The sequence below is a fragment of the Clupea harengus genome, chromosome 6 (genome assembly GCF_900700415.2).
Source record: "Clupea harengus chromosome 6, Ch_v2.0.2, whole genome shotgun sequence".
NCBI classification, from domain to species: domain Eukaryota; kingdom Metazoa; phylum Chordata; class Actinopteri; order Clupeiformes; family Clupeidae; genus Clupea; species Clupea harengus.
The window spans coordinates 14,300,002-14,364,353 of NC_045157.1; the positions used below are offsets into that span (position 1 = coordinate 14,300,002).

Genomic DNA, 64,352 nt, shown 5'->3' on the forward strand with positions numbered 1-64,352 from the left:
TTGGTTTGCAACTGAGCACCACTGGATTCATCATGAGGAAGTTGAAGTTGCATCTGAGTTGCATCTGATCACCAAGGATCTGAGGAAGATATTAACTGGTGAGGGAGGCCACCATAGTCTAGCCATTACCCCCAAACAATCCACAAAGTGAAGCTCTAGGAGTCCACAATCTTAAGAGTTATCCAAAAACTGAATGCTATTGGAGGGTGGCAAGAAGAAGCCATTTTTCTGAAACAACCACATTAAAGCACGGGTGAGAGCTGCTTATGCAACGGCAAAAGTCAAAAGGCAAAAGTCTTTTTGGACATATGAGACCAAAATAGAGCTTTTTGGCCAATCCTCAAAGCGCTACATGTGGCGTAAATTTAGCACTGCCAATGCCTCTAGAAACATTCCAATCCTGAAATAACTAAGTTCCTGAATTGGCCAAGCCTGTTAGACCGGCAGACCTCCTGAGCGGCTCCGCCTGTTGGCCCTGCCTCTGGGTTTTTGGATAAGAATTTGCCTCACTGGATCCTTGTGTTTTTAGGAATTTTGCCTTTGTGGATTATGAACTGTTTTCTGCCTGATCTGAGAGTTATCTCTTTTTTTATATATCTATTTATATCTCTATTTTTTTTACTACTCTCTGGTCTTCCCCTATGGATTCCAGTCTGTTGTATTTTGTGTATGAATAGACTGTTGAATCACTGAACTGTCTTTTTTTTTTTTACCACAGAGCTTGGCCTGGCAGCAGGTTTTTTTTCTCACTCCTGTATCAGCGTCTGCTTTTGGGTCCAATCATAACACCCTTGGCCTCACCAGTTGTGACAAAATATGGCAGTGGTAATATCAAGCTTTGGGTATATTTCACGCCTGCAGGAACTGGGAAACATTACAGAACTGAAGGGAGGATGAAGGGAAATAAATTCAACACAATATTAAAAGAAAACCTAAATCTAAATTTTGTTGTAAAACTAAATCTTGGGAGAGGGATTATCTACCAGTCGGACAATCACTCAAGGCACAAGGCTAAAGCAACACTGGAGTAGGACGGTAGCCCCAAAGGGACATTTCAGTGTATACACAGTATAACATAACTCACAAAAACACAGTGAGGTAGGTAAAAAGACAGAATTACAATACTTCTACTACACCAGATAAAATAATCTGACTGAAATATAATTTGAATTTTAAGGCAAGACATTGGTATTAATTTTCAAATTAAATGTGTATTGTTATCAGAGGAAGTCTCTCCAGGCACAGAGGAGAGCCATTGTAGATAGCTATTGCGGTAGGCATGAATGACCTCCTGCAACGGTCAATTATGCAAGCAGAACATTTTATTTTTAGTGTTCAGTCTGTAGAAATATACTAAAGAATTACATTTTCACAATGAAAATACTGAATGGTAAAACATGTGTGAGTAACTTTTCTAAACCAGAAAATTATTTTCAGAGGGGTTCATTACTTACCATTGCCACTGTAGAATGTATTCTTCCAAAGGTCCTTTAGATATATCTTCCAAAAAGTTCATTTTCCAATTATGTTTTTCCTTTGAAGGAGAATAGTGGAAAAAGGGAAGTAGTCATCTCCATAAGAGGTTATTCAACACTTGGATGCAAATTTTTCCCAATGTGCCTGTGTTTACTAGAATGCTGCAGAGGCTGGTCAACAGTGGGGGGGAGTTTGGGCTGTGTAGTGGAGTCTCTCTCTTGGGCCCATATTCACTGAACCCCTGGAGACATTGAAGTTTCATCATATTCTCAGTGTTATGCTCTCAGGCCCTCAAGCTGCTTCCATAAGAGTTTCCAATATGCGTATTTCCCCAAAAAGAAATAAGGCAACAATAAAAACATGCTTTGCATTCTCCCCTGGTGCTTCTTGTGCGAGACAGCTCGCGTCCATAATGAAATAAAAACACCACATCTTGCCAACATCTGAATATTAAGCTACTTATCTCTATGCATACTTCCAGCATTTCACTTCAGGATTCAGATATTGGTCGTATTATAATAAGTACATTTATTTCTAGAGCACATTTAAACCCAGCTTAAGAGGACCAAAGTGCTGTACAAACAACAAGGGACGGATACAGAATTAGAAACTTGGCAACAGAATGAAAGAATAGTTAGTGAATAAAAATGATATAAAAACAGAGGTGGAGGAAGCGAGTATTATACTTATAGTACAATTATTATTATGAGTATTATAAAAAGTGCCCATCCTTCCTTTGTAAGTTATTCCTTTGGTGTGTGTGTGTCGGTGTGTGTTATGTGTGTTATGTGTGAGTGTGTGTATTGGTGTGTGTGTTATGTGTGTGTACTCTTGCTGGGTTGGTTGCACAGTAGTTAAAAGATAGTCTAGCTCCAGTGGGTGTTGATGGCGGTTTCAAGCAGCAGCTCTGAGAGCCTGTGGCCCTTTCTCTCTTTCTCTTGTCTGACAAAACCAACAGCTTTGGTTCCAAGTCTGCATGATGTGTCATGATTCTTTCACTAAGCAAGATTTCTCTGGTTTATATTTAAAATCTCTGCCTTGTGTTTCATTTTCTTTTTTCTAAATCTCATAAAGACCTGTGTTCCTATAGACACAAAAGTTAAATAAAGACTGTTCTCCTATGTTGTTAGACTCATACACCATCACGTGTTTTTCCTGGTGTATTCTTAGACGCTTGTCAGAACAACCTCCTCCTGTCAGCCAATGACAAGCTTACTGCAGCTCTGAGGCCTGGTTTGTGCTCCGGTGCTTTTCTGTAATGGTCATCATTAAACCCTGGACCTGACACCTGTCTCAGCATATTGTAGTAAATTCCCTCTGCGGTCGAGAAGACGTCCTGTGTGTGCATGCTGTGGAAATTAATGAAGGAAGCAGACGGCAAGGTGTCCATATAAAACATACGGACACGCAGTTTTCTTTCAGAACAACGCACCTGACCCAGGGGGCATATTGTGAGCAGTGATTGACATTCACTGATCTGGTCAGTGGTCTGGAATACGATTGGTGGAGAGTTTTAGAGGTGACCAAGGCCAAGATCCACTGCCTGGCTCTCCGTGTCCATCTGGAGGAAGTGTCCAGATTCCCAGAGAGCTGAACCCACTCCTGAGTCAGCTGGTATTTTTGGCCTCCTACACAGCAAAGAGGACTGCATGATGAAACTGCATCTACTCTCAGAGTCAGCTGGTATTCGCGTTTGGCCTCAAGCACAGCAAAGGGGACTGCATGATGAACCTGCATCTACTCTTGCATCTATGACTGATCCCCCATGCTGTAGGACACTGTGGAGGCAAAAGCTCTTCTTTTCTGATCTGGATAAAACTCCTTACGTTCAGGAAAAATCTTCAAAAAGACTGGACAGTGTGGAGCAAAAAGGGTTTATTTAACCAGTATAACACCAACAGCCTAAACCTGAGCAAGTTTTGAAATCCCTTTTTATACACCTGATGAACCATCTTACTAAATCTTCCTTGATCCTTCCCTGAGGGTTAAGTCATTTTTAAATAGGAGAATCCTTTGGGCCTGGAAATATTCATGTCATATTTGGTCTGTTTTCTGCACCTGTTTTCAAGGTGGAGGCCCAACTGAGTAGCTCCTGGGCTACAAGAGAGTAGCTTGTGTAAGTGAAACGGGAAGGGTCCAGGCTACAAATGAATAACTTCTTGGAGACAAGTGGGTAGCTCCCAGAAAACATGTGGATAGTTCCCCTGATACACCTACTGAGCTTCCTCTAAAGCTGCGGAGCCTCTGCCATGATGTCCATACAGCCAAAACGGCGCTAGCTTCTTCCTACAGCGTGCCTGGCGTGCTGTGGCTAGATACCCACAGATAATACAACATCCCCCTCACACACATTTTAATACAGAAGCCTAGGCTATTCCATGACAATTTAGCTACACAAATAGTTAATGACTAGTTGGGAGAAACCCAATCATCAGTCCAACCAGCATTGTAGTTATTGGCAGTAGCTACAATCCTAGTTAGGATTACTTTTGATTAAACAGGGGCTGGTCGTCTAAAGTAGTGCACTCAGCAAGAGCCTCAGTGATCTTCAGTGCTGTTCAGGCATCATCTCTCATCTTTCTCTTCAGGATTGCTTGCAGGCTTGATTGATGCACATTATTTCTAGTAGCTTTTGTAAAGTCTGTGCATACTTGTTACAATATGCACTTTTAAGATGTTAAGCAAATTTACATTAATTTCCACACGCACGTAGTTTCATTCTGGTATAATGTAATGCGTGTCAATTTCAAAAGGGGGATTTTTCTCTTCCAGCAACTTCATTTGCATTCTGTGCATAATGTGTAAAGTGTTTAACCACCAGCTTTGATTAGGCCTTTAAAATAATTAACCAGGGTGTAATAGCTCACATCACATGGGTGAAACAAAAAGGGAAGAACAAAGAGCAACCCTCCTCTACACACACACACACACACACACACACACACACACAGATATCTGACGCTTGAACTACAACCCTCATCAACACACACACACACACACACACACACACACACACACACACACACACACACACACAGATCTGACGCCTGAACTACAATTCGCTCATCTTCCCAATCGCCTGCAAATAATGTTTTTTTAGTCTTCTGTTCTGTTGATGGCTGGCAAACAACAACCTTAGAAGGTTTGGGTCACTTGTGGCACATATTATTCACTCATTTTAAGCCATCAATCTACCTCTGGGTACGCAGCTGGAGATTAAATGTCTGAAGGGGTACGGGACTGTAAAAAGTTTGGGAACCACTGCTCTACACAAACATCTGGTGCATGAACTTGAATCTACAGTGGGGAAAATAAGTATTTGAACCCCTGCCGATTTCGCAAGTTTGGCCACTTGCAAATAAATGTGTGATCTATAATTGTAATGGTAGGTGTATTTTAACAGTGATAAATAGAATATCAACAAACAAATCCAGAAAACTGCATTTTATAACATTTATGACTTTATTTGTATTTGATGCAGAAAAGAAGTATTTGAACCCCCTAGCAAACAGCAAGAATTCTGGCTCCCAATGACCAGTTATGTGCCCAAGAAGCACACAGATTAGTCCTCATTAGGCCTAACAAGGTACACCTGATCTCAACTGGTGACGTGTATAAAAGAAACCTGTCCAAAGAATCATACTTCACACCTTCAATCTCACCACCATGGGCAAGACCAAAAAGTTGACCAAGGACGTCAGAGATAAGATTGTAGACCTGCACAAGGCTGGAATGGGTTACAAAACCATCAGCAAGCAGCTAGGTGAGAAGCAGACAACTATTGGTGCGATTATTCGTAAATGGAAGCAACACCAAACAACTGTCCATCGCTCTAGGTCTGGGGCTCCATGCAAGATATTCCCTTCGTGCGGTATCGGTGATCATCCGAAAGGTGCAGAATAACTCCAGAACTACACAGGGGGAGCTTTTGTGAATGATCTCAAGACAGCAGGGACCACAGTCACCAAGAAAACCATTGGCAACACACTACGCCGTATTGGTTTGAAGTACTGCAGAACTCGCAAGGTCCCCCTGCTCAAGGAAGCACATGTACAGGGCCGTCTGAGGTTTGCCAATGAACACTTGAATGATTCTAAGGAGGATTGGGAGACAGGATGTGGTCAGATGAGACCAAAATCAAGCTCTTTGGCATCAACTCGACTTGCCGCGTTTGGAGGGGGAAGAATGCTGAATATGACACCATCCCCACCGTCAAGCATGGAGGTGGAAACATTATGCTTTGGGGCTGTTTCTCTGCCAAGGGTACAGGACGACTCCACTGCATCGAGGGGACTATGGATGGGGCCATGTAATGTGGAATATTGGGCTTGAACCTCATTCCCTCATTCCCTCCCATTGAAAACGCAACCTTAAGGATTTGGAGAGGATCTGCAAAGAGGAGTGGACCAAAATCCCTCCTGAGATGTGTGTAAACCTGGTGACCAACTACAAGAAAAGTCTGACGTCTGTGCTTGCCAACAAGGGTTATTCCACCAAGTACTAAGTCATGTTTTGCTAGGGGTTCAAATACTTATTTTCTGCATCAAATGCAAATTAAGTCATAAATGTTATAAAATGCAGTTTTCTGGATTTTTTTGTTGATATTCTGTTTCTCACTGTTAAAATACACCTACTATTACAATTATAGATCACACATTTCTTTGCAAGTGGCCAAACTCGGCAGGGGTTCAAATACTTATTTTCCCCACTGTATTCCCTTCACACACACACCTGAACTACAACAATCCTCTACACACACACACACATCTGTGAAGAGAATTTTTTTTTTAGTTCATGCATCACACACACACACACAAATCTGTGGCCTGAACCACAACCCTCTGACTCAGCTCATCGCCCAGGGAAACCCCAGGAGACAGACACAGCAGGGCCGTCCCCATGGGGACCTGGACAGCTACATGCGGAGGACATGCTCCTCGCGGGATGCCTGGCTACTCCATCTCACACCTTTACTCGCTGCCTTTGAGAGCCAACAGAACGACTGATTTTCAAAGTCTGGAAGCAATCATTTTGACTTTTTTCATTAAAATTGTTATCAATACTTTGCATTAAGGCGCTCACTACATTTAGATCAAAGTCAAAGTCTAAAGTCAAAGTCTGTTTTTACACAACACCACACACATGCATTTGGCGGCGACACAGGACACACACACACACGCATGCTGATGAGGTCGCCGGTGAAATTTTCCTTCTGCCTTTAACCCATCCTGAAGTCCTTGTCCTTCCTCAAGGGGCTCCAGGAGCAGTGGGCAGCCTTTTACGGCGCACGGGGACCAGGCCAAGTGTTCAGTCCAATCATGGTCACAGGACAGGAGAGCGATCTTTTTCTGTTTTGCATGTTTTTGTGTTGGGGTTTTATGTGGAGGAAACCCCTTGTGAACACGGGGAGAACATGCAAACTCCACACAGAAAGGCCCGGGAGATAACCCACCTGAGCACTGAAGGTCTGGGGAGGACCTGCCCCCCAGAGCCAACAGCGGCCAATGCGGGAATCGGACCCATGACCTTCTTGCTGTGAGGCTACAGTGCAAGCAGTGCAAGCAACTGAGCCACCGTGCCACGTAGATGATACAATCTAGATATGGAATCATAAACACTATTAGGGTTAGAATTCTGTAGTAACCCTAAACTGTAGTCTCTATGACAACATGATTGTTTATAAGAGACTTTTCTTGCCTGGTTGCTGCTCTGCTGTCAGGATCAGTTCAGCCCAGTTCAGTTCATCTCACAGCATGGAGTTTTATGACTCATGAGTTCCAGCTGAGTCAATTAGACTGGAATTGAATTTCCGGCTGCCAAAGGTCAACGCATCACAATGTCAAGATAATTAAATGAGAAAGTTCTCTCAGTGCAGGTAAAAACAGGCTCTTCATGAACTGTACCTGCTCAAAGCCCTAATTCAGTAATCTCTGGAGCTAATTGTTTTATTACATTTTGTGACACAAATTCACTCACTGGTTTTAGAACAGTTCCCATAAGCAACTACCACACATGCTTCACTAGGGCTTCTACAATAAGAGAACATGTCACATCACAGATAGTGCAGAAATATTTTATTAATAAATGATTAAGATTTTGCTATGGCTAATTCGAGTATAAATTGGGTACAATACATGCATATGATACAATTCTGAAAAAATAATCATTTAATACTGTTTTTTTTTATGGTTGAGCTACATTCTTCCAATGCCTTTTTGCTGTTGTTAGATGTAATGCCATCACTGAACAACTGCAGTTGTAAAGACATTTACTGGATGATCTGAGTGAATTAACAGGCATTACATACCAGCAAATCAGATGAGTTTAAAGACTTTCATTTCATACATATGAAGTCAGTCACTGTATAGATCTGGAAATTAAAGCTAGCGTGAAATGTGGATGTAGGATGAAACCGCATGTCTGTGGCAGAGAGCAGTTCCAGCCTGCGCCCCTCAGACCTTCCCGCTGAAGGACTTGGGGTTCCCCCTGGCCTCCTCCATGAACTCCTCAATATCCTCCACGGTGCGGGGGACACAGGTGAGCAGCTCCATCCCATCCGCAGTCACAGCAATGTCATCCTCAATGCGCACCTGTTGAGGAGATGAAGACAACGGAGGCAGGTGACTCAGCTGACCCAGACTCTCAGACCGTTTCTTAGAGACTCGAAACCTCAAAGCGTCATAAGAGCGTCTGGTTACATGATTATGTCTCTCAGTAACAACAAACAAGAAAAACAGGTATGTACAGACAGATATGATTCCCAAAAGTTAGGTAATTGAAACTAGGCTGATTGCTACAAAGACCGACCTTGCTATACTGTGTGTGTGTGTGTGTGTGTGTGTGTGTGTGTGTGTGTCTTGCTTGTAACAGAATTTGAGTGTGTGTGTGTGTGTGTGTGTGTGTAAACTCTGACCCCTCCAAATCTGCGGAAGCGAGCCAGCACATCGCTGTTGATGAAGCAGCGCTGTGCTGGAGAGGCCAGGGCCTGGTCCAGCAGGTGGTCGATGAAGTAGATGCCCGGCTCCACGGTCAGAACCATGCGCTCCTGAACCAGGCGGCCCATGCGCAGGCTTTTCAGGCCTGGCTCAGCGATGCGCTGCACCCCCTAAGACAACACAGGGCCAGAGGCACTGTTACAGGCATGCAGTACTGATAGCACTGTTACAGGCATGCAGTACTGATAGCACTGTTACAGGCATGCAGTACTGATAACATTGTGGTGGATTAGATTGACTGGCTTAGTTTATCTGGCATGATAAGTGTCTTCATTGGGGATCAGCAAAACCTCAATCACAAATATGAGAGTACAGTATTTTATTTTTAATCATTAGTAAGATCCTTAAAGTGTTAATTTGACATGCTGTGCAAGTATACAGAGTTCTGTTCGGAATAGCATTCACATCCAGTGGATACATGATCTTGAAACCAGGAGTGCTTCTGCTCTCCAACAAAACACCTTTGAAGGCTCAATCTGGAACTGTCATGAAACTCAATATAACATTCAGTTGTGTTTTTATCATGTTCTATAAGGATAAGGCTTTTACCTTTCCTTGAAAGGACACACTCCGCCGCGTTGCAGAGAGAGTAAAGTAGCGAGAGAGTTCAAACCTGAAGAGTTTAACTGGTAGAAGTAAGCTCCGTGACGGTACTTGCCTCAGGGTAGCCACCCACATCATGGACATCAATGCCCAGCAGGTGACCCAGGCCGTGGGGCATGAACACAGAGCCCATATGCTCCTTCAGCATGTCCTCAACATCTCCCTTCAGGATGCCAATCTTCACCAGCTCCTCAAGGTGGACACGGTCAGCCAGACGATGCATGTCAGTCCATTTCGCCCCTAAAAACAAACAATCCCAAAAATACGCTTGTTGTATCGGTACATTTTTTTGATTATGCTTTCTAGGGAGAGCATTTTAATACTCTTCTGAATTAGAAATACACTTATAATATAATATATAGTTATATTTCTCCAATATTTCTTTATTTAGAGTAATACCTACACTGATACTTACACTTTTGAAGGGTAAAATATCTTTAAATCTTTAAATTCTTGAAATGCTTTTGTCAAAGGGTATCCGTGTCGAGGGTCTTTAGTGAAGGCACAAAGACAGCAGGGAGACCAGGCTCTGTAGTTGGTACATTTATTTTACCTCCTCCATGTGCATAATCCACAATAAAAAATATGTAAACAAAAATACTGGTATAAATGAAAACAAAAAGATATTTACAAATGGTATATGTACAATCACTAGTACAAAGTTGTATACCCGTTCTCTATACTGAGGCTGTGCGCAAACATCAGCCTCACGCTTCTGGAATCCATACAGCCGAGCATCAACTAGCTCACTAACAAACTCTTATATAACGACGTTCTCACCACAGAAGCCCTTTCTACTACTTTGCCAACCCTTTTAACGTTTAGCTGAACTACCCATAATTGGCCCATACTACCATAGGCTCAAACCACAGGGGTAAATTCAGGTGAAATACAATACACATTAAACAGAGTTAAAATGCTACCAATAATCATTTGAACTCAATCAGTCCTTCACAATAATGATGATGGCAGGTATACATCACATTCACAATGGTAAACCTTATAACGGAAGTAATTGATTTCGCGAGGGAGAAACTATGTTCCTCGCGAACCTGCCCAAACCATAAATGCGTCCCAGGACGGGAGCGCACTTCCTAATACAGGAAACAAATGTAATGGCGACCAGAACTCATCCCAGCTCGTTTGGTGAACCAGTAACGTAGGTACACTATTTTACATCATTTAGTATATATTCAATGACAACGGAATGGCAGTGATTTGACGTAACTTGTGTGTGTAGTGAAATGTTTGGCATGGTGTCAGTGGTAGGTGTGCACCCTTATGCTTTCACACACGCCCGCAAAGATGAAAGGGATGTACATTAAGCATGGTAGATGTGTCCGTTGACGTTTAAAGGAATACTGAAAGACGGTTGTGTCCGCCATTAGGACACGGTGAGGACGCGCTTAAGAATCGCGTCATCACACACCCCCCTCCTTATGGTTGGCCCTCCTCGTAGAGGCGGGACAAGAAGTCGGCAGTGACATTGTCCTTGCCGGCTTTGTACTTTATAGTGACACGGTATGGCTGCAAAGACAAATACCACCGTGTTATCCGGGCATTACTGTCCTTCATACGATGCAGCCATTGTAGTGCCCTGTGATCAGTCTCTAGCACAAACTCCTTACCCATCAGGTAATATTTGAGGGTGTCCACGGACCATTTAATGGCCAGGCACTCTTTCTCCACAGTAGAGTACCTGGTCTCTCGAGGGAAGAGCTTACGACTGATGTAATGCACAGGCCTTCGGTCTTCCCCCTCACCCTGCAGCAACACGGCCCCAAGCCCCACTCCAGAGGCATCGGTTTGGACCGTGAAAGGCAGGTCAAAATCAGGGCTCTGGAGCACAGGACTGTGACACAGACTGTCCTTGAGGTCCTGAAAAGCCCTGTCACATTCCTCAGTCCAAACAACTTTGTTGGGACTTGACTTGCGGGTCAAGTCCGTCAGCACTGCAGCCCGACTGGAGAAGCTGGGTATGAACCGCCGGTACCACCCAACCAAACCAAGGAAGGACCTCACGCCCTTCTTGGTCGTGGGCGGCGGGCTGCTTTGTACAGCCTCCACCTTACCCACCTGGGGCTTGAGGTTTCCTCCCCCCAGGACATACCCCAGATAGCAGACCTCCGGTCGAACCAGCTGACACTTCCTGGCATTAACTACTAGCCCCGCATCAGAAATCCTCTGAAAATATCCTTTAAGTGCCGCAGGTGCTCCGCCCATGAGGAACTATAAATGACCACATCGTCAATGTAGGCAGCGGCGTAGTCTTCAGCCCCTCTCAGTACCTGATCCATCAGACGCTGGAAGGTTGCGGCTGCTCCGTGTAATCCGAAAGGCATGGTGGTGAAGTGGAACAGCCCCGTCGGCGCACGAAAGGCAGTCAGCGCCTGGGCCTCCGGTGTCAGAGGTACCTGCCAGTACCCCTTGCACAGGTCCAGCGTGCTGAGGTATTGAGCCTTTCCGAGCCGCTCCACCAGCTCATCCACCCTTGGCATCGGATAGGGATGGAAGGCAGAGATGGAGTTGAGCTTGGAGAAGTCCACGCAGAAGCGGAGACTCCCATCCTTTTTTGGCACCAAGACGACGGGACTGCACCATTCACTGCGTGAAGGCACAATCACTCCCATCTCCAACATTGCCTGAACCTCCTGTTTCATAGCAGGGATCAGTCTTGCAGGTACCCTATAAGAAGTCTGACGCACTGGACCTGGTGATGTCAGTCGGATGTCGTGTTGGATCACGGTCGTACGCCCAGGTTCCTCCTGAAACAGACCCTCAGGGATGATCTGCAGCAGCTCCTCCTGTTGATGACTGGCGAGATGCTCCACTGACGGATACGAAGCCTCCTCCCCCGCAGTAGGGAAGTACTGCTCTTTGAGCTCCTCCTCCTCCTCCACTGCACGGGCCCACATCAGGTCACTGGTGGCTCCCGGCCTTGTAATCCACTCTTTGAGAAGGTTCACATGGAACACATTCTTTGTCCTACGCCTGTCCGGCATGGCGACTTCATAGGTCACTGGACCCATCTTCCGCAGCACCTCAAACGGGCCTTGCCACCTTGCCAGAAGGCTACTTTCAGAGGAAGGCAGCAGCAGAAGCACTTTCTGCCCCGGATTGAAGGTGCGGCTACGAGCAGTCCGGTCGTACCATGTCTTTTGGTGTATTTGGGCCTGGGCCAAATTGTCATGGGCCAGGCTGCTTAGGTCCTCAAGCTTGTCCCTCATCTTGAGCACATAACTCACAATGTTCATTTGCTCCTGAGGACTGTCTCCCAGCCAGGCCTCTTTGAGGACATCGAGGGGACCTCTCACCTGCCGTCCATAAAGCAACTCGAAGGGAGAGAAGCCCGTGGAAGCTTGAGGGACCTCTCGGTAAGCGAAAAGAATATAGGGCAGCCACTGATCCCAGTCAGCTCCTGTTTCGCTCACAAACTTCCTCAACATTGCCTTCAGTGTTTGGTTGAAGCGCTCAACTAGTCCATCTGTCTGCGGGTGGTATGGTGTGGTTCTTATACCCCTGATACCTAACATAGCATACACCTGCTTCATAAATCCAGAGTTGAAGTTAGTGCCCTGATCTGTTAGGATTTCTCTGGGGATGCCCACCCGTGAAAATAGCTGCAACAGACAGTTTGCTACCTGTCTGGACTTTATGTTGCGTAATGGAAAAGCCTCGGGGTGGCGAGTAGCATAGTCACACACTACAAGGATGTAGCGGTGCCCTGCCCTGCTCTTGTCTAAGGGACCCACTATATCCATGGCGATCCTGGTAAATGGCACATCAATAATTGGCAAGCTCACTAGGGGTGCTTTTGTGCCTCGGTTTGTGCGTGCCGTGAGCTGACAGGTAGGACATGACTTACAATAAGCTATGACTTCCTGGTATACCCCAGGCCAGTAAAAACGGCTAACAAGCCTGTCTAGGGTTTTCTGCTGCCCTAGGTGACCTGACCACGGGATGCTATGGGCTAGATGCAACACTTTGGCCCGTAGACCCTTAGGGACCACAAGCTGCTCTCCCTCAGTACCCACACGTATCAGCCTTCCTTCTCTCAGCACATAAGACTCCTTGCCACACACTGCAGCCCTAGGAACCTCTTCTTCGCTCCTTAATTTATTAAAACAAGAACTTAAGGAAATATCCTCTCTCTGCTGCAATCCGAAGTCTGTGACATCCACCACACTGGCATCAAGTGGTGGAAGGGGCAACTGTTCCTGCATAGGAGTACCTAAAACTTTGTCCCTCCTCTTCACTGACTTTGGCTTTCTGCCTTTAGGGAAACTCTGTGAAAAAGGTAACCCCTGCCATGACTCTGTATCAGACTGGCCGGCCTTAGCTTGGGCCCTAGTTATCACATTACCCTTTGCTGGGGATAGATGGCGCTGTAACAATTCAGCCAACACTGGAACATCCTGGCCTAGAACAACAGGGTAGGGGCAGCTATCCATTATACCAACATTCAGTAGATAGCTCTGCCCTTCGATCTCCACTTGAACGTCAGCAGTCTGGTGCTCGCTCTCATCCCCATGTATACAGCGCACCAGCACTTTTCCACATCCCTTCAAACCCTCTGGACCTAAGCACACTCTTTGCATGAACGACTGAGTACTGCCTGAATCTATTAGAGCCTTCCATTGCTTCCCTCTGATTCTCACTGGCACTAATGCCTCAGTAGAGCTTGATGTTATCGTGGTGGAGCTAGTATATGGGGGGTAACACAACCTAGCTTCCCTAACTGTGGCTAGGGGACATTCTGGCGAGGTATGACCGGGCTGTCCACAGCTATGGCAGATTATGCGTGGCTTAGGGTTAAAGGGTGTCTTATTTGAGCTACTAGACCTCCTAAACTCACCACCAACACCTCCCACAGACTTACCAGCCGGCTTATGCTCAGGCTCCCGCTGGGCACCCTGATACCGCCGGGTTGATGGACCATGGCCCCGTAGCTGGTAGCCTGTTTTGTATCGCCAGGCAGCAATGAAGGCCTCTGCCAGGTCTGCAGCCTCCTTGGATGTTTGTGGGTTGTGCTCTTTGACCCACACTTGTAGTTCAGGGTTAAGCATCCGGATGAACTGTTCGAGAACAATTGTATCCCCAATCTGTGCCTTAGTTTTCTCCTCTGGGCACATCCATTTCTGAAATAAGTCACTCAGTCTAGCTTGCAGCTCCTTGACTGTTTCGCCTTCCAGGAAATCCATGGACCGAAATCTGTATCGATATGCCTCAGCGTCAATTTCAAATTTGTCAAGGACGGCCAGCTTAATTTTTCCGTATTCCCTGGCATCCTGTATGTCCATCGCCACATAGGCGGCACGGGCCTTCCCCGTCAACAATGGAACTAAATATAAAGCCCAATTGTCCTTTGGCCACTGATTTGCATAGGCAATCCTTTCAAACGTGGTTAGATAATGCTCAATGTCCTCATCCTCCACATAGGGAGCCATTTTAGGAGGGCGCCATCCATAGTTCACCGGTGGGGCAGAGCTCACCTGTAATAGTCCTTCAGACACCGGGCTGACTGAACGTGACACTGCATGTCTCGTGCTTGGATGGGGGTCAGACCGAGACGCGGACTCTTGTGAAGGACCTACTGCTCCAGCAGAGAGGCGGTCCTGCTGCTCCGTGCTCACCAGTAACTGCAGCTGATGAAACTGATGCTGCAGTGAGTCCCATCTATGGCTCTGTCGCTGAGCTTCTCGCTCATTTCTTTCCTCTCTGTCCTGCTGTGTCTGGATAAAGGATGTCAAAGCTGACTCCAGCATAGACATGCGATCCTCTGGGGCCGCTGACTGTGGTCTGGACGTAGTGTCATCCTCCTCATGCTCTGAGGGGGGCGCTGCAGTGGCGCCAAAGTCAGACCTACTCCGGGTAGCCATACGGTGTTGTCGTCCTCGTCGGTACATGCTGCTCTTGTGTGCCGACCCTAGTAGACACTGGATCCCACCGCTGCCACCAATTGTCAAAGGGTATCCGTGTCGAGGGTCTTTAGTGAAGGCACAAAGACAGCAGGGAGACCAGGCTCTGTAGTTGGTAACTTTATTTTACCTCCTCCATGTGCATAATCCACAATAAAAAATATGTAAACAAAAATACTGGTATAAATGAAAACAAAAAGATATTTACAAATGGTATATGTACAATCACTAGTACAAAGTTGTATACCCGTTCTCTATACTGAGGCTGTGCGCAAACATCAGCCTCACGCTTCTGGAATCCATACAGCCGAGCATCAACTAGCTCACTAACAAACTCTTATATAACGACGTTCTCACCACAGAAGCCCTTTCTACTACTTTGCCAACCCTTTTAACGTTTAGCTGAACTACCCATAATTGGCCCATACTACCATAGGCTCAAACCACAGGGGTAAATTCAGGTGAAATACAATACACATTAAACAGAGTTAAAATGCTACCAATAATCATTTGAACTCAATCAGTCCTTCACAATAATGATGATGGCAGGTATACATCACATTCACAATGGTAAACCTTATAACGGAAGTAATTGATTTCGCGAGGGAGAAACTATGTTCCTCGCGAACCTGCCCAAACCATAAATGCGTCCCAGGACGGGAGCGCACTTCCTAATACAGGAAACAAATGTAATGGCGACCAGAACTCATCCCAGCTCGTTTGGTGAACCAGTAACGTAGGTACACTATTTTACATCATTTAGTATATATTCAATGACAACGGAATGGCAGTGATTTGACGGGGCTATATGCAGACAATATCACGGAGATTTTAAACATCAGTAACTTGTGTGTGTAGTGAAATGTTTGGCATGGTGTCAGTGGTAGGTGTGCACCCTTATGCTTTCACACACGCCCGCAAAGATGAAAGGGATGTACATTAAGCATGGTAGATGTGTCCGTTGACGTTTAAAGGAATACTGAAAGACGGTTGTGTCCGCCATTAGGACACGGTGAGGACGCGCTTAAGAATCGCGTCATCACAGCTTTGTAAGCTTAAGAACTCCTCCCCCCAGTACCTGGCTTAATGGCGGCCATGACAGCTAGAGAAGACTTGAGCACGGCCTCGTAGATAGCCTTCTGGTCCGGTGTAAATTTGCCATTGGCAGGAAAAGAGCAGGTGATGTCGGAGGAGTAGCAGTAGTACTCTCCACCCATGTCAAACAGGCTGTTGAAATAAGAAACAACAACACAAATAATTTGATTCAACTAAAGTTGGACAACCAGAGATTTATTTCCAATACCAATCACAAGGAGCCTGATTAGTAGAGACTGTAAACTGCAGAGCAGCTTTAGGCCAGGACTACGTGTCTCTCAGACCTAATAGTGTGGTGTTAACATGAGCTCTCTAAAGTGCTGCTTCAAATCTCTATCAACACACCAACAGGACTCTCAGGTTCAGCCGCAGAACACACTCCTCTGTCATCAAACACACAAACACACACTCCGCTGTCATCAAACACACACAGACACACACTTCGTTGCGTTGCAGAGAGAGTAAAGTAGCGAGATGTCTGGTGGGGGAGTAGATGGAGACAGTCTGGTGGTACTTCCATGTAAGCATCCACCATAAGGAACAGAATATCTTGACGAGGCTTGATTATTTTTTTTAGAAATACAGCACTCATCAGCTTCCTCACTGCCAGAGTGTTAGAATGGACACGACAGATCAGAGCCACAGGATATTAAATATGCATTTCCTTTCCTTCTGTGATAAAATCAGACATGAAACAGCAGTGTACCTCTGCACTCACAAGACCAGGGAAGGTAAAAACATTCACAGCTGAAAAGCCCATTTGAAAATGAATACAATGATCTGATCATCCTCACTGACAGTGGCATTGACAGTAAAAGCATGTGGGTGGGTTTAATACATGGACACTTACCACATGTCTCCATCATTGATAGTCTTGTCATTGGGAGCTCCAGCATGGCCGTAGTGGAGAACCGAGGCATTGTGTCCACTGTCAAACACAAAATTACACGCAGGTCACCCATCTTTCCTTGAGTATGAATGGAATTTGAACCCAACAATAAGGAATCGTGACTAGAGGGGTTGTACACAAACTTCAACACTGACCACTTGGTTTTAAGGCTTTTAGGTGTCTTTGCAGCAAGGATCACCCTTACTGAGCCAACAGTGGTGTTTTATATGTAGGGCAAACCAGCTGAAGTGAAAGGAGTCTGGTCTCATGTCACAGAGGTGAGGAGAAAGACATTGCTCAGGGACTCCAGCATCTGGAAGTTTATCAGTGAAACCAGCTGCATGTTGTGGGGATGCATTTGAAAGGCAGGGCTTTGAACTGAGGAAACTTGCTCAGAGAAAGACCCAGAGCACATTTCTGATGAGGCTTGCAGTAGTGAGAAATGAGGAGCTGATTTCAAAGAGGCTGAATCGCTGCCATGCCAGAGCTATGCTCACTTAAAGTCTGACATCAATAGCACCAGTCCCCGTGCCCACTGCTATAGTGCTGACGGAAACTGTGTGTGTGTGTGTGTGTCTCCATCTTCCCCAGAAGGGTTGAGGGAGGATGAAACCTTACCTTCCACAGATGCATGTGTAGGAGACGTGACGCATTCCCCCACGAGAAAAGCAGTAGTGCTGGAACAGACTGCAACACAGAAGCACAGATCCACTCACTCACATACTGCAGTTAAGACACCTCAGGGCTCTCGTTTGAAACTTCCTGGACTGAGCGAGTGGAGGCGACGTTTCTGTCGGCTCACCCGGTTCATTAGCAGCTAAGGGACATCATCTCAGCACACATGCACTGACTGTAGAAATGGGCTGGACTAATTTGGAGAGAGTAGGCTTATCAAACAAAACCCGAGTTTAAAGAATATGAATAATATTTAGGCACCAGCAGCTGTTGTGTGTTATGAAATGATGGACTAACAGCCTAATATTTCAAAAACTCAAGCTAGTAATAACAGTTCCTCCAGGCTCCGAATAACCTTGTGTCCCAGGGAATGTGTCAGCAGACAAATTGGAAATTCAAAATCTATGACTGTAGATTCAAATAAGAGTGACAAATCCATTGGGTGCATGTTTGAGCAAGGAAGGGTAAAGGAGACCTATTCATTTACACAACTACACCATCATTAACTGGTTATTTTGGATACAAATAAATAAATAAATAAAAAAGACTCTTTACTGACTCCAAAAATGTAAACAGTGACGTCCTCAAACACAGACACAGCCCTCTCTAAGCCATCAGAGAGAACAGCATGAATTATGAAGAGAAAGTCGCATTCATAACCAGTTTGGAATGAGAAGGCATGAAGGAAAGGAGAGAGGGGAAGATAACAGTCGGGCAGAATGAGTCAGCCTCACTCCTCCCCCAGAGAATCAGAAGAGGCAGCTTTCTGTGGGAAAGTGCTGGGGCTCAATTAGGCAGATAGTGAGCTGGTGAGGGTTTGCTATCTGTGCTCATGTCCTCAGCCACCAAGATGAAGGTTTAATTAAAACACTGTGAGCTGCCAGCATCAAACAGGAAGTGGACTCTTCTGAGCCGGCACTTACCGCTGGTGCATCAATGGTCAGGAAGGCAGGTTTTCATATTCTCAGATGAAGAAATTGTTTGCTTCTTTTTTTGTTTAACCTGAGGGGTAGCGATCTAAACAAAAAAATAACAGGTTCTAACTTTCCTTCTAAAGGGACTTACTTTAAATAAAAAACATCCCCTCTGGTACAGAGAGCGAAAATATGTTTTTGAATGTTCTGTGATTACAGGTGGCTAGGAGAAACTCTCAAAATAGAGCCACTTAAGCTCAAATGTGATTGGGTGAAATGGCAAACATGTCACAGATTAGCTTTTATGACAGAATATAACTACGGCTTGAATGCATGAACGCGTTTTTAACAGCGGTCATCCTCTCCTCTGACCACCAAACAGCAGAGGAACAACAGCAGTGTTTCTTCAGCAGAGCCCTAAACCTCATCACCATTAGGGCGAGATTCAACATCACCTGGCCGTCTCCACAACACATTTTTAAACATGTTTTATACGCAAGCACTGACTTTTAAATCGCAGACTGACTGACAGACTGACTGTTGTCCAACCAAAGAATCAATCCTTGACCATGGGGCGATTATTCCAGGACCTTTAGTCTGTGTCAGGAAGATCTCACTCAAATTCTGCAATCAAAAGTTCACTGTGTGAGCTTGTCACCTTGAAAAGGTCACAGTGCGTTTTAATTGGCAGACTTGTGTACACTTGTCATGCACGTGACCCCAACTGCATTGTAATGCAGAATCTCAGATGACAGACTGGTCTAATAGTCATCAGTCTCTCAGCTTGGTGTATAGGTAGATCCTAAGAAGTGTGTGTATATAACACATTTATTTAACTAGTCTCTTCTCACAGGCATCTCATTACAATATGGAAAGGTTTTCACCCTAAAATATGACAGCCTTGTTAAAATGGGCAAGCAAGAGGTCTATTTGCAGCTCTATTTTTGTATGATGAAAGCCGTTTATAATGCAAACAAGAAATAATTAAGACATCAAACCGCTGCCTCCCTCCGCAGCTGCTGTGAGTGATGGTTGTGCTGCCCCGACAGCAGACAGATTAACCCCAGCGCTTACACATGGCTGCCTCCCAGGACATAAATCCTCAGAGAGAAATTCGGGGCGATCTGGGAGAACAAGGCTGTCTGCCGTGTTCAGCAATTAGGTAATATATTTCACCTGTCGCATGGTCAGCGGTGATCAAATTAATTATGTCAGTGCCAGAACACGCCAAATTTCCAATCTGTATTCATACAGTACAAACTTATGTAGACATCCATACACATATTCATGCATGAGTAGACATTCATACATCTTGCATTCATTCAAGCAAGACGCAAGCAGTGGAGCATGATGCTGTCATATAAACACAGTAAGGCAGACACACAGACAGCACCCACAGACAGGCAGACAGGGAAACGGACACACACACAGACACAGAAAGAAAGAGAGACAGAGAACTGAGCTCTGCTGAGCTTGGCTGAGCTACTGGTGTGTCCTTTCCCCAAACCCTCGGCAGGCTCCCCTTCAAACACCTTTCATGCTGCCACAGTGGCCTAGACCCATCTCTCCTGAGGGGGCCTCATAAGCACTTCCACTGGTGGCACCACTGCCATGTGTGCCCGCTCCCCCCCCCTCTCCAGATGCCAAGCCTGGAGATGGATTTTCCACAGCGGGCAACAGGGACGTGTTTCCGTCTTATTACCATCCCAGAGAGCCTTGCTGCTGACTCCGTACCCGACAAACATGGCCCTGCTGAGGCAGCCACACGATCTTGAGGGCAGCATGAACGACCTTGCATCCTCCGCAGAGGCCCGTCCCGTCCTGCTGCCGTGGTAACAAGCGTCAAGACGAGCTTTGATTAATGCCTCTGGCCCGCTCCGGAAAGACCCGGGTCTGCGCCTGCCCAGAACCGCTCCTCTGCAACCCGTCTTGGACCGGCCAGCGATGGAAGTAGACAGCAAATTTATCAAAGGCAGCAGCCCCAGAGCAGCAGAGAGGGCAGAAGGGCAGGACCAGAGGGGGACTGCACTATACATACTTCTGCCTTCACTCAGCAGCTAACTAACTTATGGAGTAAGTCCACGCTATGACTGCGCCATGACTGCATTCAGGGTTCAACAGACAGATAATCATAAAATAGAAATCCCTACTTTATAGTTTAAACAAACAAGTTACCAGCAAAAGATGCAAGACCAATGTAAGGATAGTATGAAGGCTGCAAAATCTAAATGTGCCGTACTAACGCTCAAACTGATAGTGTCCTTTATAGGAAACACTGATCAAAGGACTGATAGACACTTGAAATTAATCAGACTGACATTTAGTAATGAATACTCATATCTCCTCCCCTAATGAGCACCGTGCATTCAGAGCTCTGATGTACAAACACAACAGCTGGTCTGATTCATTTCGCTTTGGACAACGCTGTGACTCACAGAGACTGGAGAGAGAAAGACCTTGACCTTCAGAAGCACACAGGATGATTCTCACACACACACACACACACACACACACACACACACACACACACAGACACTGCTGCCTCTCCTCTGTCTCTGATGACAAATGAACCACAAACTCGCACAGCTAAGCCAATTCCCCTGGTGTCCAACGCCACGCCAACACCAGCAAAGGAACTCGAAGAGGAGATTCTGCCCAGTCACAACACTGATGTCTTTCTGCTCATTCCTGTTATGCCAGGAAAAAAAACACAAATATGACAGATGGAGAAGAAAGAACAAGGATGGTCAGAGCACAAATTTGTCCTTGCCATGACACATTGACAAAACGCCCAGTGAGGTAAGATTCAAACCTTTGCCTGGGATTCCCATAGCAGAGCGTACTGATAGAAGGATGCGGTGGTTCACCATGTCAAAGGCTGCTGATAGGTCTAGCAAGATAAGGACGAGGACTGAGCTGTAGTTCCAGCTCCCCTTAGGGGCTTCTGCCACAGACAACAGAGCCAATTCAGTGCCGTAGCCACTCTTGAAGTTGGACTGATTTGGATCATGGAGGTCATTCTCTGAGAGGAATTCTGGAACCTGTTTGAAAACCACCCTTTTGATAGCCGTAGATAAGAATGGAAGTAATGAGACCCGCGGATAGTTCTCCATTTGAGCAGGGTTGAGTGAAGGCTTTTTGAGCAGGGGTGTTACCCGAGCCTGTTCGAATGGGGTTGGAAACATTCCAGAAGCCAGTGAAGCATTTATCACTGTGTGAAGTCTGGCACAACAGGACATGTAGTAGGACTTCTGACATGTTCAGCTTTTTGGTGCCTTGCCCCCAGCTAGAGGGTTGAGGGAGGTGGAAGCCATTGTCCGGAGGAGGTAGAGAAAAGCACGCAGTAGGACTGCTACACGTTTGGCCTGCAGTTGCCCCGCCCTAAGTGAGAGGGCTGGCCAGAGGGAGTGATGCGCCCTTAACTGGGGAGACTGGTTGTGCTTTGAAAGCGGAAAATAATTTCCAAGTGTCTGTGGTACTGCTGATCTTCCCATTGTAAAAAGCAGGTTTAGCATCCCTGATGCTGGATGAGAAGCGACTGATAATCCTTGAGATCAGCAGGGTCGCTGGATTTACGCCATTTTCTCTCAGCAGCTCTGATGTCGCATGCAGCTTTTGGATGGTATCGTTTAGCAATGGGTGAGGCTGATTAAAGCGAGCGAGTTCGGTGGATAGAGGACACAGGCCATCCAGACATGCCCTCAGTGTAGAGCAGAGAGACTCTGACTTCTAGTGAGGAAAATATGCTAAAAAGAGGTAGAGCAGAGGAGACCACTGAGGAAGAGTGGGTGGGAGACAGGCTGCGAAGGTTGTGGCGGAACGAGAAACAGAGGGCTGTTCCAGGAGGCGTACAGTGAAGTGGATGAATCCAATGGTCAGAGAGTGTGACTGTGGTCATTTCGAATGAGAATGAGGTCAAGTTCTTTGCCGGCTTTGTGAGTGGGGGGACTGCAAACCTGTTTTTAGGGTCATATGAGCATATCTGGGACAGGAAGTCCGCAGAGCTCTAAGTGGATGTGTAGCCGAGTGCCGAGTACAGAGTTTAAGGACTTAGGGCAAATAAGACAATTTGCCTTGTCTGAAGCCTTGCTCAGTGGACAAAAGAAAGAAGGATGAAGTGAAAGAAAGATATAACAAGGGCGCCGGAAGACAAGAACTGGTTTAGTCACCCTCCTCACCCCGGTCTCCCTGGCAATGATGCCTCAATGCCCACTTTTAACAGGCACATGTGGACACAACACAACACAACACAATCCCACCCTGCAACATACCACACCGCCCCACACAGACACCTCACACCCCATCAACACCCCAACCCTCCCCCGCCTCCTAGATGAGGAGCAGTGCCAGGCCAAGGACTAGTGAGCCTTAGTGCCTTATCTCCAGTGCCTTATCTCCCCGTGCCTTTCCTCTGCTCCCCGTGCCTCTCCTCTCCTCCCTGCTCCTCTCCTCTTCTCTGTGGCCCCACGATCCACTGTCATATCAACGTCTTTGATGTCATGGCCTCTGGCTGCTTCTCAAACCAGGCCTGCCACACAGTGAGTGGGAGTGTGTGTGTGTGTGTGTATGTGTGTATGTGTGTGTGTGTGTGTGTGTGTGCATAAGTGAGTGTTTGTACTGAGATCTAATGAGGAAGCAGACACACAGTTTGTTATTACCGGCTGTATCATGCCATCATTGGTGGGGGGTGAAGGGTGTAAGTAAGGGGGTGAGTGTGGGCGGCACAGGAGGAAAAATGAGCCTGACATACATGACAAACACCAAGGAGAGGCAGGGGACACAGAGGAGCACAGGAGGATGAACAACAGACGCATAAATTAACACTAACAACATTTGGGGGTGGGGGTGGGGGGGTAACAATGTGTGGTTAGGGTGAGAGAAAAGGGCTTTTTGATGTTTTCAAACAAATGGCTCTTATTTCTTAAATAACTGAGAACATGCTGTGTCACACTGTAAGGTCAAGGATTAGTGTTGAAATGCACTGGGGGCAAGGGTAATGAACCTAATTAATGAAGCTGGGTAACTGAGTCAGGCAGAAGTACATAACATTTGATGTTCTTCCATTTCAGTGGGGGTTTTAAGGGACTTCTGGAACTCAATGCATGAATGTTTCCTTGTGAACGATTTTTCTCCCCACAGAGTAGCAGCAGTGGAGGATTCTGGGAAGGATTTCAGCACAGCCTTTCATCCTTTTTGCTCAGCTCCCCTGTCACCTGCGTGCTATACGACACTATTTATAACTTTGTAACCATAACAACAGGCGTATTCCTTGCCTAATGTTGGATGATTCCTGTCACTGCTTGTCTTTTGGTCCTTGCAGAAACACGCTCCTCTCTGACCTTGTTTACAGAGCTTTCACCAGAGCCGTGTGAGTTAAGTGGAAAAAAAGATAAATATGATTACAAGACACAAAAGCTGCTCATTGCTGAATTTATTTAAATGTCAATCAAGTTAATCAAGAGGCTCCTGTGTAATGTGAGGCCTTTCATTCAGCAGCACTGAGACTGGAAACAACAACAGACACCAGGGAGGAAGGAGGGGATGAAAGAACCCGGGGAACAAAGAGATGGAGAGCTCTGACTGACTGGATACTTTCCTTCTCTATGAAAGACCGCAGAATGTCAAAACAAACCCAGTAACAGCTCAGAGATGAGTTGTCTCACAGCGCGGTAAAATTACCCTCACTCTGGTGCTAGCGTGTTTAGAGAAATCTGAACAGGTAAATGGGTGAAGCGAGAACTAAAAGGAGGGAGGAAATGAGTGTGTGTGTGTGTGTGTGTGTGTGTGTGTGTGTGTGTGTGTGTGAAAATTCAGCATTGCAGGAGAGTGGCAGGAACAGTGAAGGGACCAGCATAGGTCATAAGAATATGCCATAGTCAATAAGTCAATGATATTATACCTAGTCATAATTGTTACTTTTATTTGGATGAGTCATGAGCCATGAGTGGACCTTGCTTGGTGAATATTCTTTGTCTCTGACCTGGGTAAGTGAGGTGCGACATTGGTCTCACCTCCCCCCCAGGTCGAGACAAAGAACCCTGCATGCATGGCCCATTTGAATAGACGGTGACACCCCTTAATGTCAGTGTATTTAACCGACTGTTCCCCAAGGAACAAATCAGATATGCTGAGGTGAAGTTCTGTGAGGGAGGATGGATCTGAAAGTCTCTGTCTCACAAATGGTCGGCCGCCATTCTTCAAGAATAAACCTGAATCCTGACTGATCAAACCTAAGACTGAATCTTCAATATATGGTATAAAACTAATTACCATCAACAGGTAAGGGATATCTACAAGGAATATTTTAGCAGACTTGGCATGACAGATGGATGTTTTTGAGCGATCTGCATGAAACTTGAAATAGCCCTTGCCAAAATCCAATGTCTGTTTGCCAACATTCATATTCCCCAAAAGTTCCTGAATTAACTGAATAATAAGAATAATACAGTGAGAAAATGGATAACCCTTAACACACATAACAAGAAGTATCCTACTTCTAAGCAGAAAAAGAGTCCCCCTGTTTCTAAGCAGTCCTTAGAGTACCCCAATATAGAGTTAATATACACAGCTACCAGACTAAGTCAGCTATTGCACACGCTGAACAACGACGGCCCTACAGTCCGTGAAATGGCCAGGGGTTCACTACTGCTGGACTTACACAAGGGCCTCATGTGACAGAAGGAGAAACATGTTTCCTTCGACTTCAAAAAGAAACCCAACGGAAAGGTTGCTGATCCCAGAGCTACAGGATTCAGAGTACACCCAGACTGGCCTGATGTGAAAGTCTTATGCTGCAGCAGTAACATTCGATTGAGCATGACACACGCAACAGGAGGAGGACAGGGGAATGTCAGTGATGTGCTGAGCTTGACAAACGCAAGAGGAGGACAGGTGAATGTCAGTGATGCGCTGATCACTGACTTCTATTTCAGTGCCAAAGTGACTCTACATCACAAAGGAACCGACCAGAGGCTGAACAGCTGGACATGCAAGTATGAAATCCTCCAACACTTTCAGACACGACAGAGCAGTCAATGGGTTAATCTCCGGCTGGAAGGAAAGCTAGCCTGCCTGCAGTGTGTGGACCGGTTTCACATTCTGTCCTACAGAATCCAGCTACTGACCAGGGAATTTGAGGGCCTCTCTGACATAAGCGCAACACAAGGCTGGCTGATCCCTCAGCATGGAGCAGACTCTTGGTAGCGTTTTAAACCCAGGAAATAATAGATAAACAAATATGCTTTTGTGGTGCAATCCATTTAGATTAAGAGTGATCAGAATTCTATTATTCTACAAATTCTGTAATCTTGTATAAAAGTAATTTAGCATTTCTGATGAGATTACTAAGCAGGGAGTCCTGTGCTAATGCACAAAGCTTAAGACTGCAACATTTCTTATAGAGAAAAGAGTGGGGTAGGGATATTTTAAAGCCAGAAGTCACAACCCATGGGTGAATCATTCCCCCCAAGAATGCATCACATTTACACCAAGTTCATTAACATTCAAATGGTCAGCCAGATCTTTCCTGTCTGCAGACCTTCACACTTTTCATATCTAGGTAGACCCCATACTGTTCCCCTTCCTAACACACCCATTATGTTAAGTTGTGTATTCTACCTTCCTATATGCTAAGAGAGGAGAAGAGAAAGACATCATACAGAACATGATGCAGATTTAGGTTTTACAGTGGGTTTGCCGTGTGGAGACCGACCACTACTTGTGGTGAGAGAACAGAGCAAGGAGTGATGCTGAAGAAACATCGCCGCCTTTGAAGACAAGGCCAACACAGAAGAGACACTACACTAAGGACAATATCTCCTAACCATACCTCCTTCTCTCTCTCCATTGCAACGTGTTGCGTGTGCTTCTGGTCTGTTGCACAGAATATGCAGAATAATCCAATACCCTACCCATCAGACCATTTTTTATCAAGTCCTTTGCTATATATATATAATAAAGTACAACAGTGGTGTATTCACATGAAATCCGTCGGAACACGCCGATCTTATAGTTGGCGTTTCCACCCAGTTCCACTATCTTTCATTCACTCATTCATTTCTTTTTAACAACTAATTGCTTTCTGTCTTTGATAGGCAATTTACACAATCTCTGTGAACTTGCAAACAAGCAGCTTTGTAATGTGACCGCTTTTAATTAAAGCAGCTTGTGAATAACCTACTGGGCTCATTTCTCATATTTATGGATGCTTCAGAAGGTATTGCCTGGGGAGACACACCACCACTGCTAGCTACTGTTGTTTGTTTGTTTATTTATTTATTTATGCATTTATTTATTTAACTATGCATCTGCTTATTTATTAACTGTAATCATGATCCACACTTCACAGATCTTCACACCATTTTAAAAATCCAACTGTTCCACTGAAGTGGAACATCTGACAGGAGAGATAGGCCCTTTTCTCCCTGAGCATAATGAGGTTAAATTGGACCACCGTTTGCCCACCAACTGAGGAAGCCAGGTTCTCCACTCACATTTAGAGGGGCAGCCTGGAGCTAGCTGGCCTGCCCTTTCAGGAGAGAAGGCTCTATAGCCACGACTGAGAAACTCACTAAATGATCACTAAATGACAAGGATGAGAAATGAGATGAGGAAAATAAAGCCTAATTGAATCAAATTAACTGAACTGAGAACATTAGGACGGCTATTCTTGTACCTCTCCTGGGGAAAACAATCTAAGCAATTTAAAACATGAGCGATGACATGCTTGTTCCTAGAAATCTCAAGTTGCTTATGTTCCTCAAAAGTTTCCTGAAAGAAAAAAAAAGCTGTTACTGGCACTCCAAGCCCAGACTTCTAGCCGACCACTCAGCAAACAGCAGCCATCTAACTGCTTTTAAAGCAGCATTAAGGAGTTTTTCCCTTGGAGCTCCCCCTTAAGGTTTGGAGGTATTTAACGTTTACTTCAGTGTCGTAAATACCCAGTTACGATAGATGCAGCCTCGCATACACTGTATTGATGACCAGACGAAGTCAGAAACCAACAAATTATGTCAACCGATAAGGTAAGAATATTCAAAGATTTTACATAAATATGACTGCATAGTTTTATTCATTGTGATATCGGAGATGAATGCTAACATAACTAAAAGAATGACAACATTTAGTTTAGATGAAATACCGATCGCGTTTTCAGCCTATACATTGTGTGATCGAATACAATATAGTTGACAACACCAAAACGCTACATATTCATAATTTACATTGGAACATGTAATTCATTACAAGCTAGCGAAGTTAGGTTTCCAAGGTTGTAAACTTCTAAAGCTTACCTTGCGTGTGATTGACTAAGACTAACGTGTGAAATCCTTGGCGTGTGAGACACTGATTTGCATGCTAGTCTGAGACGGTCGATGACTTTTGGCATCTACTAAAATAGGGTGACCAGACGTGCTCTCTTACCCGGACAGGTCCTCTTTCGAGACCTAAAAAATGCGTCCAGCAGGGATTCCAAAAACGTCCGGGATTTTGCCTTGTCGGATATCTGTGTTTATCTGGGTCTTTCACAAACTAGTTATTACGCCCTTACAAGGTTTGGAAAGGGTATTTCCCTTACGTTCTACCTTCTTGCGCGAGCTCTGACTGTAGAGAGAACTGTCAATGGTCGATAGCCTTGTCAGTGCTGGCAGATGTACGATAATTATCCTCTAAATACGATCATTCTGAGCCTTTGGTAAATTTCGTCGCGGGGGAGGGCTATACACTACCCCTCCCCCGCAACGAAGTGTCCTCTTTTTCACAAACTAAAATCTGGTCACCCTAACTAAAACTACAAATCTCCGTGAGACAGGGATGACACTGATAAGGCTACAGCCTATTCTTTCATTAATTACATAGGCAGGGATGTACATCACAATACATCAATTTTCGTTGTTTTATCGACATAGGACAGATCACAATAGCTAACGTCAAAGACAGTAGAAACAGTTTATTATAACACTGTATTAGCTAAATTCGAAAGGATAATTCATGCATGGCTAATGGTGTATGAGGTTTGGATGTCAACAAGTTTTTTTCTATGGTTTTATTGCAGGAATCGACGTCATTGTCAACATCTGCCTCTTCTGAGGTAGAGACAGGTAGGGACCTTTACATTGGTGCACCTGCAGTAATTGCAGGGAGATGACAACAGACCAAGAAAGGCTCTGCTGCCGCCAGGCCCCTGAAAACTCCGTCAGCAGCATGGCACATATGCAGTTATATGTTCTTGACCCGGGCGTTTTACGGCTGGCATGGGCTGCATGGAACGATGTGTTTGCTGTTGATGACGAACAGGAACCAGGGGTGGAGCAGCGACAGTACAGACATGCGGCATACCGCCAATTTGTACTGTGGCAGCATGGCCGCTTGGGTGAAGGCAATAGGGTTATTATTCCGAGCTGCTGCGTTTGGAAGATAAGAACTGCATTTCCTGACCCCTTGGGTCAATATGTTGGCTTCAGGGTGCACCGTTTGGTGTAAATAGTTTTGTTATTTATGTTCAATGTCAAAACATGTACAGTTTGATGTTCATTGTTTTTTATTTACATATAAATAAAAAAATATTTCTTTTTACGACTCTTGAATTATTTGCAAATTATTTACATACACAGCTATGAAAGAATGGAATAGTTTAGAATTCACTTTGGGCACCACCCTCTCCCCGTGAAACCTGAGCCGTGACAAGTTCAAATGTGGATGGAGGCTGCGTTGCGGCAAGCAAACCCAAGCGCCTGGGATCATCAGGCCTTAGACCCTGTATTCTGGGAAGGCCCATTCCACTTCCCAGCCTCTCAGCAAGGATGGCCTTCTGCAGGTCTGGAATGTAATGGTAGCCTTTGCTCTCCTTCAACACATATACATTCCAGTGCTCGGACTTCTTGTTGAAGTACTGTCTGTACCTAGTAAAGTAATTGCACAATTCCACAACTGTTTAGGTAAGAACTAATGAATTATTTTTGGTAGTACACTACTGTTATAGCAAAGCTTACATTCGGTGTCCATCCTTGCCACGTGCAGGAATGCGGTGGTTGTGATAGTTGTAATCGATTGCTGCAAGCAATGTCTGGGTTTTGTAAACAGGGGGGCTGTAGGCAAACCGCTTTCCTGCATACATGAGTATGTGGTTTTAGAAATTCTCCAAATCTGAAGTTGTCCTGAAAAACACATACATAACCCGAAAGGCCCAGTCAGTGACACACTTCTCACCACTAGATGCTACTCCAGGAAAAGTATCAGATGAGGCTTCATTTCAATTTCAATTTCAATTATAATGTGCTTAGCAGTCAGGCCTAAGCAGCTGATTTTGCACACAAAACAAACATGGAAAATCACCCAGAGTTATACAATTATTGTATTGGTAATGGTTCTACAAGACAGACAAAAAAAGTTCAGAAATATGATCATAAGTGCTTGTGTGTATGTGCAAATGTATGACAAATACTAGCATTTGCATAACTATAGGGGCATACCTGAAACTTTTTGTTGTTCTGGAGTTTCTTGTATGTCCTCACCTGGAGGATTGGGTGTTGCCACATCAAGCACGGCTTTATCCATGCTTATCTCCAGGAGTTGGTTGATGTTGGCAGTCATAGCTGGGGCACTGCAAAGCAGCAAGATATGTACATAGAATCAATTTGAAGATCAAAAAGGAACAACTGCATCATGTTCTCCTAAAACGTTGTCTTCTCCTGAAAGACCAAAATATTTGTGATTGCACCCTTCAACATAGCAGTAGTTCAACCTGAAATGCAACTAGAAACTGAAACATACCGTAGATGAAGAAAAGGACTATAGTCTTCATCAGAGCTGTCCCAATCTTCTTCCAAGCCCTTCTGATTAGGATCCTCCCAGCAATCATCCATGTCAATACTGTAAATAAAAATGATTTACAAAACACACCCACAACACCATAAACTTGAAGCACAAAAGAACACGAACTAAGATGGTTTCATGTGCAAGACTTACATGCTATTCCTCATATAATTCGCCTCCTCCTCATCCAGAGAGTCATGCTGCTGCTCTTCAGCAATGCTCAAGGAGTGCATGCTGTGAATATAAAACGAATCTAAATAAATATATTCATCAACAAAACAATGCATTACGGTCGCAGTTGTAAGACGAACTCACCTAGATTCTAGCACACCAATCGCTTCGGTTTCTTTGCCCAACGGTTGAACACCTTGCATAGCGAATTATTTGTCCCTGATTCAAAAGATAAATAAGTCAGTCACAACTTACAATGTCCTGCATGGCTGGTTTAGAAACGCAGTTCTAAGATACATACCCATCTCGGTCGGACTCTTCTGAAATACTAGATACAGGCGGCGGTGGTGGCTGTGCATGTCCCTTGCTGGGAGTAGACATTCCCTACCGCTTTTGATAGAAAGAACCAATTCAGTATGTTTGCCGTTACATCTTTATATATGTTTTCACAAATCACGGCATTCAAGTCAGGTAACACACAAGTAGCATACTAAGCTAACGAAACATGAACCACAGACCAACTGGCTGTAAGGGAATGCTAACAGACAAAGTCAACTATCGCTAAATTCCTTGGAAATATCTGGAATATCCTGAGACTAGTGGAGCTTGGGTGGCAAGTTAGCCAGATAGCGATCACAATAACATTACAAAGAAGTGTATACGACGTTATTACTAGCTACTCGATTATTACTAGCATCATTGTCCAAGCGTGTTATATAACAAGATGTCTGATATCGCTAACGAGATGTCTTGATAGCGGCTAAGCTAGGGTGACCAGACGTCCTATTTTACCCGGGCGGACAAGTCCTCTTTTACCTGGACAAAAAAGAGGACGTAAACCTAGCATCAATGTCCAAAAGTGTTATAATAGGGTGACCATATTTGAGTTTGTGAAAAAGAGGACACTTCGTCGCAGGGGAGAAGGCTGGGTATGCTAGTGTTTAGCATGCTGGACCCCGCACCCTCCCCCAGCGACGAAGTCCTCTTTTTTAGAAAACTAAAATCTGGTCACCCTAAAGCCTAGCAAAACCTATTGGAATGTGCTTTCCTCGAGTATGACAAACTAGCGAGTCAACAACTTTGATAACACAGTCAAACATCAAGCAAGAGACAGTACAAACTACTTACTAATCCAGCAGAAAGATGGCTAGCTGTGAATCGAACTTGTATCCAAATGTGTCTTTCAGCTCTCTCCAACGAGTAAAAGCTGTTCCGATTGTGACCCTAGTCCGATCTCTTGCTCTGTCGGCCTCTCTTTTTCTCTTCTTTGCTTCATCAGACATCGTCTTCTTCTGTTTCTTTGGTGCGTTCTCCATGATGAATACTGATGAGACTTCGCTGGCTTCTCGTTTATACTGTAGCTGCGAGCGTGGACTGGCACTATATGACATTGCGTAATCACTGCCAGAAAGCAGGTCGAAGTACATCCGCCCCCAGATCGGGCGGCCTCAGAATCCTACATAGCGGAGTTATTTCCCCACAGACCCCCGATGGCAATGGCGGAGGCGCAAATCGCCATATTAAAAGTCATTGTAGCGGCACAATTTTTTTCAAGCTGTTATTTTAAGGTACAATTGTTGCATACTGTTACTTTAAGATGCACAACCATCTGCCCGCCCTGTCAGTGTAGCAAGTATAAGTCAATTTAATACAATCTATCTCACAGGGAAGATAAATGTCATCTTCAAAGTGTGTTAGCCTACTGGTAAGCAGAAGAGTGTGTGTGTAAAGTCAGCAGAGCTTTTGTTCAGGTAACATGCTTAGTCAGCTGAGATGCTCACGACTCATAATTTATAGTTAGTGAAGAAAATGATAGAATTCAGAGAGAGGTGCATTAAAGTAACACTATGCAACAATTTGCCACTTTTTGAGGTATGTTTTTTATGAGCAACTTTTATCAGTGCCATCTGCGCTGTAGGTGGTTTTGCAAGGTTTTTTTGCATACTGTTTTAGGTGGGTAGCTCGCTAGTCTTAGACCAAAACTCCCTAATGCTGCTTTAAGTTCATGTAAGGATGCACATCAAACTCTCTTACTGTACTACTATGCTTTACACTTACACTTTAAGTGTACATTGTACAGTAACAACTACATTCACTCAACTAAATTCTTAAGAGAACGAACAAGAAAACAAACCTGGGCCTCAATACAGATCACCACATACATCTAAACATATACAGGTATGTTTAAACACAAATCTAAACATATATGTCTAAACACACATCTAAACATATATGTCTAAACATATACGTCATATACCCTAAAATACACAAATACAATTACAAACCCTTAACGTCACACATGAACAGACAGGTTTGTGTGAAAGAAATGCCAAGTATGCAAATGAATCAACTCACACCAGCTCACTTAGAATACAAAAAAGACGTCACAGCATGGCAAACGTCCAGCACAGAGCAAATTTAAATAAAATAATTACTTTCCAAGTGATTACATTACCAGTATTGCAGCACACTCACTGATTCTAATTGTGATCACTCCCCAAGACCAAACTCAATTAATTAAACAGTAGGAGCTCGTCTTAGCATACGGACTCCTCAAGGATAACAAAACCTGAAAATGTGTGTGTGCACGTGGGAGATCTGCACCATAGAAAGCACCATGGTGCTGAGTTCAGCTGGTAAGGAGCTGTTCTCCAGCACCACGCCCAGTGGCTTGCGCGTGGGGCCTGGTTGCTCTCCATGGTGCTGAAAATGGCTCAGCCGTTGACACACCACATAGTGTGTGTGTGTGTGTGTGTGTGTGTGTGTAGGATTCTCACCAGTTCATTATTTATCAGAGGTATGCATGTTAGTGAGAGGTGTTTGGAGCTGGAGAAATGTTCCTGGATAATTAATGATGTTCTGACGACAGCACTCCTGGTTACTTATGCTGAACAGATGCAGAGGATGGTGGCTTTTCAATGAGCTATATTTGACCACAGGTATGGCCGAGAGGTGAAAGCTTGCAGTTGTGTGGAAATGTGTGTGTGTGTGTGTGTGTGTGTGTGTGTGTGTGTGTGTGCAGGGGCGGAGATCCCATTTCATTGTAGCGGGGGACAATACATGGTAACATTTCAGAGAGTAATTCCTGGGGGGGGACATGAAAAAATTGCTGTCACGAGAGCTAGCATAACTTAGCTGCTAAATACCGAATTCTAATAACATTTACAAACAAAAAATTCGACGTCATTTTTAAATTCTCTAAACGGCATTAAATGTACTAACACAAAATATCTACTCACAGACAAATAATGTCCAAAGTTCAAACGCAAACGAAGGCTCTTCAAGGAGGAATTCAGCTCAACAATAAAAAGTAAACTAAACAGCGTCTTCTATCGCATCTACTGTCCACAGGGTGGCAATGTTTATCTAGCTACAGCTACTAAAGCTAATACATTTAAGCAGAGCATTTCTAAAGCTCCTTTGCAACTTGGCTCTGGCTATGTTAATCGCTGCTAGACGCTCACTGTTCTTGTGCTCCCACAGCTCATTCACTTTGAAATACTGAAACGAAATCTAAATGATCGAAATAGTGCTTCTTTAACTACTAATAATTGACCATCATTGAGAAAAACGGAACAGAATCTGCAAATCATACAAATCAAACTACTGACAGAGAGAGCAAATGTAAACAACCATCAAAACACCTGCTTTCTATATTTTTTATAGCAGTAAAATGCATACATTCAAATATACAAATGTTTGTACATATACACAATTTGAAATATGCATGACCAAGACAATGCACGTTTTCTTTGCCTTCCGTTCTCGTACCTTCGTGTGCTGCATATCAGAAATAGCCAACAGAAAAGCGAATTATTCTGAGACAGCTCCTGTTACCATGGAAACAACAAACGAAGCTAGCTTTAGTATCTACATAGCTACTGCATATCAGAAATGGCTAACAGAAAAGTTTTGTGAAATTACAGTTTTTGAAAAGGAAACATATAATTGTCAATTTCACTGTTAAATCATATGTTTCTCAATACAATATTTCAAACTAAATATTGAGAGCAGACTGACTGCCAGTGTCTCACTATTTGATTTGTATGCTATAGAATGTAGAATTGATGTGAACGCAATCACCAACGATTTCTCACAAATTCACGGGAGCAATCCAATCTGGCTGATTTATGACTGATATTTAGCGTTCTTAAATTCTGTTCAAAGTTAAGAACGAATCCCAGAGGAGAAAACTTTCATGATTGCCAGAATTGTCCCAGGAACTTCGAAAATGGAGTTTAGAAAAAATCTTCTTTACATGTTCGAGAATGAAGTCAATCTCTTTACACAGGGGTGCAAACTCATCAGGGATGAAAAAGGTGACAACGATGCGAACCCCCTAGGAGGGTCCGAGGCATGCTCCCCGGGGGAATATATTTTATATATAAGAACATTTTGCACATTTTAAAGTTCAATGCATCAATCTGGTGCACTTTGACAACAAAATGATGAGGCTAGATCTATGAATAACTTTGTTGTAAACAATTTTGTGCTCTGGTAACAGTTTCATCATAAACATTCCTGTGTTGAATGTTGCACGGGCACAGGCCAACCCAACCACCCACCCCAATACCCTCCCGACCACCCACTCCAGTCCACTTCACCAAAGCACATTACGTCACAGATCTCCATCAGGTATTAAGCAAACAAAAGGGCCAACTATAGGAACAGAAAATCAACAGAGGCTGCATCAGGCATGGCCTAGCTTCTCCGTGTTCTTGAAAAACTGTGACAGTGGGTACACATATTCTTTTCCCTTTACATTACTCTTTGAGTCTAGCTTGTCAGGACAAGGCCCATTTGCACCTGACTCCTAGTTGAGCCACAGTAATGGCATCCTCCTCCTAAAATTCTCTCATTCTGAAACCAAACTGAAATAGGAGAGTGGTAAGTTTGTTCAGTTGCAGTGAAGCGCCCGGCAGTAGAAAACGGGTCATACACATACCTCATGAAAAGTAAAAGTCATCATGAGAAGTAAAAAACAAATAATGATAAAATAAATATTAATATGTATCTACTAATCTTTGCTTTAAATTATTTTTTTTGTATGATTCCGATTATTTTTATAATCAAAATCGCTGAATTTGACCATGTCCTGTTCAAACAGAGAGGCGACTCGCGAGGTGAGGCAGTTACGAGCTGCGCCTCATCTCAGATTGTGTAATCCCTTACACACTGGGTTGAGCGCATGACTTTTGCTTTCTCATTGTTTGTCATCACTGAAATATTTGTAGACACTTGTATTATATGTCGTTTGTATCCATATAATAGGTAATGTAATGTAATGTATTTCACGTATGTGAAGAAGCTATTTAGTCTTGCTGATCTGTCATAAAACCACAGTGAAAAAGCACATAGGGGAGGCAAACCTAACCTCTGCCTCAATGAAGGGGGCGTGCGATAGCCTGGAAAATGCACTTCCAATCCAGTGAAGTGATAGATAAATACATAATGGGAGACCAATGCCAGAGCTAAAAGGTTTGCTTCAAACGACAGGACAGAAGATAACTTTAGCAGCTAAACTCCGGACCAAACTCGGCTGACGGCCATGAACCAACCAGTAAATGTACATTTTTCGGCGTTTTCACGCTTAGATTTTTCAAAAGTTACCGAGAAAAAGACACTGTACTATCCGATAACACCGTTATTGTAACCAGCAAAAATAGTTGATGTGATTTGCGAGGCGTCTGTCAGCCAACTGTCTGACATTAGCACGTTAGCCTACGTTAGATAGTATAACGTTCTTGCAGCGTACGAACGTCACACGTTACCGTAAATGCCATATTAAAAAGGCCGCTCGAAACCAACGCTTTCACCCGAAAGACATGTCTTGTAATACACCTGTCTATTACGGCATCGAGGCAGAAGACCCGAAATAAAAAGCGTGCCTGTCATGGTGACATGGAGTTTGCCAAACGAACAAGCTTGAAAAAAATATTCATGACAGCTTGTGTTCGCAGATTACTTGGAGGACCCCCCCACCCCCTAAAAACATTGTTATTGCAGATCTACACGAATCACACAAATGACCTATTTTGGATCAAAAACGGCGAATTTCGCCGAAAGGTGACGAGTTTGCACCCCTGTTACATATCGTGTATCATAGCGGCAATGACAGGGGAGAGAGGAGGAAATAATCTCATAATCTGACCATGTACTGGGCTGATTGATTTAAACACGGAGCTGCCGGTACCCCCGCCTGTTGGAAACAGCGTGAACCAAACCACTTTGAGGAATAGGGGAATCATGATTTTTCAACACTTAAAAAACACATTGTTTTACGTTTATAATTAGCACCGCTTGTGTCGTAATGCTTTTATTAAATATTAATATTATTTATTTATTTTTTATTTTTATTTTTTTCAATGATTGTTGGGGGGGACAACTTTATGATAGGGGGGGACGCCCCCCGGGATCTCCGCCTATGTGTGTGTGTGTGTGTGTGTGTATTAAAGGGAAGTGTTATGTGATAGCAACAGTGGGATGTCAGAGTCCATTAAGTTACTGTGCACAGAAGTGAGATAGTATATGTGTGTGGGTGTGTATTATAATATTATGAGAAGGCCTGAGACTGCATGTGCATCTTCCACTTGTGCATGTTTGAATGTGTTACTGTATGTGAGTGTTGGTGTGGGACATCCAAGGCCATGTGTCTAAATGAATAGTATGTGTGAATGCATCTTTATATGAATTTTAGTGTGTGAGTATGCGTCCCAGGCCTCTGTGCGTCTGTCAGGCAGCATTCCTCAGAGCCAGTAAACAGCAGCCTTGCATAACCTCCCCTGCAGCCCTGCTGTCCTCCTCTCAGACTCACTGCTACCTGCTCCTGCTCTCCTCCTCCTTATCCTCCAGTTGATAAAATCACTGCAACGGGACTAAATCATGTTTTGGAAATACCTGTCCAACTGTACAGCTCTGGCCAGTTTAAGCTTTGATTCTCACCAGCCTTTGGGAACAAAAAGGGATGAGTTTATTTCGAGGGGTTTGGACATGGTATGCCCATAAAATGTGAATGTGTGTGTGTATGTGTGTGTGTGTACAAGCAAATGTGGAAATGTGTTAGTGTGAGATGTCCAATCTTTCTAGTTTTAAAGTAGGATTTCCACTGTGAGATTAAGGCACACCTCTGTGTGCAGGAGGCACAAATGTTAATGTCTTTATGTTTCCTTGAATGTGTGTGGGCATGCTTTTTCATAAAAATGAGCGTCTATGTGACAGTTTATGTATGTGTGTGTGTGTGTGTTTCCAGTCTCTGTGCATCTATGTCAGGCAGCATTCCTCTGAGCCAATATACAGAAGCCTTGCGTGACCTCCTCCTCCAGCCCTGTTTCTCCGACTCACTCCTACCTGCTCTTGCTCGCCTGCTCGCCCCCTCACCACCCCCCCCCCCGCCCCCCTCTCCCTTGCCAGCAGAGTAAGGTGCAGAACAGAGCCAACAGCGCCCCTACAGGACACCGACCTGATCCCAGAACAGCTCAGAATCACTGATGAGGGAGCCATCAGAGCTTAAAGGATTACTGCCTAGTTTGTGTCCACTAGAGTGCAGTATATTGTTAACTGAGTCCCGGATGTACATATTTGTCACAGGTCTGTTTGTCCTGACCCTTGTCTAAACAACAACAACCCACTTCGAATCAACTTCTCTCAAATGGGAGTTCTCTTTGTGTGTCCGTGTGTGTGTCCGTCTGTCTGTCTGTCTGTCTGTCTCTAAAGATTGGTACAATGGACTCCCTAGTCATCTCAGACCCCAGAGTGGAATCTCTCTCTCCCACCTTTCACCTCTCCTGTCTGCTATCTGTGCTCTCCTCTGTGTCCGTTTGGGCAAAGGAGAAGAGAAAATCCCATTGGAACACCACAGCTTATCTCCAGCCTTGTTTGAAGAAGAAAACGGACCCGAGTGAACTGCTTCAAGGCTGCTTGGCAGAATAAGTGGCAGGGGGTGTTATCAGCTGTAGCTCCAGGATCACACACGCAAACACACATGCACGCACACACACACAGATAGGAGAGAAACTGTGCCTCTGTAGAGAAGATTATCTCTACGTATGAGGACAATAGGGTGCACTTGTCACTGATGGCCTTTTATGTCAGTGATGTTGCATTCATGTAAGGTGAAAAAATAAATAAATTAAAAGTGACATACCTCTCCATTTCATATTCCTTCTGCCCAGGCCTCACATGTTTCATAACCTGCGGGGGAGAATTGGAGTCTAGTTATTCAGAATAATAGGATGATAATCTCATTATGTCTACATTTCTAAGGCCGGTTTAGGGTGAGTCATTCCTGCTTTGGCTGTAGGCTAATGACACACACGCATAAATCACAGACACACAGACACAGACACACACACACACACTCACAGAAATGGGGCACGATTGAGTGTCAGAGGAAAGCCTGGAAAATGAGGGACAATTGTCTCAAATTGCACACTATTTTGCCCATCTGATGTTATGATTGATATCCACTTGAGCTCACTGAGCTGCCAGCTCTTTGACAGATGTGATTAGAGAGAGAGAGGTAGAGAGAGAGAGAGAGAGAGAGAGAGAGAGAGAGAGAGAGAGAGAGAGGATGACACAAGAGAAAGCTGTGAGAGTGAAGAGAGAGAGTAAAAAGGATGATAAAGTCCAGGATAATAAACTTGTGCACTGTTCTGATCTTTTTTTGTATTTTCACTTTTGCATAAAAAAAAAGTCTGCTCTTCATTCAACTTTTACCAAGGTGAACAGCATAAACCATGAACTATCAATTTGTCTGGAGTCCACAGTTTGATAAAGATTTTATTTCACACTAAACCTTTCAAAAGCTTGCACATTCATAGAGTTTTAGAGTGAATGTGTCTATAGATATAAAGTTTCAGCATCTGGCCACCACGAGCACGCCCACACACACACGCACACACCTGTACATCCACGGGTTCATTCACAAAGTGGCGTAAGACAATTAACAAGTGTGCAAAACTGGAACACTATTCTGAATGCCAAACAGCAGCATTAAAACACATTTCAGCAACACAAATTTCACAACAAAACAGCAATTAAAAATGCCAGCTGTAATACAGTAGTACTATATTACTCAAACTAAACACAAACATGAAAGACTGTTATGATGCCAACAGACTACATACAACTATATTTTGTTGCAAAATTAGGGTAACTGTCTAACTGAATCTAACAAACATCTGGACCAATTAGACAGACAGAAAATTGGGGTCTATACTTATGTGGAAGCAAATACATAGTTCAGGCTACATCTAAAATCTTAATTAGGGCACAGACTTAGAAAAACAGACATCATTTTAATGGATGCACTTGACTGCATGCATTCAAAATATATTGTTGACACATCACTGGAAGCTCACTGGCCTGCTAATATATGAGTGGTTTGACTGATAATCATTTGTGAAAACATATCTCCTCGCATGACCAGCTCTGAAGACCTCTCAGGCCCCAACCTACTGAGGGGTTTGTGTGGCTCTGAAGTGAACCCACTAACTATTGGATTTTCCTCCTCTGCTGAATTCTGCAGCCATTTGTTTTCACTTCATTGTAGCCCCCAGAGGCCTGTACCCCTCAGAAAGAATATCCAATAATAAAAGAGGAGAGTGTGCGGGGGCAAGAAGGCAGCACCGTTTGTCTTGATCTGCCCTCTGTGAATCTGGCAGTTATGGAGACCTATGTCACTTAATACACATCAGTGCCTCTACTGCTGAAAATGAGCCCAGAGTAGATTTGGACCCGCAGGCTCTCAGAACTTTGATGGACCCTAAGGAGGCAATTGGCCCCAGCTGGCAAAGGCCACAGTAATAAGTATAATAATAGAATAAACACTACCATCAGAAGCATTCTATAATCTGCTGAAGAGGAGGGCTACATGCTTTATAGACCTCCCACATAAGTGAATTTTAGGCAGATTTATTCTAACATTTACATACATTTTGGATTAGAGTGGGGATTGATATGATGTATTTGTTATCAGAATGACTAGCTGCAAGACGGTTTATGGATGGCTTTGTTTGCAAAAAGGATGGTTTAAAATGGTTCTTAATCTTTTATACTTCCCACTCTCCCGAGAACCTACCCACTTGGAACATTTATAACACCAAACCAGTAATACTTGTTACCTACTTTGAAATCCCCCCCATAGTTTAATGTACACCTAGAATTTATTCTGTCACATTGTGACCATCTGCACTGTGGTCATCTGTCTGAATTAGTCAGTATCTCTAAGCCTGGAACAACACAATAAAGACAGGGAGATGGACTTTTTAACTTTCTTCCTAAAATGAGAATCTGTCTTTCTCCAACTCTGATAGAGCTCTTGAACTACCAGTTCAAGTACCACACACTCATTGCACCTTTCTTGAGGCAGAGGAAGTGTGTGTGAACTCCTTGTGGTTTTTAAAACGGGCACACAGGTGAAGTGGGCCACACTTTGACAGGATAATCTGGCTCCGTTACAGCAGGAGTCTGGGACTTGTGTTCCTGTGCCAGTGGCCCTGATCAGCTTCTCTCTGGGCCCCGAGGACGCGGCACACGTCCATTGAGCTCCAGGCTGCTGCCTCGCTGGCGTGGGCTCCAGCCTTCCATGGCAGAGAGCGCTGCTGCCCAGAGCCAGCCCACGTCTCCAGCACTCAGCCCGAGAGATGAGGGGGAGACCAGGGACGAGTCTGCTGCACTGAGCTGAGCCTCTGGGACTGAGCTACTAAGGATGACGCAGCAGAAACAGGAACAGAGAGGCTGGGATCATGACTCATCTATTTCGAGAGAACCTGCTGTAAGGTCTCCAGTTCGTTTGGGGGAATCTCTGGACACTAGTTCTTTTTTCAGACTTTTTTACAGTTGGCTAAGCAGTCCGCCACACTCTAGTGTTTTGTTTTAGTTGAGACATTAAAGCCGCACCTCTTCAGTGTTCTCTGGACTACCTTGGAGGTCAGCTAGATAGGTAGCAGTGCATCAGCAGAACTCATCTGTCTATAGCGTATGGGGGCGTGGTGAGGGGTAGGGGGTGTTGTAAATATCTTGTGAGATATGTAGTTAAGCATCACATCCACAGCAAAACATAGGGTACTACTTTTCTTTATATTGGAGGAGTATTGGGAAAACGCACACAACACAACAGTAAAATTAGCACAGTTATTTAAACTGCAAGATGAAACAATCTTCTGCTTTAATACTTAAGGGTCTATAAGCTTAGTTTCTGGTGTAATAGCCTGTAGAATATCCCGATATCCCAGTTTCTGAAGTGTCTCCATAGAACTATGGAAGAACCAGATGGTCAGTGTCTCATAAAGAGACCAGACAAGCACCACACACAACCACATCAGTGTGTGCACACACACACACACACACACACCTCTTTGTGGGCCTCGCTGGAGATGCGGTTGGTGTAGCGAAGGACCTCCAGCTCCATGTCAGTCTTCAGCAGTCGGCTGTTGGGAGAAAAAAACACAAAAGCAATTCAATCCAACTTTATTTATATAGCGCCAAAACAATATAATTGTCTCTACGCGCTTTACAGAGCCCAGTGCCTGAAAGCACATTAAGGATCCAATCCTCCTTCAAAGCTCTCCACTCAATAGCAACAAGAAAGCTAACAATGCTGTCAGTCTTCCAGTGCCATCAGCATCTGAAGTAGTGTAAGCCATTCTCAATTCACACATTACATAGGAAGCCAACTTAGTTATCTTCACAGAAACCTCACTGTACAACATCAAATAAATAACTCAGATTTGCCTCAATGTAGTGTACAGTATTGTCGCTGTATCTCTCCTTCATCAAGTTATGCCATTACATGCGATGATTGTGGAAGTGAGTTGCACTTGTGCACTTGTCTTGCCTGAGCTTTGGTTGATATGAAATTGACTACGGCGTTTGTGAGCACAATGTGCATTTTCCCATTGCTCTACAGTGTAGGAGGGACAGAAGAAGACTCTTTTTTTCATTAGAGAGACCGGTAACCTTGTCAGGCAGAGACAGGAGGTCCCAGGGTACTATAATACCCCCTCCCCCTCATCTCTACCTGCTCCCCACGTATATACCCTCAACACACACACATATATATGCCAGCACAAACCACACACGCACACTAACAACTTAACAGGTCTGTCTTTTACACGAAGGAACAGAAAAATCTTTATCTTCACTTCCACTCATTACTGTACTGAGGCTGTCCACAAATAGCATCCAGTGGCTGCATCACCTGTGAAATTCCAATAAACACCTTTCGGATGAATGACTCAGAGTGCCAGCAGGAGAACAGAACACAGCAACACACACTTTTAGTCATCGCTCTCTGACTGAGGTAGAGGGAGTAAACCTGATACACACACACACACACACACACATGCACGCACGCACACTCAAAGATCAAAGCTGTCAGAAGTCTCATTAGCAAGGTGTACTTCTTGACATCTTTTGTTGGTCAACTCTCTATCACCATGTTTTTCAACTTAATTAGCTGAATGACTCATAGGCAAACAGCCAAAGTGAGCTATTCAGACACACCTCTCTGAGATATCAGATGGAGCTAATTTAGTTTCAGTGAGGACTGGGCAATAAGACATCATGGACATGTATTTTTCACACATTCTCAGCCATGTATTGCATAGATAAAATGAATGAATTTGTTTATGGATGAAAGATGGATTTTTATGCCCATGACTTGAGAATGTGTGGTGGGCTTTCGTGTTTGGGAGAGGTTTGTTCACCTGGCCGGAATGGCCCTTGAAGGTAATCCTGGGTAATAAGCAAAAGGGGAGAAGGAAATGGAAAGTTTGCAGTGGGCTGAAGAGTCACCATAATGAAGAGGCTTTCCAGCGAATAATGACAGCCTGAGCCCAATACCAGGGGCAACCAGGCGAGAATACCATTACAGCCGAGCAGGCTGGCTTATGGCACTGCCTGGGAGGGCCCTCGCAGCACAGAGAAAAGCCTCTGCTTCTGGGAGCAAGCATGCAGTTATCCCACAAGGAAGCTCTGGACACTGCGGTCTTGGCTTGGGCATCAGAATGGCATCAGAGCGGCATCAGAACGGGCATCAGAGAGTTTTTAATGTTTTCAGTTTAATGTAAAATAATACATATTTTAGCCTATCTTTATCCTGCCAGTTAGCCTGACGATGTCATACTCATAATTCTAGTCAGAATATGAGTCTGATATCGCTCCATTGGGCTGTGATTATGGGGCGTGTTTCAACCGAACCAGGAGAAAAAATGCCTCTTCGCTCAATTGGTTACCTACAACCAATCAGAACAACGTAGTATGTGACCAGGGGCAGCTGATACATTACACTTTTACCGGATCCCGTAGGAAGGAAGGCAAAAACATCTTTTCGATTGACAAATGCCTTAATCGCGTTTCTCTGTTCCTCTTTCAAAATGAATGCACTGTCAATGTCTAAATGGACTCGAATCTATACATTTCAGCTCTCCAGCGGCAGCCATGTTTGTTGAAAACGAATTCAACTCGTGTGTTGGTGACGTGGTTGGTTACGTTACTGTTGATCATCTGTCCATCATCGTATAAAGCCCGCCTTAACAATTTGATTGGTACGGCCGATATCGAGCCGCAGATAATTTCTCCTCAATGGAGTAATGCCAGACCGAACTTCCCAACCAAAAAAATTGTGGGCGGGGCTAAGTTCGGTCTGGTATCCAGGCTACCTGCCAGTAATAGCAGTGGATTTAGTTTAGATTTAGAAGTAACATCTACTGAATCCTTGATGCATAGCTACAGTCTGACATTTACTGCAAGCATCCGATAAGCACCTAAGTTCACTAATAGTTGCTCTTTTGAAATGTGCATTGCCAATAGATTTTATTCGCTTCAGGAACAGAACCACTCAAACAAGTCTAGTATACAGTAGCATTGCACTAGCAGAGGAAAGCTTACCGTTGCCCTACCCCTCAGCTCTACCCATTCTACATCCATTTGCCTTAAAGCCAGCCAAACAAAGTTTCAATCCATGCTTAAAATGGCTTAAATCCTGTACAAGAGTATGTACCACTTCTAATGGAGTATTTTCAGACTAAAGCTTGGTAAGACCCACATTTCTAGGCAGCTGCTGGGAAAAGACCTGATGTGCCACTGGGACTGAACTCCTGCCTGATCTGCAGACAGTGCGCTGCTTCTCTGATGTCCAGGCATCGTCTCTCAGCTCTCCAGGGAGACCACTGACAGTCTTGAATACATTTAAAATTACTGCTAGAAGATGGGGCTACTGTGCTTCACTGGAACAATATATTTGGATTTGTACAGCACTGTTCACAAGTGCACACTGACAGTCCGGCGATGAAAACGCTATGCTACACAACCTTGAGAAAAAAAAGAAAAGAATCGAACCAACAATTTCTTCTTGAGTGGAGATGCTATTTTACAGACACTGCCCCCAGCACTCTACAGGGCAATCCCACAGTGCCCCTCTTCTCAACACGGCCATCTTAAAGTGACAGCGTCGACATAAAGCATCTCCTCCAAACTCCACAGAGAGTTAAAGCTGCACCCGCAGACAGCTGTATTTGCCAGGAGAGGGGGCACACTAGATGTAAAGTGAATGTCAGATGATGATCTTGCCCAGAGACAAGGCAGGAGAAAAATACTGAAGTGAAACCCACCCAAAAATATCACCCACACACTCTTCAGTAGGCAGGTGTGTGTGGTGTGTGTGTGTGTGTGTGTACCTGGGTTTCCATCCAACTCATTCGTACATTTGAAGCGTATTCATGAAAATTTGGCTAAAGAAAATACAAGTGTGTTCCACAGTCTTATGAAAATAAAAAAAATCAAGGGAGGAGTTGTCAACAGCTGTGGGTTCCAAACCTAAAATTGTCAGGGCAACTTTACTGGAAACAAAATCGCAGCAAATGTGATTTAATGTGAATAAACCCATTTCCATCAACCTTAGTCACATTATATCCTATGCAAATTGAGGGTCTCTTCCAGCGAATATATTTCTTATTCAACTTGGATGATTTAAGCAAATTTCAAGCGTTTACAATCAGGACTTCCTTAGAAATGGTCAAAATTGGCATTAAACAGTTGTATGTGTGTGTGTATGCGGAAGAGTTTCTGTGATTCTCCCCCCCCCCCCCTTTCAGACATTTCACTGGCCTTTGATCACACCCTCACTGATGTATTAGACTGCAGTGATAATAACCTATGAAGGGTGTAATGTCTTTTCAAAACAGCACTCTTCTGATCACAGACATTGACACCCACAGGGTTAGGGTAAGCTAAGTTAGTTAGGGTTACAGTTAGGGTTAGTGCTACCAGGTCCGTTTAAAGGCTGCTAAAGGTATAACGGTACTCTAAAATTGGTCAGTATCAAACTTCAAAACTACTGTCTTGACAACACTGTTGTCGAATGGATCCAGAGGGGGCAGTGCAATAATCCGTTTCAGGTTGGGTGTGAAATGTGAACCTGAGGAGTAATTTACAAGCATTACTGTGAATGAGGCATCATAAACTAGTAGTATTGCTGTACAAAACCTTAATATGCATAACTTTCTTTTTGTAGTCTCCAAAAACATTAATTCATTTAGAGTGGGATTCTTCCATTCGCACACAAGTCAGTTTTTTGCTCACCACCATTTATTCTCCCCTACGCACTCTGATCTCGCCCAAAGCGCTTACCTTCAGAATAAAGGCACGCTCATGGAAAAGGTGAAGTTTATTTAAAATAGAAGTCACAAGCTCGTTTATTCTGGCCGTCTCGAAAATGTGGAACATGGACTATCATTAACCTTGTGAGTGTCATGGAATGGAAAACATAAATCAGACTTTGATTTTTGGGAACAACTTCAAATGAAAACATCTGTTTCTATCACATAAACAAATTATTACATTAACCAAATTACACATTCACAAGGCCTATTTCTAATTACGTATTTGAGATGTTAAGATTAATGATTTAATTTTTTTTTAAATGCACGTTTCAATGTCTCAGCCCCATTTTTGCAGGGTGTTCCAGCCCGGAACACATAACTAAATAGGGCACATCCTGGATGGCTAGTGGGGAAGACACAGGTGTTTATCTGACCTTCACATGACCATATGCTATCAAAATGAATTTGCGGATGATACCAAAACTAGTTGCCTATAAAACAATACCTCAAATAGAATTGTTGCATACTGTTACTTTAAGATACGGGCATCATACCTGTTGTATTTTTAAGTAATAAGGCACAGAAAGTGAAGGCAAGTTTAACTAAAACTAATTTATGGATCTCATAAGGTGACAGCAGCTTCACATGACATACATAGAACTAATGTCTTCACTTCTCTACCCTTAAGAAGCTTTACACTGACACCTAGTGGTGTGGTTCCGAACACAGGTATAAGAAAGACAGGACACAACAATACCAAACATCCTTTGAAACGCACACTAAATGCAAGAACAGACAGAACACTAACTATTTGGATGAGGACCAGCAGAGAATGTGGATGATTCCTGTGGCTTAGAAGCTGTTCATCCAGGGGTCTGCACAAGTGCAGTGGATGATGGCTTGAAATCACTGGATAGACTGAGCGTCTGTAAACTCCAGTTTATTTAAACAAGGTTGCACTTGGCGACCTCTTTTCCATCTTTAATTGATATGGCTGAGTTTTATTCTAATGACCTCTTTTTTCCGTCTTTAATTGATATGGCTGAGTTTTACTCTAATGACCTCTTTTTGGTCTTTGAGTTTTATTCTAATTTAACCAATTACTTGCCAGGCTTGTTCGCGAGATAATGTGATTAAAACATATGTTTCTGTTTTACAAAATAATAAACCCTAATGTACGCCTAATATATTCCCTTCCTTTCACTGTAAATGGAAATAATGTGATTTCTGTAGATGTTGAAATCACCTTGTCTCTTTAGTCTTCATTCCCTCTGTTATTTCACAACCTTGCTGGACCGAGCGATTTTTATATCCAGAAGGAGATCTCTACGTTAAACACACATAAGTAGTACCTAACTATGATCAGTTACGCTCAAATAAGTGACACCTCCATCATGAGTGAATCAATTTAATGAATGCCTTAATCTGGAACTCAAAAGCACCGGGGTTTGAATAATTAAGCAAGTAGTATATTTTGAATTCATTTATTTTTAACGTTAGTAGACAAATCACTTATTTTGCATTTGAAAATATACTAGAGCATAAATGTTAACAATACAAGTACTCATTGTGTAATGTGTATCTTTGTAATTGTGAAAATGGTGATGCATTGATTGGTTGGTTGATTAATAAATGGCTGATCAGTGACTTGCATTTTCCCAAAAGCACTCTATTATCTATTACTTAAAAAAGTTGATTTGACTTTTTGAATGACTTTTCCAACAATTCAGATCATTATGAATCAGCATTCAACACGCTTATGTCCCTAATTCACATTCACAATGAGAAATTTGCAACCTTTTTCATACAATCCAAATACACTAAAACAACTCTGATATTACTTTAACACTGACACTGTCCAAAAACACATATCTTGCCATCAGTGTGGCAAGAGAGTGGCATACAGAAACGTATCTGTTATTATTTTCATAAATACAAAATCCCCACTTACCATTCCACAATTACAGGGTGCAGGAGGGTGTTGTTTACTTTGAATCTGTAAATGTAAAATGTACGCGTAAAAACAAGGTACCAGGACAAGAAAATTCAGCTTCAATCCCCACATTGTATTCAGAACATCTCCCGCTCCTACTACAGTTCCATATACACAGTAATCCTTTGTTTGGAAAAGTGAGCACATACCCAACCCAGCAGGATCACACTATTTCCACTGCAGATAAGGTCATTGCTTTCATATTACATGGCATGGGGAGACAGGTGTCCAAAGCACACAATGGCCTTTTCTCAAAATGCTCTCTTTGATCTTAATGAGAACGCACACTTAGTTATCAATGTCATTCAAATTCAAAATCTCAAGTGCATCAGTAGAAGTGTGTGGGGAAAATTCCCAGGTTTCCAGGTGGAATGCCGGATCTGCATGGAATTCAAATGTGTTCTCAGACATATGTGAGGAACGGAGGATGTCTCATAGAGTGGATACCATTCCTTCTGCCAAATAACAACCATAATCAAATGAATTACATTCTACAGCTGAGCAAGTCTGCTCATATGAGGGGAAATGAGCTTGTAGAACCATAGATAATTACACTAATGAATAATTGATGTTGCTGAAACCTACTGGCTTATTCCTTCAAAGGAGGCCTCGCGACAGGTACTCCCACTATCGGTGTTCAAACCACGCTGCAGAGAGAGACAGAAAGGAAGCAGAAAAAAAAGCAGAAACGTTTTAGAGGACACTTTCAAGTCCGTAATGATGCCCATCCGCTGAAGGAACACAGAGCCACACAATCGATAGCTGTCCGTCTGCAGAGGAAGCCAAATGGACTTATTCCAATTCATGACAACAAACCCACTGGGGATCGACAAAGGAGTGACAGTGATGTTGACTGTGGGGAATGACCGTTTCATCTCTGGACATACCAAACCATACGCTTCATGACATAGTGTGTGTACAAAAAACAGGAAATGTTCATCAAGACAGATAGCTTCGAACAGACAAATCCAAATAAATCCCTTCTTTATTTACCACTGGCATGGTGGCCAGAGGATACACTTTGTCTTGATTTAAGATTTTAATTTTAAAACACAGACATAGGAGTCCACATAAACACTTCCTTTATTGAGCTGCGGTATTATGACCTGACCAGGCTTTTTTTTTTTTTTTTTTAAGTTTAAAATGTTTAAAATATGAAAAATAACTATCAGTTAACTATGACTATTCAGTCTCTCTTCCCCCACGCTCTCACTACATCGCTACTCTCATCTGTGCCCTCAGTTGACTTTCACTGAAGAAGACTACTGCTGCCTCTGCTGCTGCTAAGGCCCAGGATATTGTACAAATGCTGACAGTGATGCCACGATGGCAGTGGACCTACCAGTGTCAGGAGGACTGCTGGACTCAGCTTGGTCAGGACATCAGCAATCTGTGGAGCAGAGAAGAACAGCGCTGATGAGAGAGCAGAGAGGACGGTCATAAAGAATCAGGGAGGCTGAGCTCATTGCCTCATCATCCTGTGCTGTGGACAGGAAGGCATCGCACATCTGCAGAGCTGAATGAGCCGTCTTGATGGAGAGAACAGGAAATGGCAAAACTCAGATGAGCTCAGTAGACTTTATTAAAGCTCTGTAGTCTGCTTATGCCTTACAATGAGACAATGAGTCACAGCAACACAAAGATTTTAGAAGAAATGAGCAAGTAGATTCAGTACAAACACACACACACACACACACACAGAGACACACAAAACTGAGCTCTCTGAATAAAGTCAGCATGAACACAGACATAACTCAAACACTGAAATCAATGCAGGAAGCTCAGACTGCAAAATCCCTTTTGAAATCCCCCCAGCTTCTGTCACAGCTATCCAAATAAACATTTCTGCTGGATATCTCACCAACGGCTCTCTTGCAAACAAAGTACGACAATCACTTTTTTTCATATCCTAAACTGCAAATCAGAGTAAAGAAGTTTCTAAGCCACGCCTCACACAGTAATGAATAAAGGAGAAAGGCCAGACATGAAAGTTTTACATATTTAAAGAACCCCCTCTGAACAGGGCCTTAGTGCTCCACACAGTGCCCCACACAGGGCCAAAGTGCCGAACACAGGGCCTCAGGTTTAAATGCAGGCTGAGGTAATTTCTTGGCCCCACATCCCATCTCTCTCCCATTCATTTCAGCCTACTCTTCGCTGTTTTACAGGCTAGAATAGCTCACATATCATTTTAAAATGAAGTTTTCTCTGCTTGTGGAAGTGAAAATGGACATTAAGTTTTGGTGGCCATTTCTAGAGTTATTAAAATTCGCTGTAGCAAATCTGGCACCAAGAGAGGATGTGTGTCACCCTTAAATACTGCATTTATGAAAATGATTACATTTTACCTATTACCTTTCCAAAAGAGAGCAGAAGGAAGAAAATGAAAAATTGACACATGAGTGGAAACGTACAAAACAGACCTCTTCAATCATTTCTCAGTAACTCCATGAATTTGAAAGAGACCGGCTGACTTTTTGGGGACACCCAGTGGCATTTACCATTCATGAGGCAATCTGGAGACGTTTCTCTGGTGAGTGAGCACATGGGTTAGTTTCCATGGCCACCTGACAGCGCAGGTCAAGAGCACCAATGACACGCCCCGAGGCGGGAACAGGCTAGCAGCTATTTTTCCCTGAAAACGAGCTTGCTCAGAACTTCCACAAAGAGGGCAAAAAAGGGCACAGGAGTTGCATCACTCCAATTCTTTTCCTCATTGCATAAGGGAAAACCAGTTTTAAAATGCAAGCGGAGGTGAGAGAGGTCTTATCTGGATCCAAACCTGTATAACACATGATACATATCCGTGCTGGTTACCTGAACGTAGCCTTGTTTGGACAACTGATTTCACCTTCAGAAGAAATTGACCTAATGATTCAGAATAATACAACTGCATTTATGAACAACGTATTAATGGATTACTGGTAGCATGGCACAATACTGCCAAATGCAGGCAGTACTCAGAGCAGGTCCCGAGGTGTTTTCATGCATTAATTGGACCCATGCCAGCCTGCAATATTACATCAGCATCCAGCCGCCAATCATGTTCTTCCCTGGGATTGTGAGATTAGTGTGGACACAGTGAACAGCGAGCTTGGCAGGCTGACCATGTGTATTTCCTAAACAGGGAAGACTAAAGCCCAAATGGGAATTCTTGCTAATCTACTTCCACATTAAACACAGTCGTTTAAATAAGAATTCCCAAGCCTACAGACCATTAAGTAACCGTTATTTATGCAGATAGTTAAACACTGAGGGGGGGGGGGGGATTGACCAAGGATATCTGTGCCATTAAATTGATGGATGAGGGCATTGATGTTCACTTCATTCTGCTGAGGCTCACAGACAACCCAGCTGAGTGTCCTATCCAGCCCTCCACATGAAAACCATCAGAGAAATCATCCCTTGCTTTCTCTCCACTAAAGACGCGTGAAACTGTGTCTGGGGAATCTCTAGTAAAGGGAATATCCATAGTCATTATTTTCAATAGCGCTTTTAAAACAACTCAAATGTGCACGGTTGTGCCTAAAGCTGAAACACCTCCAATGGAATGACGCAAGAGCACGACAACAAGGACACTGCTGAGATGACGCAAAGCCAACCATCTGCTCCGACGTCCCCCGGGATCTCAGCAGTCAACCAGAGCGCTCAAACAGAGAGAGCACACAGAAACAGATAACACTGGCGTGCAGCAGCCATTATCATCACCACTTTCCAAGGCTGAGGACGGGCTATCTGAAAAGGAGGCCATGCTGAGGCTCCTACTCAGGGAGGGCCACGCTGAGTCACACACACCAACATCCCACCCCAACTTCCTTGACTGCTTGTCACCATCACCACCCCGTCACGTGAAGTTCCCTGAAAGTATGGAGAGGTTGCTGTGAATTGGCAGGCTGTCGTTTCCCAGCCCCGATACCCAATTTCAAGGGTCCAGCACCCTAATCACCCGCTCTGCCTCCACCCTCCCTCCCTACTTTCTCTCCCTCCAACGTCAAACCCGCCTCTCTGCCTCCAGCAGCTTGCCCAACTATCACAGAGACATTTAAGTGATACTGCACAGGGGTGTGCTCACATCTTTTGTATACTGTATTTGTACAAAATGCAACTGCTAGAGTTCTGGCAAAAAAAAAAAGACTGACCACATTACTTCAAATTCTTAAGTCCTTACAGTGCCTTTCAGGTACTCCCAATTGAAGTGAGTCAGAACTGATTTTAAAGTACTGCTGCTTGTTTATAAATCACTAAATGGAGCAGGACCAAAATACCGCTCAGATATGTTTCAGCTGTACACACCAACTAGACCTCTCAGATCACTGGAGAAAGTCTGTTGGTAAGACCTACAGTCAGAACTAAACATGGTGAAACAGCATTTAGCTGCTATGCTGCACAGCTCTGGTACCAACCTCCTGATGACCTCCAAGGTGCTCCAACTGTAGCCAGTTTCAAATTTAGACTAAAAACCGAACTGTTCTCACATACTTTTTGCTAACTGATCAAATGCTCATTTACCTGATGTTCTCTGAATGTTCTCTTCCTTTTTAATCTTATATTTTTCTGTCTTCTTTTTTAAAGGTTTCAATGCAACGGTTTCTTATTATCATATTTTTCTGTCATCTTTTACCTGCTCATTTGTTAAGCACTTTGAACTACCAATGTGTATGAATTGGGGTATATCAATAATTTCAGATTTAGGGAAGCCCTGTGTTATACTATTACGGGCCGCATCCCCCTCCTGGTGTGCCACTTCCAGAGAGCATCCGAGGCAGCATGTCCTATTCTGACACAGACTTGCCTGGAGTGAGAGGCGCTAACAGGATCAGCAGAAATGCTACAAAAATTAAAGATTACTGGGCATAATGCCAAATACAAACATAAACTGTGTCAAATTTCTCCCGCAGCACCTGTGCAGTTACTTCTAGTTTTATGTTATCGCCCATTATAACTGTACGCAGTTCCCAGAGTGCTGACAGAGCAACGACGTGATGGTTGCGGTGTGTACACGGAGGAAAACATATGTGGAACACTGGGTTTGATTTTGCCTGTGTAACAGTGCATGGCCTTTGGCTCTCAGTCATGTTTAATGTTGTTCAACATCATTCAGGCTGTAACATTTTCATTCATTTTCATCTGGAAAACACATGTTAAAGCAGGGAGGGCTGATGGGCTTTTATCCCAGTCCTGCTAATTAGTGGTTAGCGAATGCTGCAACAGGGGAAAAAATGGCCATCCAAGAATGACATGCTAATGTGTTGTCATATTTTTAACATGTTTAACAAGCAGAGACCAAAGCAGGAAGACCTTAAATACAGACGGAATATATTTTTGCATATTCTTCCACTCACCTGCTTGAGTTTAACTTTTAATTGGGCACCCCAAAAGATCACATACCACCTGGCAGCAATGTAGCAATGCAGCATGTATCATTAAGTAATTAAGTAAGTATCATTATGTAATCATTGAATAATGATACACTTCATTCTATATCGCAATCGTTCAGTTTCACCATGTCATTTTCATTATAATATTTCAGTTTCACCACGGCATTTTCATTATAATGTTTCAGTTTTACCATGGCATTTCACACACACAATTCCCTTCCATTACTTTCTCTTGTTAAAGAAGAACTCTCCCATACTTACATCACAGGTGTAGTGCACTTCATCAACATCATATTTCTCCTTGAAGTGCTCCCGTGGATAGATCCTGTCGACAGACATCAGAGAAACACTTTTTAATGAGCTATCCTGGAGGGAGTGTTTAAAGCTCTCTTTAACTGCATCCGTTTTACACCAGTGAGTTTACTCTTGGGGCCTTTGGAGTGTTGGGTGAATCAGAAAGACTGTGCAACCCATGAGAGTCAATCATGTCCTGGTGTCACTCGCAGCATAAAACACAAAATATGGACATAGCTGAACTCTATAATATTAAAGAGATATAATTAATCTTCACTAATCTAACGCATTTTCTTCAATTTCCGGGTATAAATAACAAGCCAGAGAGCACAAGCTCCTCCATCTAAACATGGAAACCAGACAGCAGTGTGACTCAGCAACTATCATTAACTGAGAGTTTCTCCACGCATGTCAAGCGGAGAGAAAATCACAAAATTGTAGGGATGGAATTAGGCCTTTCAATATTGGGGATTATAGCTGGGTCTGAGTCTCTATCACAATAGGAGAGTAGAGAGCCATCTTTACAACTGATACCTTTGAATGTAATAAAATGAAAAGCCAAGATCAAAGAGCTCGACAGCCCTAATGCTGCTTCTCGATTACCTTGAAGTAAAGCCCTTTTACAATTCCTATTCTCAGCAGCAGGTCATTGAGAGAGAAACTTCACAGAAGAAGTAGGCAGACATTTAATAAGCACTGTATGGCTTGCTCAGTACCATTCACTCCTGGTGGTGACTCAGGAAAAGGGAAAACTACCCAAACGGAAAATTGTAACACTGCCAAGCAATCATAGACAGCAGAAATGCTGAGCCATTAGAGAAGATACAGAGAAATAATGACTACTTTAGCAGATGATTTCAAAGCTCCGCTTAGGAAAATGGCCCTGACAAAAAAAAGCATTTACATAAATACGGTAATATAGCAGCTATCATGGGGCGCTCAAAACAAACATTTCTCAATATGAATCCCATTATAGACAACATTTTGGTAGGGTTCAGGAAAATTGTGTGAAACAGCTGAGAGAATAACACCCTCAGAGAAAGAACAAGAACAGTCTAAAAGCTGCTCAGAAACTTTTCACTTCAAACACACATTTTAGTCATTTTAATAGAGCAATAAAGAGTCTGAAAAAGATCCCTGTTCCCTCAGTTGAACCGAGGAGCAGGAGAGGAGACTCACTCTCCCATCCAGGTGGCGTAGCTCTCCGGCAGCTTGGGGATGAAGAGGAGGGACCTCCCCGAGTCGGCGTGGATGGCTCCATAGCAGTCGGCCTCAGTCACCCCAAAAGCCCAGTGGAAGAAGGACTCCTGCAGAGGAGGGGGGGGGCAGCACACACAGGCAGTCAGGGCTCCATACTGCTCCGTCTCTGAGAGTGAGTTTCTGAGAGTTTTCAGCAACCTCTCTTTAAACACAGACATCCTGCAGTGCCCAAAGACTCACTCACACCCATGAGAACATTATGGGTACATGCTATTCATCCATCCTACAATTGCATCCAGAGTACCTTTTTTATTATGGTACTTAGTCTCGCTGAATATTTTCCTGTCAAATTTAGGGTTAAGGGTGCAGAGCTGTAATAGCAGAGCTGGAGAAGAGGCTGAGGGCATAATGATGTGGAAGTCAGAATGTGCCATGGAAGACAGTAAATATCTATAGGAAGCAGCTATCAGTGCAGCAACTCCTAGCATCTTATCAGATGGAGAGTAATCATCCAGTCCTCATTAGAACACTCACATGCACACACACAGATCTGTAGAGAACTCTAGAAAAACAAGCCTACACACACAGACACACAGACACACACACACACACACACACACACACACACACACACACACACACACACACACACACACACACACACACACAAACACACACCACCTTAGCCTGTCAGCTTGGGAGGTCTGTGTGTGACTTCCCCTTGAGTCGGAGTCTGATGAATGTGGGGATCGTGTTCATTGCTACAGCTTTTGTCCCCACAACCTGAGGACGGGGTGATGGATGATCGGGGAGAAGAGGGGCTTAGAGGGGGAGTGTGTGAGTGTGTGTGGGGGGGGTAATGATTCGGCCTCCCTGGGGGAAGTCTCTGCGAAAGTGGGGTTGCAGAGGAGAGCGGTAAGTATTCTCAGGAGTGATGGGGGAGTGACCTAATTTCTTATCTAAGATCACTATGGATAGTGCGCTCTCTCTCTCTGTCACTCACTCAGTCAGTCACTGACTCCCTCGCACACACACACACACACAGAGCCACATGTAAATTATGCGAGATTATGTAGCAGACAATCTGTCTTTAAGGAGTGGATGAATCCCTGGCCTGTGTTTAGTGGCGGGGTGATGTGCCACGATTCCCACACGAGTGAAAATGAGCAGATGTGTGACAACAGAGTTTTGCAGGATGGACAGAATTGGGTGAAACAGGCACAGTGATATGTGAGTGGCAGAAAGGACATGTATCTCACCCCTCCAGTGACACAACATAGTTATGAATATGTCCTTGACTATGTCAACTTTAAATATTAATCGCAGCACATCATTAAATCCCCCTCCAGAAGACTGAAAATATGCTTCATCTGACAACCCCTTTGAATGTCAAGTATTCAAATGAAGTTGATTACAATAGCAGTCTTACAAACAAAGAGACACAAATAAAAAAGGCCCATGTAGCACTCCAGAATAGACCCTCTTTGCAGATGCCATGTCTCTTCTTAATGAAGTGCTCGCAACACATAATTCTGGATATGATTTTAATTAAGATTGCTTAAAATATTATTGCAGGTTCGACTAGTAAGTTACAAGCAATTTGACCAATAAACATCTCTCCACCAATGAATTTCAGCAGCAGAGCTGTTCCAGAAGCACAGCAATGCAGAGCAGTAGGACATGAATAGTTCAGCAGTAGTCCCCAGTACACCCCACTTAAGACCCCTGGTGGCCATAAAATGAACTACAATGTGTTGCCAAGCAAATTCATGTTCCCAGCATCTCAATATACTGAAAAACAGTAGCTTGATCAGAATGTGACTGCATACTGCATATAGTGAGAGACATGGCATCTAGGCAAAGGGACTGTAAGATGACTGTATGAACGCCTCGTGTCCCCTACCTGTCTGAAGAGGAGGTCAGTGTCTGTGCAGTTCCTCTGCTGCTGCTCCCCTCCCTGCAGCAGCACCAATGTCTTGGGCTGCACTCCGTCTGCGGCCTTCAGGGCCTTGCTGAGGCGTCTGCGGTTCTCTGCAAACAGGGCAGCAGACACCCTCAGAGTGTCCTTCCCCAGCCAGTACACTGCTCTGTAGACACAAGGACCACAATGACAGACAAAAGGTCACTCAGTGGGCTAGCTTGCTTGACAGAACTTGTGGTTAACATTAACTTATAGTGGTAGAATGCCATTTAAAAAGTTGACGACGTGAATGCATTTATTATTAATTATATTATATTCAGTATTTGGTTAAGTAGCTTGTTCATATACTACGTTCTGTAGTATATGAACAAGCTACTTAACCAAATCCTGAATATAATATAATATAATATCATCGCATCAGATGATTCCAAGACCATGGCTGTTAAGTCAAAAAAATTACGTCCGGTGTCCTTTCCTGACCACTTTTCCCTGACCTCGATGGAAAAGGTCACGAGGTCAAGAAAAACATGTAAAGGAGATTTCATAAGGACTCTCATTTCTTTTGTAAAGGATGGTACAGTGCACCCTATGCTAAAGGAAATAAGAAAAGAAGCATTGAATCGCCTTGTCGTAGCATTTCGAGAATTCGACTAGCTCACATCATGGCTGCCACATACTTCCTGTCATTTCACTCAGTTCCTGAGCAAAAAAAGACTATTCGACCACAGCCAGTGATGCCCTGCCTGCTGTCCAGCCCTCATAGACAGTGAATGTGCTCTGCATTTAATAAGGTTTCGTGTTAACTTGAAGATTCGGCTTTACTGCCATGTTCAAAATTATGATATTTAAGATAGAGGCGGCTGTAATATTCTTTCAAAATATTAATCTTACACTATGGTGACTTCAGAGTTCAAAGGTCATTACCCAAAGGGTCAGATAAGTGACTGAACTGAAAGCTTAAAAATAAGGACAGAAGATAATCAAGAGTATCCTAGTTAAGGATTATTGATTTTATACAGCAGCATGTTATCAGTAGTTAATTAGCTGCAGAATATCAAAGTCCTTCATTTGATTACACACTTCTATCTTGCCATCAGCCATGGTCAAAAACGAATTGAATTAGCCTAATATTCAACAGGTGATACAACCAACATGATTTATTTATCACAGCAGTCTAGATTTGATTCAGACGAGTTGTTATGATACATTATTCATACTTAAATACCCATGTTGACCAATTTTGACCCAACTCTTTACTTTTGAAAAGTTTGAATTGCTCATGACTCATAATAAAGTTGCTACGCATATTTATTTTAATTAAAGCATTCGTTACATCTGCATAATTTAATGGCATTGATCTGTTCAATCAGCGAGGTTCTCTAGGGCTGTCTAGGTCTAACTTTTCCAAATTTATTCTCACGAAATACTTACATACGCCAAAAACAAAACTACACTTCCATATCTGGGGAACAATGTGTTACTACGTTCCCCAAACAGGGGCCTTTTGGTCAACATTACACAAGTAAATAATTGTCAAAGGTCATGTTGTTGATTAGTGAACTCTGAGTCCTTGTTGTAGAATAGTGACTGCATGCACAGCTACAAATCTGTGCAGTTTAAACTTCAAAAACTGCTGTGTAGACCGAGACGTCATGTGCTGTTGAAGCCACTTCCTGTTATCGACACTGACAGAAAATAAATTAATTTTTATCTTCTGCTTATTGCATTTCTCAACTCATGACAGTCCAATAACCAGATCTAACCTGTATTATTTGCCTACTGCGGACATTCAATTTGGTGCTGAATTGCTGCTAAAAGCCACAAGGGTTATTTTGTAGTTTAACAGGTAACCATGACAGTTTAAAAAAGTAAAATCAACAAGTTGTCAGTAGCTTGCCATTCTGATCAAATCCTGCACTAACTGACCTCTGAGTCTGTGACAAAGGCCCTTCCAAGAGAGCACTCTCAGGACAGACTATGATCATCTGCGGATAAGACAGTATGGCAATCTCTGTTCTGAGATAAGGAGCCATAATGCCATAAAAAGTGCCCTGATCTGAGCTTCACTACTATGACCTGCAATCAAAGGGCAACTCCACACCCTTTACCACTAAAATCTAATCTTAATCTAAACTATGCAGCCAAAAGTAGGATTTGATGAGGAAACTACTGCAAAGAAAATGCAGAGGTTTATTGTAACTTGCACAGAGTGGTTGGGTAATCAGATAATAATTGACTGGACTGGGCGCCATTCCATTTATCAGCTGTGTAGGTGAGCAATTCTAGGTAGGCTATGATTTGTGCCAGCCAGTTAGTGAACATTTGTCTGGTCCAAACCACAAAGCAATCTAGTATGGACAGTAGAAGAGTGAAAATATATTAAATTAACACATAACCCCGTCACACTAGTTAAACACAGAGCAACTCAATGCATTACATTGCCTACTGCCCAATGCACGAGAAAACTACAGATTATGATAAGGGAACCGTAGGTAAAGAAAAAAAATATTGACTCGCAGATACCATAACTGCCAACTCAGTATGTAGCCTATTTACAGCACGGACTGTGTCATTTCTCAAGGAAATTACGCTTGCACCAACCACGGTTCTAATCTATCAGGAATATGTGACCAAGCTATGTTTTGCTGCAACTTATTGCTTTGAAACACAGAGAAACAAAGACTGCGTGCATTCACATCTGTATAAACACGTGAATAAATCATATTCCGTAGGCTACTACTGGGCTGGACTGAGGCACACCAGACTTCCAAAACAAAGACAAAGTCTGCATGGTATTGTAGATAGTTTCTTTTGCATTTGTTTTGAAGAGATACACTGCTAAATAAATCAAAGAAGATGGCATTTTGGTCAGCTGGGTAGTTATATGAGGCTCTTTCGTTTTCTCTTTTATTTCCTAAGGACCAAGAAGAACACTACGCAGACATAACAATCTATTTCCAGCCAACTCATATTTCGTAAATGCATGCAGACAGATTTGGCATGGAAGAGCTGACAACTCACCTCTGACTAGCAGCCATCTTGATCGCGTGGACTGAATCATGTGACAGCGGCGTCAGCTGATCAGCTTCCCTGTGCGAGCCACGTGAGGGATGCAGCGTTTGATCTGTGCATGCACAGTAGATGACACTGTTTGCCACCTCATAAACCCATACAAGGCCTGTGTATAGAGTGTGGGACTGACAGTTGTCATTTTTTATGCGGCGGATTAGCATTTTTGCATGCTCCGGTTTCAAACAGAATTAATGGGATTTTGGAAAATGGATAACACTCATGGCAGTTAAATAACTGCTTGTGAGACCGTGCATTCGTTTAGGGTCACTGTCTGTTGCTGTCCCTCTGCTACCAACCAAAAATAACAGGCTACAAGGCAAGTAACTTATTAAGTGAAAACACAGCACCATACAAATCCTGACCATTTTTTGGTCAATTTATTTATCAAGTAGCCCTTTTGAACACTTGTATCTGTCTGTTGCAAGGTTGCATTGAACCATGTGGCGTGGAAATAAACTTGGGCTCTTGCGTGCATCCACCCACCCACATGTGGATTCTCCTCCAAGAGTGCATTAGCTGCACTGGCTGAAGAGTCTGCACTCAGACAGGGGAAGGAAATGGACTGTGCTCTGCCTGATCCAGGAGTGCTTTTAACATCGCTTCATGTGGCCACTGCACGGATCTTGGCCACCCTTTCATCAGCGAGGAGAGCCTCTGAAAAGCCTCTGATGCCACCTGGGAATCAGCTGAATGTCGAGCACAGCGGGTCATCGCCAGGCTACGCTGGGCTGAGGCACGCCAGACTTCCAGGACACAGAAAATACCAGCAGAACCGTAAAATAGAAGGTTTTCTTTCAGCATTTGTTTTGAAGTGATACACTGGTAAAATAAATTGAAATGGAGGGCATCTCCGTCACCTCAGCTGTTATTTGTATCCCTTTCATTTTCCTTTCCAATGACTTTTATCTCTCTTTTTTTCCCTCACCAGTCAGCTCAATTAAATACAGTTTAAACTCCTCCAGACGCTCACGTTGCCTCCTACTTCATCCCACACATTCTCTCAAGGGAATGTGCCACTCTCTGATCAGAGGGAATATATGAGGAGATATCATGCAGAGATGCAGCAGGGGAGATAGATGGGTGGGTGATGGCGACCAACTCCTAGGCTGCAGCATCTATGGCCGGTGTGGTGCATTGAGGGGAGGCTTTCTTCCTCCTGGTGTGCTGGCGTCACTCCAGGACCCCTTCCAGGAACCCACAAGGGTGGCACTGAGACTGCCGCTACTCACAGAGGGCCCACGCTGCCTTTGAAATGTCTCAGCAGCTTGCGTTGATAACGACACACGAGGCAGGCAGAAGAAACATTCTATTAGCCTACCCCAGGACTTCAAAGAGGATCACTGAGATATCAGTTTTCATTTCTGCATTGTCCTTAGGGGGCTGATCATTTATGCTTTAATTTGCACTTAAGAAAGCATTAGGGAGTTTTGCTTAAAAAGCACGCGGAAACCTTGCAAACACCAGAAACGGCCACATTTGCACTGATACCACAAAACTACATAGTGCATAGCCAGGGCGGCTAATGGGAAGGACCGGTGTGTTTATATGTCCATCACATCACCATATTCCATTAACATTAATTTGAAGACAAAACCAGTAATAGCTGTTCATTGTAAACATACATCCAAAAGTGGCAAATTGTTGCATAGTGTTTCTTGAACGTTACATTATAACTTATCAGACTTGTGATAATGAAATGCATTAACAAATGGTTTGTATGCAATAATATTTTTCATTCATGTAATGTTTTCACACAAATTTACATGAAACCAGGTAAAAGGTCGAGCCACACGATTTCCTCCATTTTGCATCTTGGGGTTGTTAGCTCCTTGGTCATTACTAGTCATATAGTCTATAGGCTTTGTACCTGTGGTAGCTCTTGTGTGCTACACTGTCCTGGGACACAGGATGTGGCAATCATACTGGTTGCAATCATAAGGCCAGAGTATCTGAGAGTAGTTTGCAATACCTCACTCAGAGAATCACAGAATATAATGAATTATATTAGTTAGGCTATTACAGTTACTGCTGATTATGAATTAGGAAAGAAAGTTGGGAGAGTTTTGCCCTAAATGAAACCTCTGTGAAAAATATAATCCGGCAATTTTTGCCCTCATTCTGTTCAAGGTTCCTTCATGCCCTCCAAACTCCATTACGCTTCTAATTCCATGGTAGATTATTAGCCGAAACATGCATCAGAGTATAAAATCAGATAGGAAGATTGGGGCAAGGAAAGAGCTGGAGATGTAATCCTCTGATTTGAATATGACGCTGGCCTCAGTGGGTGCTGTGCATTGGTTCTGGCATCAGTGGTAATCTTGATTATGACTGATGCAGTCAGTGGGTTGGGGACTTTGCATCTCCCAGTTCTTGTTTTTTTTATACTAAAGCATGCAGCAAAAAAAGAAAGAGAAAACCTGCAGGGACACACGCTCTCCACTCTGCCACAGATCTCTACGCTGTCATGTTGGGCAGTCCAAAGAACTAGAACTAGAAGAACTGGAGAGGGAGCTTCATCTTGAACTTCTAACAACTCCTCATGCCAAACACAGATAAGACCTGAGACAAGTTTTCTCTCTCTCTCTCTCTCTCTCTCTCTCTCTCTCTTTCACTGTCTCTCTTACACATACATACTGAAGCACACACACACACACACACACACACACACATTTTCATAGATTGGCTTGAGGGGTAGCTTGACCCCACTGTGCAACCTGACATCAATATTTAATGTTCATTTCCAAGCCAGCCTTTTGAAATATAGAAAATTGGCTGCCACCAGGCCTGGTGCAGCCTAGCAGATATTGGAGTTAAATATATGGCCATGGGACAAGCGAAGTCACAGCTCATTTCCCTACTGCTCCCCAGGAGACACAGATCACATCGCGGCCCTGACACAAACATGAATCCCCCCAAACGAAATAAAGCTGTCCACTCAAGACCGGTTACCCTGCATCCTGGTGCTCACAAAACAAAGACCTCTGCAGCGGATGTTTTCTTTTCTTCTTCTTCTTCTTCTTCTTCACAATTTGTACTGTCTCCAACAAAGTGTGCCAATCTGTCTTTTGCAGTGTGGAGGATTATTACCTATTTGTGTGAGAACAGATTAATGGATGGGTAGTCAAAACCTTGGGTATGATGAGGGTTGCTGTGCACACAGTAAGACAACTCGTGGAGATTGTTTGAAGTCTCTACATCAAAGGAGAAGATTGTCAGTTGGATACAATCCAACATGCTATTTAGGTTTAGATCACTGCTTCATTTGTTAATAAAAATCAGTGAGTCAAGGCTAATAAAGTCATCAGATTAATTTCTCTTTTCATGTTAAACTTTGTCTGGCATAAAAAGACAAGGCATGCATGCAGCTGGATTTGAATTATTTCTGTACAGACTCCATGCACCAGAGAGCTCAGCTAAAGGGATGACTTCAGCCTAGTCTTGATGTGCACCTCAACCCATACTCATCAACCTCAAGTTGCATCCCTGCACCTTCCCTAAAAAGACCCATGTGTGGAACTTCACCAATACATTTCATCCATCCCTCATTGTAATGCACCTTAACCCTAATCAATACAGTTCTTCCATCCCTCATTGTAATGCACCCTAACCCTAATCCTAACCAGTACAGTTCATCCATCCCTCATTGTAATGCAACCGAATTGACTGTCCAATATTTATATCATTACCCAAAACATCCCTGTGCAGTCCCCTACCATTAAGAGCAAAGACGAAGAACACAACAAAGACTGGATAAATATGAGTGTCCAGTAGACAGTGATATTTACTAAAGAGTGTAGTTAAACCAAAAGGTTATTTTTCAAATTCTTAAATGATTCCCAACTTCTTGAATGCAATTTGTTTATCTGTATGCATCTCTATATGTGTCACTGTGAAATACATCAAGACTTTGTGTATGGAAAGTATTGTCTGCTGAACATTGTGTTGAAGGACTGCAATGTGTACTGTACGCTTTTGAAAGTAGACAATATGAATACTGATTTAGGAACACTGCCTTCTAGAGAGTGAGCCTGTATTCATTCACATGCATTTGTGTTTGCATTATTAGACAGACTATGCTCTTGTGCTGAACGCAGGACAAACCTCTGTTTCAACTTATGAGAAGAGGGAATAGAAAGCCTGGGGCTGTGGTTCTGTAATATGGATGCTGGTAAATTTAAAATGACTTTTATTTGCATTTCTCTCTCTCTCTCTCTCTCTCTCTCTCTTTATCTCTCTCTCTCCCTCCCTTAGAATTATTTTGATCTCTGTCCTAATAATACAATTGTGTCCAAATCCAAGAGAGCATTCTAATTTATATAACGACACAACCTTGGGCTGTTCTAGT

The 64,352-nt window shown here is 43.6% G+C and overlaps 1 protein-coding gene across 1 annotated transcript; it reads right to left on the reverse strand.

Annotated features, from left to right (window-relative positions):
* Window positions 1-7,538: 7,538 nt before the first annotated feature.
* On the reverse strand, window positions 7,539-60,085 carry pepd (peptidase D). The gene is made up of 15 exons (XM_012818963.3): window positions 59,957-60,085; window positions 56,918-57,101; window positions 54,994-55,121; window positions 53,782-53,845; window positions 49,485-49,532; window positions 48,728-48,789; window positions 48,101-48,145; window positions 41,901-41,976; window positions 38,691-38,737; window positions 17,595-17,663; window positions 16,938-17,015; window positions 16,071-16,219; window positions 9,130-9,314; window positions 8,390-8,581; window positions 7,539-8,066 (listed from the first exon to the last, which is right to left on the reverse strand). The coding sequence occupies exons 1-15, from the start codon at window positions 59,971-59,973 to the stop codon at window positions 7,929-7,931; spliced, it is 1,482 nt and encodes a 493-aa protein (XP_012674417.2). The 5' UTR covers window positions 59,974-60,085; the 3' UTR covers window positions 7,539-7,928.
* Window positions 60,086-64,352: the final 4,267 nt, after the last annotated feature.

Coding starts and splice junctions, on each gene's coding strand:
- pepd (XM_012818963.3), bottom strand. Junction 53,846..54,993: donor TACGCCACCTGGATGGGAGA/GTGAGTCTCCTC, acceptor GTCTGTCGACAG/GATCTATCCACGGGAGCACT. Junction 16,220..16,937: donor ATCAATGATGGAGACATGTG/GTAAGTGTCCAT, acceptor TTATTTCAACAG/CCTGTTTGACATGGGTGGAG.